The following is a 67890-nucleotide window of genomic DNA, read 5'->3' on the forward strand; positions in this document are numbered from 1 at the left end:
ATATTGAGAGCTACTTACAACCAGAGTCAAATGACTTGTAGTCACATACATGGCCAATGAATCTGATTCTGGTTCTTATTATTTGCTATGAAGTCAAAATTACATCCATCAAAACAAAAAAAACGTTTATAAAACACAGAAGCTGTGGTTTTTTAGTTTATTAAGAAAGATACACGGTAAGAATTTGACAAACCTGTCACACCCTGCTTAATGATTAAGACATAAGAACAGAAGAATTGTGTAAACAACATATCTAGCAGACAGCTAATGCTAAAAATGTGGAAATAAACGAGACCATTAAAATAACACTAAACCACAGAATGAACACTCAGTAAACGCAAATACATATGTGTATACATATATGTTTAGGATGAAAGTATCTAACCTGTGCACATCATAACTTTAATTTCTGACTGTCGATCAAAGCGATCAGTTAGATAAATTTATGAGATCTGACGGTGGAAAAAGGCAACAGAAAACAGTCAGTCAGCATGTGTGCAGCAAGTGGACGGTCCCTTGTTTCTGAGGATCCTCAGCAGAGAGAGTCCACAGCAGTACACCAGACTCTTCACTATCAGCACTGTGTACAGTAGACAGAACAGCTTCACCCTGCACTGAGACTGGAAGGACACTGATGGTGGAAGTGACGGTGGAAGTGATGGTGGAAGTGACGGTGGAGGTGATGGTGGAAGTGATGAAAGTGTTGTTGGTGCAGAAAACTCTGAAACAGAAAAGGAGTCAAAATGAAATGTCAGTCCTCTGCTCTCTGAAGTCATTCTCATTCCAGGACTCTTTAGCGTTGCTCTGTGTTGAAGTTAGCAATATAAATATGCAAAGTCCGTTAGACTAGAAAGAATAATATACTAGTGATTTTTTTTGTGAAAAATTACAACATGGTTAGGTTTAGAAAGAGATCCTGATTTGGGTTAAAATAACAATGTTATTTACGTACCTTAATATGCATAAGTAAATTAAAATCAATCAACCATCTCTTTCACCCCAACCACCTCCTTTTATGTTATTCATCACCTTGTTCTGTTTGGGCCTTCACTTCCCCCCCTTCATGCTGGACGTAGCAGAGGTACTTGTATGTGTAGAGAGCGTCCCGATCAATCACTCTGATGGCCGCGGTGCATCCAACATCCCTCTCTCCCTCAGCTAGGGGCAGATCCTCCAGAGGACCATTCTCCTCTCGTCTTTTCCAGGAGAAGCGGACCAGAGGAGGAAACATGTCTGAGGCCACACACAGCAGGGAGCTCTTCCCCTCATGGTGGGCTTTGGACGCTGCTGGGTACACGCTCACCACGGGCTTCACTACCTGCTTATCTGAAGTTTGACAGCAGCACAAGCAGCACAGACACACATTCACACAGTCAACAGCAGCTTCCAGCACTGCATTCAGTCTGATCCTGGAAACTACATGGACTCTGATCACTGAGCTCCTCATCAATACAGCACACAGTTCACTACATGGACTGGATTGTTGGTTATTGGGAATTGATTAATTTTAACGTACAGAGTGCTATATATTTTTTTGACTAAGATTTTTTAAAATTTTTTTTTTACGATTTGGACATATTTCTTTATTAAATACACATATGTAAATCATACTATCCATTTACCACCAAATTCTTTACTGTAATTACAAAAGAAAGAAATTAATAAAAAACTTTAATATTACACACAATTAAACACCACTACAGATATGTCATAAGATATAAAATATGCATCTGAAACACAATATTTACCACCATAAAGCTTCCAAAATCAAGGTATTCAAAGAAATGTATTTATCATTATAGAACATAGGTTGTACAATAAAATGTAGACATATGTAAATTAGTCTTCTTAAATGCTAAGACATATGAACAATATCATATCATAATACAAATATCATAAGGTATATTTTAACATTTAAATATATTCAGTTAAATGCCATTTAAACAAATTTACAAACATAAAAAATTATGTTTCATGTTATATATTTGTTTAAAAAAAAACAAGAGATGGCACTGAATTACTGAAATGCTGCGTATTTGGAACTTAGTCAATATCTTAGTTTTTCTATATGGATCTGTTTTTCTCTGCTGTATAAAGAATAACTTCAGGTAAGATTTAAATATCTCAGGATTTACAAACCCTTTTATGTAACAATAGCTAAATTGCTGCAAGAACTCTCTACTAATTATGAACAAACTAACATGTGAAGCCTGAAGCAGCAGAAACTCATTAAAACACATTTTAACTTGTTCAATAAAACAACTGAAGGAAAATGTTTATTCTTACCTGTTACATACAGTTTAGTTCCAGAGCCAAAGATGTATCCTCCCACAGTGAAACAGCCTTATACAAAAACCTCTCTGCTGCTGAAAGTCTCAGCTGAGGTGAACAAGTCCCAATAAGGAACCAGGATCATATTTCAGCTGCATGATGTGTTTCTCTAATGTTCATATCAACATGACTGTTTCTTCTTTTATTATCTTTTTTGATTTCGACACTGGCAGTGTTGCTCTATGGATGCTGACATCTGCTGGTCTACTACAACGGCTTCAGACCGACTGGCAGCAGAGGTGTTGAATGCAGCTTGGACAGGGCCAGCGAACTTAATCTGTTCTTTAACAGATTTGATACTATGGCTCCTGCCCATCCCCCCACTCACTCAGCTGCTGTCAACCCTCAATCACCCCAAACACCTCCAACCCCACTACTTCCCTCTCCTCCTCACTGTCCCCCACCCTCCTGTGAGCCTGAGTCTCCAAAGGGTCCCTGTGCTGTGGAAGACATGTTGTCTCGTTCCTGTGCCAAAGGCGCCACGTCCTAGTGACCCCAAGGGCTACAGACCTGTGGCGCTGACCTCCCACATTATGAAGACCCTGGAGAGACTGGTTCTGGATCAGCTGGGGCCCATGGTCAGCCCTCTTCTGGACCCCCTCTAGTTCGCCTACCAGCCCCCGATTTTTATGCGCAGTGTCCTGCATGTACCGTGTTGTGCTGCTCTCGCTAAATAAACAGTTACATTTGTTAGATTACAGCGGCCAACTGTTCGCTAAACACTTATTCTTTACAGTAATTTTGCCTAAGCACTCACAGTTCTTTCCATCTTTTCGTGACTGCTTCAATCTCATAGTTGTTCTAAAGTTTTGATAGTTGACGCTACAGTACTTTAGCTTAGCCGTTAGTGGCTTTAGCTTAGCAGCTAGCGATGGCTTCTCCTTCTCCCTCTCTCTCTCCTACTTTCTCCTGCTCGGTGTGTCAGATGTTCAGTTACTCCTCTGCCTCCTTTAGCGGTAATGGTACGTGTAATAAGTGTAGTTTATTTATAGACATGGAGGCGAGGCTCAGTGATTTAGAAGTCCGGCTCCGCACCTTGGTAGATCAGTCTTTAGCTACTGTAGCTAGCCAGTCCCCGGTAGTCGCTGCGGAACGGCCTGAGTTAGCCTCTGGTAGCCGTCCTCCGGCATCCCCTGAGCAGCCAGGAAAGGATTACAACAGATTTTCCCCACTCAGCGACACACCCGCTGAGAAACCAACTCTGATCATTGGCAGCTCCATTTTGAGAAACGTGAAGTTAGCGAAGCCAGTAGCCATAGTTAAGTGCGTCCCTGGGGCCAGAGCGGGCGACACTGAGTCTTATTTGAAACTGCTGGCTAAGGATAAACGTAATTACAGTAAGATTGTTATTCACGTCGGCGGTAATGACTCCCGGTTACCCCAATCGGAGGTCACTAAGATGAATGTTGAGTCGGTGTGTACATATGCAAAAAACAATGTCGGACACCGTAGTTTTCTCTGGACCCCTGCCAAATCTGACCAGTGATGACATGTATAGCCGCATGTCGTCATTCCGCCGCTGGTTGTCGAGGTGGTGTCCAGCAAACGATGTGGGCTTTGTAGATCATTGGCAGACTTTCTGGGGAGACCTGCTCTGATCCGGAGAGACGGCATCCATCCCACTTGGGAAGGAGCAGCTCTCATTTCTAGAAATCTGGCCAAGTTTATTAGTGGACCAAATCCATGACAACCCAGAGTTGAGACCAGGAGGCAGAGTCGCAGTTTAACACACTTCTCTGCCCTTCTTTTTCAGCAGTTACCCACCCAAAACCCTACGCAGAGTCGCAGTCTAACACACTTCTCTGCTCCTCCATTTCAGGAGTTACTTAGTGAAAATCCTATAGTGACGGTGTCTGCCCCCCGACCATCGAAATTATTTAAAAAGGTAAACAGAAGAGGAGCTGTGCATAAAAACCTCATAAAAATTAAAACCACAAGAGCAATAGTGCAAATGAATCGGAGAGTTAAATGTGGACTCTTAAACATCAGATCTCTCTCTTCTAAAGGTGTACTAGTAAATGAACTAATATCAGATTATGATATTAATTTATTTTGTCTTACTGAAACCGTGATGGAGAATATGTTAGCCTAAATGAATCCACCCCTCCCAGTCATATTAATACTCACATTCCTCGAGGCACAGGCCGAGGAGGTGGAGTTGCAGCTATCTTCCACTCTAGCCTACTAATCAGCTCTAAACCTAAACTAAACTATAACTCATTTGAAAGTCTTGTTCTTAGTCTTTCGCACCCAAGTTGGAAATCACTGCAACCAATTCTTTTTGTTATAGTGTACCGAGCACCTGGCCCGTACTCTGAATTCTTATCTGAACTTGCAGAGTTTTTGTCAACTTTAGTCCTTAAAACGGACTTATTTATTTATTAAGTTATTATTATAGGGGATTTTAATATTCATGTGGATGTTGAGAATGACAGCTTCAGTACTGCGTTTATCTCTCTGTTAGATTCCATTGGCTTCTCTCAGAGTGTTCATGAACCGACTCACTGTTTTAACCACACCCTCGACCTTGTTTTGGTGTATGGTATTGAAATTGAACATTTAGTGGTGTTCCCAGAATCCCTCTTTGTCCGACCACCGTTTGATAACTTTTGAGTTTGTATTGCTGAACTACACGCCAATGGGCAAAAATTTCTATACAAGATGTCTGTCTGATAGTGCTGTAGCTAAATTTAAGTATGCGATTCCATCAGCTCTAAATTCATTTTCAAGTCACAAAGTAACGGAGGACTCCTATGCTAGTTTCAGTCCCTCCCAAATCGATCATCTTGTTGTTAGTGCTGCAGGCTTGCTGCGAATGACACTGGACTCTGTAGCCCCTCTAAAAAAGAAAATACTAAAACAAAGACGGTTAGCTCCATGATATATTACTGAATACTATAATACTGAAACTCGCAAATTAAAGCAAATATCGCGGAAACTTGAGAGGAATTGGCGTTCCACCAAACTGGAAAATTCTCGTTTAATTTGGCAAGATAGTCTTAAAACTTATAGGAAGGCCCTCCGTAATGCCAGAGCAGCGTACTACTCGTCATTAATAGAGGAAAATAGGAACAACCCCAGGTTTCTTTTCAGCACTGTAGCCAGGCTGACAGAGAGTCACAGCTCTATTGAGCCAAGTATTCCCATAGCTCTCAGTAGTTACGACTTCTTGAGCTTCTTTAATGATAAAATTCTAGCTATTAGAGACAAAATTCACCAAGACCTGCCCTCAACTGGCACCAACTTATCTCTTAACTCAGGAACCTTAGAAACAGCTGTAGAACCAGATACATGTACATGCTTCCCTCAATCTTTACCAACTAACTTCAATAATTTCTTCATCTAAACCATCAACCTGCCTCTTAGACCCCATCCTGACAAGGTTGCTTAAAGATGTTTTACTCATAGTCAGCGCTTCTATACTAGATATCATCAATCTATCTTTCTCAACAGGCTATATACCACAGTACTTTAAAGTAGCTGTAATTAAACTTCTTCTGAAAAAGCCCAAACTTGATCCGGATGTTTTAGCCAACTATAGACCTATATCTAACCTTCCATTTCTCTCTAAGGTTCTGGAGAAAGCAGTTGCTAAACAGCTGTGTGACTTTCTACAGAGCAATAGTTTATTTGAGGATTTTCAGTCAGGATTTAGAGCTCATCATAGCACAGAGACCTCCTTATTGCATCAGACAAAGGACTTGTCTCTGTACTGGTTTTATTAGATCTTAGTGCTGCATTTGATACCATTGACCATCAGATCCTATTGCAGAGACTGGAACATAACAAATGTTAACGATGAGTCCTCCATCCATGCCAAAGTTAGTCATGGAGTTCCTTAAGGATCTGTCCTCGGACCAATCCTCTTCACTTTATATATGCTTCCTTTAGGCAATATTATCAGGAAATATTCCATAAGCTTTCATTGTTATGCAGATGATACTCAGTTATATCTATCGATCAAGCCAGATGAAACTCATCAGTTAGCTAAACTTCAAATGTGCCTTCAGGATGTTAAACCCTGGATGACCTGTAATTTTCTAATGTTAAACTCAGATAAAACTGAAGTTATTGTTCTGGGGTCTAAGCACCTCCGTGACACATTATCTAAAGATACAGTTTCCCTTGATGGCATCGCCCTGGCCTCCAGCACCACTGTGAGGAATCTTGGAGTTATCTTTGATCAGGACATATCATTTAAGTCTCACATTAAGCAAATTTCAAGGACCGCCTTTTTTCACCTACGTAATATTGCGAAAATCAGGAACATCCTGTCTAAAAATGATGCAGAAATACTAGTCCATGCATTTGTTACTTCTAGGCTGGATTACTGCAATTCCTTATTATCAGGCTGCTCGAAAAAGTCCATTAAGACTTCAGCTGATCCAGAATGCTGCAGCACGTGTTCTGACAGGAACCAGGAAAAGAGATCATATTTCTCCTGTTTTAGCTTCTTTGCATTGGCTTCCAGTAAAATCCAGAATAGAATTTAAAATCATTCTTCTTACCTACAAAGCTCTTAATGGTCAGGCACCATCTTATCTTAAAGATGCAGAGGCACTCTGCGCATGTGTTGGTGTCTGTAGCCACCTGTCGGAAGCTCTGTCTTAAACCGAACTCTTATCCAGTTTTAATCCACTCTTTTTCGTTACATTTTTTATATCCTTTTTATTTAACTTAAGTTTTTAACTTAAGTTTTACGTGGGTTAAGGATTTTAGTCATCCGACATGGATTTTAAGCTAGATGACCGTAAAAACGCGATCAACGCTACTGACCACAACAAAGCTCCGGTGACTATGCTAGCCAAGATAACTCTGCCCCATGAGGACTGCACACTCCTTAAGAAAGCGAACAAGAAGATTGCTGACCTTAGGAAAGACATCCGACGACTTTCAGAGGAACTCAAAGAGAAAGATTCCCTGCTGACTGGCTTTATGGATGTGGCTTCAGTACAAGCCAAACAGATTGTTTCTCTTAGCGCAACCGCTAACATCCAGGACACCGTGTTTTGGGACCCCTCTAGTCTTCCCAGGCTTTCATCCTGCTCGACTCCAAAGCATCAGTCAACCTGGGCTGAAGTGGTGGTCCGTGGCTGCAAGAGAGGCTCGGACGGGGCTGCCTCTCCTCCGTCCATCGGCCTCTCCAACCGCTATGCAGCCTTGTCTAACGACACTCCGGTCCATCCAGCAGATGCACCTGCGGTTTCGAGTCTCCCTGATACGGATCTCTTTCGGCGCACAGTGCCTGCCGACACTGTTGCATCTCCTCCACCGGCTACATCTCCTGCACTGGCCGTCATCCCGGTCAAAAACCTCCGCTTCCCGACGTAGGATCCTGAAGGAGGCTGTGCTCAGACGCTCCGGAGGCCGTCTCTACCCTGCACCGTCGGGTAGCCCTTCTCTCAGGTCTGTTACTGCTACTCCAACACAACACTCGGCAGCTCACACACTCCATCCTCAGTCCGCACGCAGTGTTGAAGCAGATTCTGCTCAGTCCTGCTGTGGAACCCCACAACCGGCATCTCCTCGTCCTCTTTTCTCCCCAACCACACTAATAATTGGTGACTCCATAACCAGAAACCTCCGTTTCTTTAACGCTACCACTCACTGCTTCCCCGGTGCGCTGTTCCAAAGACTTCTATTCCTGTCATCATCACGCATAGACCAGTAAACCGAAATGTGCACATCCCACACAGAAATATTAGTAATCTCTTAAGGATTAGGACAACTGCACCAACTCCAGCACCCAGAACAAACTCATTTAAAATGGCTCTCTTCAATGTGAGATCACTTTCAAGTAAGACTTTTATCTTAAATGATTTTATCTTGTGGAGCCCAAACTCCAGGCAGCCACTACAATGCTGCAATGCGCTCAGACACACTGAAATAAGAAAAATAGGTACCATATGCTGGCCCACATCATATTCACTTTGGCCAAATCAATAGCAAGAGGGGTGAGAGGATTGTAGCTTTCTAACGTCCAGCTGAAGCCACACATGCTACTGCAGTTCTGTCTCCTGTGCTTCAAGCTGGAGACGGGCCAGTCTGATGTTCATCTGGACCTCATCCCTGGAACAAGCACTGCTGCTGGGCGGGGATGAATCGTAGCATGGCGGTGTGAATCCGCTCACCTGCCTCACCAGCCACCCTTTTTAATAGAGATTTGGCTACAGCACTGGTTGGCAACAGGACTGCTGATTGCTTTGATAGCAGAAAAAATGTAATTAAATGACGTGATAGCGGCTGATGCAGAAAAAGATCTCAGTCAGGACAACAACAGTTACTCAAATAATCATTTGCTCTTAAGTGATTGTGCCTCCAAAATAAAAGCGTGAAAGCTTTTTTTGCAGTAATGCTGTCATTTATTGAGAGCTTTTACTTTGAAAGTTTCTGAAGGACATTCAAAAGAGTCTCTGGCGTGCTTGAAACACCTCTGAAAAAGCAGTCAGTAAACGTGTGATTGGATTCTTCAGGGAAATGAAAATAAGCTTCCATAGGGTATGAATGTGGATCAAACGCCAGGATGCGCACACACACTGCAGGACATGCTTCATTGTGAGCATGTGCAAAAGTGTCCTTATAATCAATTTGTTTAACAAGGGAGAAAAAAATATCCACCACATATTGGGATCCTCCCAACAGGTCAAATTCCGCATCAGCTACAAAATCCTACTCTTCACCTATAAATCTTTACATGTTTCCACATTATTAACAACTCTCCAATCCCTGCACTGGCTCCTGATATATCAGACAATTGATTTTAAAATACTGCTGCTCACCAATACATCACTAAATGGTTAAGGGCCAAAATACATCACGCTAATGTTTATTGACCCCTCAGGTCATCAGGGGCCGGTCTGTTGACTGTCCCAAAACTCAAAACAAAACTACTACTACGCAACAAATAACTGGAATAAACTCCAAGAAGTGTGGAGACTTGCTCCTACTACGACTTTTAAATCCAGCAGACTAAGAAAGTTTATGTTCTCAATTGCCTTCTGCTAGACTACATGCCTTACATATACTGGACACTGAGAGAAAGAGACATAATTGTAGCGGTGGGATGATTTTACTGCTCTCTTCCTGTCACAAACACAGTTCATGACAACGATTCATCTGCTGGTTTTTGTTCAGGCTGCAGGGATCGTTTCTCACTGTGGGCAGCATACTCCCAACAGGAGCAGTAGTAGGTGGCTACATGAGAGACTTTAACTTTCTGGATCAGCAACTGACAGCCGTTCTGTTTTCTCACAGAGAAATCATCTTCCTGAGGGTGATTGTAAATTGAAAAATATGCACAGTTACGCCTATCAGTACGCAGAATCCTTGTTAATGTTTCTGTGTCTTTCTTCTGGTACCAGAATACCCTCTCGTCATCACACTGGTCAGTTCTCTGACAGCTGAAGGAAACCGTTTCACCGACTCTCCTGGTCCATGTTAAATCCTCCTGAATCAGGTCTGCTGCCATGGCAACCAGCGCTGTAGAGACACAGACAGATAGATGAAGGTCAGTGTGTCAGTGTTTGTTCCAGGTGGAGTTTGCTGGCTCCTGATTGGCTGGAAACACTCACCTGAACACAGACAGCACAGAGCAGCAGCTGGGAGGAAAAGCATTGTGTGCAGTGGTGTTTCCTCTGGTGAACCTGGGGAGAAGTGGCGCTCTGATGCAGCTGAGGCCAAACAAGGACGAGCTGTGAGATCAGACGAGGGCCGCGTGGTTTCTAACGGGTCCTCAGACCTCCCATCAGCCCCTGCGGCGGACAGATAAGGCTGCTGCTGCTGACTGTGGTTTTCCGCCGAGGTTTTAATGGGGAGAGGAGGCGAAGTTGAGAAGTAATAGGCAGCACGCGGTTACCATAGAGATGGAGGACTGCATCCTGTTTGCTGCTGCACATCCCTGTTTGTTTGTACACAGGTGTTAACGTGATAACAGAGCTTCTTCTGCTTTATTACAGTTTGTCATCTCTATTGAACTTCACTGGTCACAAAATTAAGGGAACACTTAATCATCACAGTATAACATCAAGTCAGTTAAACTTCAGAGATATCAATCTGTCCAGTTAGGAAGCTTAAGTGATAAGTGTGAATCAATGTCAACTGATGCAAATTAAAGTGACAAATGTTGCACTGGAGAGGCGTCAGCAAGACAACACCCAAAGACAGCTCCTCTCTCCTGATGCTTCCTGACTGACTGATCTCTAGTCTTGCCACTGTCCTCGTGACTACTCGTAGTGTGAGTCGGTAGCTGCAGCCCATTCAGGTTGCACGCGTAGTCCAGCTCTTCCAGGACGGATCATCCATACATGCCATTGCAAGGTTTGTCGTGTGCTCCCCAGCATATTCTCAAGAGCACGGAGGAGATACCAGAAGACTGGTTGTTACACTAGGAGAGCTGGACAGGGTCAAAGAAGGGCATTAATCCAGTATCAGGATCCGTATCTACTCCTTTGTGCAGGGAGGATCAGTGGAAGCACTGCCAGAGCACTATAATATGACCCCCAGCTGGCTACTGGTGTGCATGCTTCTGACCATCAGAAACAGACTCATGAGGGTAGAATGAGGGCCTGATGTCCTCTAGTGAGATCTGTGCTCAGAGCCCAGCACCATGCAGCTCGATTGCCATTCGCAAGAGAACACTAGAAGTGGCAGGTCTGCCACTGGAGCTCCGAGTTGACGGTAGGTCAGTAATGGTCTGGGGAGGCGTATCCTTGGAGAACTGACCAGACCTCCGTGTCCTTGTTAGTGGTACCCTGACTGCTGTTAAGTACCGGGATTAAAAACCTCAGAACCATTGTCAGACCTTACACTGGAGTAGTGGGCCCTGGATTCCTGGATAACAAAGGCATTGATGCCACTGACTGCCCCTCATGTTCCCCAGACTTGAATCGAATTGAGAACCTCTGGGATGTTTTGTATTGGTGCATCACACACCACCAAGTAGTGCCACAGACTGTCCAGGTGTGGGAGGAGGACACCGTCCGCCATCTCATCAGGAGCACGCTCAGACGTTGTCGGGAGTATACACTACTGAGTCACATTATGAGTTGCTGTGATGAAAGTCATGCAAGTTGGATCAGCCTGTCATTTAATTGTTTTTCTTTGATATTCTGTGTGATTTTGAATGCAGCCCTCAAATCAGTTGATGATCTTGGTTTCAATTCACCTTTGTTACATCATCTTGGTCTGAACAGATTATGCAATGCACACGACAGATTTTGAACTATTATGTGTATTTCAAATCACTGCAGGTACATTAGAAGGAAGGAAAACTACAAACTCGGCTGGTTCTAACAGTGAAAATCATCAATTCAAGGCAGGAACATGTAGTTGTGTCTCTCCAGTATAAAAAGTGGAACCAGCTTCTTGTTTTCATTGTGTGGTTCGTCACACTGAGACCTTCATTCTCCAAAATCCTGTTTGTGTTCAATCTTCAAATGTCTGTTATTGAAAAAGAAGATGAAGGTTACTGTCACATCCATGTTGCTCTCAATCGTGGGTAATCTTTCTTCTTTTATAGACTTGATAGATTTTGGATTTTTACAGTTTACGCCTCTCGTCTCATTGACGTCTGGATGTTTAGACGTTTTTTTGACAAATATGTTAGTGAGCAGATTGACAATATGTCATGTGACGTCTGTCAAATATATTTTTTCACTGTAAACTGAAACTAATAAAATACTAATAATCCCACTTCTGCTTCCAGTGAGTTTTAAACCATAACTTATAAAAGTACATTAAAAATGAACAAGAACAAAACCCTAAATGTTCTTTTAACACTTATTTGTCATATAGATTTTTATTCTGACACTGTGAGTATTTAAAATTTAAAACATAACAATCCAATATGTTTTTACATTTTACATATTTTGTGCTACAAAAACAATTTTAAACCAATCTACATATTTTGTCACAGTTACAAGATTTTAGGTATCAAAATATATTAAGATTTTTTTTTTGCAGTGTGAATATTTCTGTATTTTAAATATTTTCAAAAACATTAAAACATTTTACTGCTGGACCTCTGGGTATAATTTAAAGTTCAGCTCCACATGCATTGATAGAAAGAGGAAAATAATAAAGTTTTTCTTTTTTTAATGTGTTTTCATCTTGTTCAGTTTCAGTTTTATCTTTACTGGTTGTTGTTTTCGTCAGGACTTGCTTTAAATTCAAATATTAAAAATTTTGTGTAGATTCATCAATTGTAATAAAAAGAAATTATAAAAACAATACTGCAGCTCATTTGGAAAATATATATGTATTCATAATTATTTAAGAGTTTTAACAGGTGACTCTTAAATAGCTCAAAGAAATTAAATCATACAAGAATGGAATTATTTATCATACATACATTTATATAAAAAAATCCCCCTCTCCCGCCTTGCGGGGTGGTATGTGTCATCCTCAAGCTCGGGTCCTCTACCAGAGGCCTGGGAGTTTGAGGGTTCTGCGCAGTAACTTAGCTGTTACTAGGACTGCACTCTTCTGGACAGAGACCTCTGATGTTTTACCTGGAATCTGCTGGAGCCACTCTCCCAGTTTGGGGGCCCCCAGTGCTCCGATTACCACTGGCACCACTGTTGTTTTTGCTCTCCACATCTTTTCTAGCTCCCCTTTAGCCCTTTGTATTTTTCAAGCTTCTTCTTGATGTTGCTGTCACTTGGGATCACTCCTCCTATCACTGCTCCCTTCTTCTGCTGTTTGTCGATCAACACGATGTCTGGTTGGTTAGCCATCACCAGTTTGTCAGTCTGGATCTTGAAGTCCCACAGGATCTTAGCTCGGTCATTCTAACCTATTTTAGGAGGCGTCTTCCATTTTGACCTTCCAGCCCATACTCATGGCAGATGTTCCTGAACACTATGACAGCTACCTTGTTATGGCGTTCCATGTACGCACTTCCTGCCTGCATCTTACACCCCGCTGTTATGTGCTGTGCTGTCTCAGGGGCCTCCTGTCTGCACCTGGGGTCCTGCCTGGTGTGGTAGACCCCAGCCTCTATTGATCTTGTACTGAGTGCCTGTTCTTGTGCCGCCATGATTAGTGCTTCTGTGCTGTCCTTCAGTCCAGCCTTTTCCAGCCACTGGTAGGATTTCTTGATATCAGCCACTTCTTCTATTTGTCTGTGGTACATGCTGTGCAGCGGCTTGTCTCTCCATGAAGGTTCTTCGTCTTCCCTGTCCTCACCCTCGGGTTTCTGCTGCCTGAGGTATTCACTAAGCCCTTCATCTTTGGGGGCCATCTTCCTGATGTACTCCTGGATCTTCGTTGTTTCATCCTGGACAGTGGTCTTGACACTCACTAGCCCTCGGCCTCCCTCGCTACGCTTGGTGTACAGTCTCAGGGTGCTGGATTTGGGGTGAAACCCTCCATGCATTGTGACGAGCTTTCTTGTCTTGATGTCAGTGGCCTCTATCACCTCCTTTGGTCAGTTCATTATACCAGCGGGCTATCTGATGACTGGCACTGAACACTGTATGTGTTGATGGCTCGGATCTTGTTTTTCCCATTCAGCTGACTTTTCAGGACCTGCCTCACTCTCTGTAGGTATTTGGCCGTGGCGGACTTCCTTGCTGCCTCCTCATGGTTTCCGTTAGCCTGCGGCACCCCAAGGTATTTGTAGCTGTCCTGAACATCTGCAATGTGGCCTTCTGGTAGTTCAATCCCCTCGGTTCTGATCATCTTCCCTCTTATATATAAATATATACATATATAAAAATATAAATATATATATAAGCTTAATTTTATATTATTTTTTTCAGGAGTTGATAAATAAATAAATATACCTGTACCTCTATCTGCTTGTTCAGGACTGAGTGAAAACCAAAATAAACTCTCTTCTATTCATTGTATAATATTTAATAATATTCCAGAAAATCTTACATAATATATTGTGAATTATCTTGATGTTGTTCCAAGATGTTTTTTACTCTCAGCCCTCATTTTAAACCTGTAGTTTTCGTACTACAGTTTCTGACAGTACTTCTATCTGTTTTGTGCTGCTGCTGTCAGGATTATAACTGTCACACTGCTGCCCTCTAGTGTCTGCAACAACAACACACTGCCTCTCCAACTGATACTACTTTAAAGAAATATTGTGAGCCAGGTTCAGGTGAAGCCTGATGAAGACTTAACATAGCATGGTTTAATGAGACTGAGCTGAGGAGATGCAGTGCCTGAATCTGTGTGAACACGTGGAATGCCGACACTAAACCTGAAGAATACTTCCTGTCTGTCTGTAATGAAACAAACCAGAGATAATCTGGACCTTGGGTTACCTAACAAATGGATAACAGAGCTTCATTATCAAGTCAGCTGAGTCAGTCAGTCAACAAGCAGACAGAGAAAAGACTCATGAGTCTGAGCTACATTTTGGAGAGTGGCTGGCTGTCACCTTTGGCTTACTTTAGCTCAGCAGTTGACCCTATAATGACCTGGTGAAACCTGAGTCACAGTATCCATAAATTATTCACTAACAACTACTACTGCTATTAATACTAATACTGCTCCAACTGCTGTACTGCTGTTACTGTGTACATTAAGTCCTTCACACTGCCGTCCTCTCGTGGCTGCAACACACTGACTCACACACAAGGCCTTTACTACTACTACTACTATTACTACTACTACTACTACTTCTATTACTGTTACCAGGCAGTACTACTCCTACTGTGGCTGCTGCTGCCTCTACTATTACTAATAGGACTTCTGCTTATGTGCTGCAACTAACTGACTGGACCTTCAATGTCATTTAACCGGTTTTAATTAATTGATTAATCATCCACAAAGATGAATTGATTTAAAAATGTTTTATATTGATTAACTATTCACTTAATCAAATCATTGCATGCTTCTACCAATTCAGCATCAGCTGCTGCCAGGAATAAAACACAACTCCTTCAAGCTGTGGTCCATTTGTGCATTTGTTACCTGCTCCTGTATTTTTGGTTCCTGACTGTTGGTGTGCCCTCTTGGATTTGTTTGACTGTTGATTTTTTTGTATGCTAAAAGAGTACACTATTACGATCAGTATGTAGTATAATATAATTTGTATGAAATGTGCATTTGGAAGTAATGTAGCTCACTAGTGGCTACAACAACACACGGCTTCACTCACGAGGCATTTCACTGCTGCTGCTGCTTCAGTTCCTGTTACCAAGCCCTTCCTGAAATACCTCAACAACTATTGGATGGATTGTGATGAAATGTGTTTCTGTTTCCGGCTCTGACAAAGAAGCCTTTAGTCATGTTTGTATGAGGACTTGTTGGCTCTCATCAACACCAAGTGTAAACTGTAAAGTTCACCTTTGCTAAAATCCCCATAAATAAAGTCCATGGACGTGACCTCCAGGTGGGTCGTCATTGTTGGTCTCTGGGCTCAGTTCAACTCTGTGTGGGTGGAGGGCTCAGTGGAAAAAAAGGCTTCCAGACAACAAGAGAAAAGACAAACAGCTACAGAGAGGGAGAGGAGTTGATGAGTGTGTACAGCAGCATGTGTCTGTTCTCAGTGGTTATTAGGACTCAAAAAACTGTTGACAGCCAATCAGCACTTCCTTTCTTACTGCAAACAGGCTGTGCTGGTTTCTGCTCTGCAGCCTCCTCACTGCTACTTGCACTTTTTCCACAATGACAGTTACAAACATTGACTCTGGTTAAAGAATCATTCCAGGAAGTTTAGGTTGATATCAGCGCTCAGTACTGACTGTCTCAGCTTTGATCTGTCTTATTAATCTTTTTTGACTCTGTCTTTAAATGTGTAAAATGAAGATAAATCTTAGTTTACGTATAATAAGTAACTATACAAATCCATTTGACCCTGATAAAGCTGTAAGAGTTAAGGTGTATTTTATTGGTTTATAAGAAATAAACACAGCCATCATGTTGCCAACATTCAGACTTCAGCCCGACTAATGGATTCGCTGTGGGATCATTTTATAGCAGCTGTAGCTTCACAGAAGATAACAACAGGTGTCATCAGCGTAGAGTTTTACATCCACACTGACACAAATAAAAAAGGGAGTCAGCACTGAACCTGGTGGCACACCCACACCTGCTGACTTGTACATAACAGCTACATGTTTGTTTGCTCATCATTGTTTAGCTTTGTTGACCTTGCTTAGCTGTATGCTTAAATTCATATTTCCCTCTACATTTGTTCTCGGTGCTGTGTGAAAGTATATTGAGAGCTACTTACAACTAGAGTGAAATTACTTATACAGGGCCAATGAGGTTGATTCTGGTTCTGATTATTTGCTTTGAAGTCAAACTGAAATGAAAAAAACTGTTTATTGAGAAAGTTACACTGAAAGAATTTGACAAACCTGCCATACTCTGCACAATGTATTAAAAAGAGAGACAAGAACAGAAAAATACTCTAAACAATAACATCTAGCAGACAGCTAATGATTCAGCTTCATTTTCTATTATTGTACAAGTCACAATTACAACTGTAAATAAACAAGAGCATCAGAATACAGTATAGTATAGATGTGTTTATATTTTCAGGATGACTCTATCTAACCTGTGCACATTGTATCTTACATTTCCGACTGCTGATAAAAGTGACCAATGAGATAAATTTATGAGATTTGATGGTGAGAAAAGGCGAGCAGAAAACAGTCAGTCAGCATGTGTGCAGCCGGTGGACGGTCCCTTGTTTCTGAGGATTCACAGCAGAGGGAGTCCACAGCAGTACACCAGACTCTTCACTATCAGCACTGTGTACAGCAGCCAGAGCAGCTTCACCCTGCACTGAGACTGGAAGGACACTGACAGACAGACAGACAGACAGACAGATGGATTCAGGTCATTCTTCTCTCCACAGTGTCTCAGTCTGTTCAACTGTGTAGATTTCATCACAATATTTTAAGATTTTCATCAGGACAACTTTTCCAGATAGGACAACCAGCTTTACGTGAAGATAGGTCAGCCACAGTTTGGATAAAAGCTCAAAGGCCCTAAATATATATAATATGAGTCGGGGCCCAATTAAGCTTCATAGGGGCCCTAAGCTGAATTAGATTTCCGCTTACAGTTTAAGAGCTGCAATTAACTTTGTAATTCAGGACTAACTACAATTTATGACAATTAAAGTCCCTCAAGGATCACATGGAAAGTCCATATTCAAAAAGTCACAGGTTTTTATGACTAGTTTATTTTTACATGCAGCCCAAAATGCAACAAAATATTGGAGCGGTCTATGCAGAGAGGCAGCAGGTGATCTTACAGTCAGCTTGCTGCAGAGCTGCCAGGTCTGCTGGCTCTCTCTCTGAAACAGAAAAGGAGTCAGAAAGAAATGTCAGTCCTCTGCTCCTCTGCTCTCTTTGACAGCGTCTCCACATGAAGCTGAATCTCTGCTGAACACAGTCACCAAGCCTTCATTACCTTGTTCTGTTTGGGCCTTCACTTCCCCCCCCTCGTGCTGGACGTAGCAGCGGTATTTATATGTGGAGAGAGCGTCCCGATCAATCACTCTGATGGCGGCGGTGCGTCCCGACTCTCTGAGCTCCAGCTGCTCCTCCTCAGCAGGTGCCTGCTCCTCCAGAGACTCGTTCACCTTTCGTCTTTTCCAGGAGAAGCGGACCACAGGAGGAAACATGCCTGAGGCCACACACAGCAGGGAGCTCTTCCCCTCATGGTGGGCTCTGGATGCTGCTGGGTACACGCTCACCACGGGCTTCACTACCGGGTTAACTGAAGTTTGACAGCAGCAACAAGCAGCACAGACACACATTCACACAGTCAACAGCAGCTTCCAGCACTGCATTCAGTCTGATCCTGGAAACTACATGGACTCTGATCACTGAGCTCCTCATCAATACAGCACACAGTTCACTACATGGACTGGATTCACCTTCATATCACACACACGCATCATTTCTTGTATAATTATTATAATAATATGTTATATGAGGAAAGAAAAGAGAGTTATTTATTTAGCACTTCGCTTCCTATATTGGATTTATATAATATAATTATGAAATGCGTCCTTTCAAATTAAAATACTTTTTTTTTTACAAACGTTAAATATTACAATAAATAAATTTTACTTTCACATTAAATCAATTGTAATTGCATTGATTACAATATTTATAACTTATTGTATATTAAATATCGTATACTTACTCTACCCACTAAAACAACAAATCGGTGCATCAGTAACTTCATTTTAAAGACAATTTTTATGTAAAACACAATTAACATATGTTCAGATATTAGCTAAAGACTCAAATAAAAAACAATACTGAGTACATTACAATACAATATCATATAATCGGTATATGTAGTGTAAAAAAATACTATAAATACTATAAAATGTTACAGTTAAAATACCTATTATACCAAATTACATATTTACCATCACATAAAATGCAATTGTCATGTCAATGACTAGATTATCTATAACAAAGTATAACTCTACCTACTCAAAAATTTATCGGTACATGAATAATTTATGTGATTAATATGTTAAATGTGAAAAAAGACACTTTATGATATTAAATAATGGGAAATTCACTGTTGACAGGCTACTATTTAATATAATGTAATAACGTCTTGTTAAAATGTTATGTATCGGATACATAATTTTTACCACCATATATTTCCCAAATATGTTTTCTGTTTTTTAATTGTTAAGCATCTTAAAATTATATAAATATATATTATTATTTTATATATGTTAAAAGTATATTAAGATGCAAATGTTTGAGTGTGCCATTACATACCATGCTATTTCATGTATATAAATTAGTATGCATAGATTATATTTATTGTAATATCATTTTCAATATCTGTTTGAATGTTATGAGGTTAATTTCACCATTTCAAATGATTAAGTCATTATCCTATACAACATATGTTATATATATATATATATAAAACTCTGTCTATATGAATCTGTTTATCCGGTGCAGAAATAAAGAATAACTTCAGTTGTGCAGTGAGAATTAAACATCTTTTCAGGAATTATGAACCGTTTTATGTAACAATAGCTGCACGGCTGCAAGAACTCTCCACTAATTATGAACAAACTGACATTTGAAGCCTGAAGCAGCAGAAACTCATTAAAAACACATTTTACCTTGTTCAATAAAATAACTGAAGGAAAATGTTGATTCTTACCTGTTACATACAGTTTAGTTCCAGAGCCAAAGATGAATTCTCCCACAGTGAAACAGAGTAATACAAAAACCTGTCAGCTGCTGAATGTGTCAGCTGAGGTGAACGAGTCCAGATGATGAACCAGGATCATATTTCAGCTGCATGATGTGTTTCTCCAATGTAATGTATGCTGATCTCTGCTGGTCCTCTACTTTAGTCCAGATGGACTGGAACTGGACCAAATGATGCATTGACATGTTTTTCAGACATTCTTGGTCCTCAGAGGATTCATTAATTCACTTTGTTGTTTCTGAGTTTTCATCTAGCGCCATCAGCAGGCCAAACTGTTGTCCAGTACTCTGGTTCATGACCAAATACCTGCAGAATTAATGACATTCTGACTTTTTGTCTGTTTGTTGGCACCTGAAGCTGCTCGACGTCCTCCCTGATTCATATTCTTCATTATGTTTACAATCTATGATATAGTCATCCTAATTTTACATATTGTTATTTTACTATTTCGGTCGATTCTGTACACAACATTTATTGCATGTCTTGTCCTGGAAGAGGGATCCTCCTCTGTTACTCTATCTTAGATTTCTTCTTAAATTTTCCTCATTAAAGGGTTTTTTGGGGGGGCTTTCCTTTTCCAATCTCAGAACCCATCAGTTACTGTCTGATAAGAAATTAATCTTCTGGGGGCAACGGTCAATGTTTTATGGCTTCTGGTATAGCCAGCTGATATCTGGAGAAAGGATAAAGGATATCCAGGCCATGACTTCCTCACAGACAGTTTGATTAGCAATCTCAGAATCCATCGGCTATCATCTGACGAATATTTAGCTTTTAAGCAGGTTTTTATCAGACAATAGCCGATAAGTTCCGCTTCTTTTGCTCTCCACACGGACTGTTTACCTGCATTCAACCAAAACCACCTCAAAGTAGATTGGATTTGGACTACAAACAGAAACCAGAAAGATATCTTTACTTGTCATTCCCATCAGCCTCTGCTGTACTTTGTGCTAATTAGCAATTGGCAGTAAGGTAGTGGCCTGAATGAACCACTAAGTGAGGCTATTTCAAGTTCTAAAACTATTCATCATGCAGCACCATCAGGGAGGCATCTGATTGGACCCACATTTATTCTGCAGCATGACACCGACCCCAAACAAACAGAGAGAGTTATTAAGAACTATTTTCAGCCTAAAGAAGAACCAGGAGTCCTAGAAATGATGGTGTGGCCCCCACAGAGCCCTGATCTCAACATCATCCAGTCTGTGTGGGATCACATGAAGAGAGAGAAGAAACTGAGGCTGCCTGAATCCACAGAAGGTGGGCCCCGTTTCAGAAAGCAGGATCAGTGAAAACTCTGAGTATGTTCAGCCTGAGATGAGCAAAACATCTTTCTATTTCAGAGACCGAGATCAGACAAACCATAGATCTGTAACTCTGGCAACTAATGCTGTGAAGGTGGAGGGAGGAGGAGGTTTACTTCAGCAAACTCTTAAGGTTCTCTCTGACTCTGGATTCACCCTCAGCTCACAATAAAATTGAGAGGCTGCACTGTCCTTTATAACAGTGTGACTCTGTGGACATTAAGGCAGCTGTCAGGCTGACAACAGCTGCACTGAAACATTCAGAGTGGGCTACATTACTGCAGTAATCACTGTTTAAATCAAACGGATCTATATGAAGCTGTAACTGATTAATGAACAATCTGTCAAGTTGTGAATAGTCGCACTGATTGGAACATTTCTATCCTTGTTATCATGTTGGAGATGATGTGAACATTTCTGAGTGAGGATGATTGTGGTGCAGCAGAAACAAATAAATGGAGTTTTAAAGGAGTTTGTGAATATTAACTGCTTATAAAATGACTGTGTTTTTACAGTATTTCATTAAGTAACCTACAAAATGAGCAAGATTTTTTTTATGAAACCTAAAATAGACGTCTAAAACTTTACAGTCAGTTTGAGGCTGGACACATCTTCCACTGCAAAGTCATTTAGGCTGTAGCCTATTGAGTGAGACTGTGTCTTTACAATCACAGGTCCATGAGTAAACTGTCTTATCTGTTTGATCCATATTTTCATCTTCAGTTATGCCACCTGCTCTTTGTCCCGTCAGGTTACAGCTGAATAAACATCTTAAAAAATTTAATGTAATATAGGACAGTACCAGCACTTTATCATTCATTAAGGAAATTCAAGTCTGGTAAATGATGAATGAGCTATGCTGAATAAAGAGTGTTACCTTCCTTCCTCCCCTAAATGTCATGGTCCACTGCATTGGCCAACCTGATCTCACAGAAATTCGTGTTCATCTCACGTATTTCTGTGAGATCAGGTTGGTATTGGCGCTCATTCATATTTCTAGCACCACTGGATTAAAATGGAGGCACTGCTCTTTACCCGTTGCCGTGGTGAATCGTAGTATCGGAGCTCTATTGATAATGGCTTTTTTCATACCCTCGCAGGTGCTTCCATCAGGTTCAACATACTCAGAGTTTGACAGAATGAATTCTGATCAGCTGTTCTGTTCACATAAAAGAGGCTGTGTTGGTGTAACCGGACGCGAGCTGTAGGTTTCTGCTCGGCCCTCACTTGAACCAACAACCTCGGGAGGTGAACGTCAGCCAGTGCGTCTCTTAAGGCTCAGAGAGTAAGGTTTACTCACTGCACAGCTATCTGGCTACCGTTACATTTGCGGCAGGTGTGTTTGTTGTCATTAACAGGGACTTCAGTTTGCAAATCTGAACACTTCACTAATAAACAACATAGGTGTAGAGTAACAATAGGCAGCAAGAGCCCACAGCCGGCGCCTGTAAAGACAACTGAGAGCAGGCATCGGCTGTGGCCTGGCCAAAGTGCCTGCTATATCCCTGGACCGATTAGTAAACGTCTCCTTTCTAATGTTAACTGCCCATTTTGCCCTGACCATCAGTTGGAGTGAAAGCTCACTAGGGCTGAAACTAACAACTATTTTGATAGTCGATTAATCTCTCGATTATTGAAACAAATAATCAACTACTTGGATTATGAATCGCAAAAATTCCACGATGCGTTTTCTTTAGCTATCAGCTTTTAAATTAAACTTGAGGTTGTTTTAGGCATGTGCTAATTAACAGTCACGACAATAAAATAAAATCTGCTTTCAAAAATCTTTTAATGAAAGTTTCTGCTGCAGCAAAATAAATCATAGCGATTTTGTTGTATACAGCGTTTCACAACGTTGATTGATTTTCCCCTGACTCAACAACTCAAACTCCATGATTTTTAATTGGAGTTTGGGGAGGATTAGCCGCCGCCTCACACATAGACCGGAGAACTGTTGTCCGCTGTAGTCTAATCTTGCGCACTTAGCAGCAACACGTTCTCCAGCTGGGAACCTCGCCATGAGCAATGCAGTCAGGGTACATCCGGAATGTGAAAGCCGCCGTCCATCCATCCATCCATCCATCCATCCATCATCAACCGCTTATCCTGCGTACAGGGTCGCGGGGGTGCTGGAGCCAATCCCAGCTGGCATCGGGCGAAAGGCGGGGTACACCCTGGACAGGTCGCCAGTCCATCACAGGGCCTGAACGCCACCGTTTTTATCATAATTATGTGCTACTCTCAGTGCCATTATCAATCAATAAAACTGACCAAGGGAAACGTCTCGGGTTACGTATGTAACCCTGGTTCCCCGAGAAGGGGAACGAGACACTGTGTCGGTTACGACACTATGGGAACGCCTCTAGGCGTAGCAGGTCTGAACGTGAATGAAATCACTCCAATCCTATTGGCTTGTTGCTAGAACGGTAAGGTGTGACGGAATAACCGGAGGAGTATAAAGCACACCTGTACACACTCATCATTAGCTTAAACTATGAAGCAGGCGCTTCAGGCGGGGAGAGAGGTGCGGCGGGCCGACGCAGTGTCTCGTTCCCCTTCTCGGGGAACCAGGGTTACATACGTAACCCGAGACGTTCCCCTTCGAGGGAACTCGAACTGCGGCGGTTACGACACTATGGGAACAAGATACCCACTAAACCGTGCCGAAAACCCCGCCTGCCCCTGTGTGCATTAAAGTGACACGACTAAGAGGAGAGCGCACGAGTGCCAGGTGCCGAAGGAAGGTCAAGACTGTAAAACCGAATGAATGTGTGCGGAGTGGCCCAGCCAGCCGCTAAACAAACATCCTGCAAAGAGGCCCCGGAAAGGCCATGCCTCTGGTAGAAAGAGCCCTCACAGCCACAGGTGAAGGCAAACCGCGCACCTGATAGGCCAGGGAAATAGTTTGAACAATCCAGTTGCTAATAGTATGTTTGGATGCAGGGAGCCCGGCCCTGGGAGACCCAAAACACACTAGCAGCTGGTCAGCCTTCCTCCAACGGGAGGACCTCAGAGTGTAAATACTCAGTGCTCTGACAGGGCAGAGCAGATGAAGTCTCCCGTCCTCCGCCGTCACATGAGGTGGAGGATGAAATGCCTGCAGCACTGTGGACCCTGCCGCACAAGAAGGCACTTTAGGGATGTATCCTGAACGAGGGTGCAGGATAGCCCTAATATTCCCCGGGGCAAACTCCAGGCTTTGCGGGGAAACCGAAAGCGCTTGGAGATCCCCCACCCTCCTCAGAGAGGTGATAGCAAGGAGAAAGGCCATCTTGAGGGTCAAGTGCTCAGCCTCAGCTGACTCCAGGGGTTCGAAGGGGCCTCAGCCAACGCCCCAAGAACCACTGCCAGATCCCAAGTGGGAACCTTGGACCGAGTCGCAGGTCTCATCCTCCGGGCACCACGGAGGAAACGTACAACCAAGGGAAGTTTCCCCAAGGACCCCTCCCTCAGAGGGGTGTGGAAAGACAAAATAGCTGCCACGTACACCTTGAGGGTGGAAGGGGAAAGACCAGCAGAGAACCGGTCCTGGAGGAACTCAAGTACCTGAACCACCGGGCAGGTAACAGGGTCCACCGACCGCTCCCTACACCAAGTGGAGAAAACACTCCACTTCAGGCCGTACATCCTCCGTGTGGACGGGGCCCTGGAGCTCAGGAGGGTCTCGACTGCTCCGGCTGTTAGACCCGCCTCTAGGTGCTGTGCCCCCTCAGGGGCCAGACCCACAGTCGCCATATGGCGGGGCAAGGGTGAAGAACCCGGCCCTGCGCCTGGGACAGCAGGTCTCTCCTCAGAGGGACCCGCCATGGCGGGCCATCCAGGAGCAACATGATGTCCGAGAACCACACCTGGGTTGGCCAGAAGGGGGCTACGAGCAGTAGGCCAACATTGTCCTGGCGGACCCGCTCCAGAACCCCCGGGAGCAGAGCGACTGGGGGAAAAGCGTACAGACGTAGCCTCGGCCATGAATGTACCATGGCGTCCAGACCCAACGGGGCTGGAGGAATGAGAGAAAACCATAGCGGGCAGTGCGTAGTCTCTTGAGACGCAAACAGATCCACGTCTAACTCTTTGCACAAGAGCTCCACCACTTCGGGGTGAAGTCTCCGTTCCCCGGGCCTCAGCCCCTGCCTCGACAGCAGGTCTGCTCCCTGATTCTGCGTCCCCGGGAGATACATCGCCCTGAGCGATAGTAACCTCTGCTGGGACCACAGGAGGATCTGACCAGTCTGTCCAGAGGGCGCGAGCGCAGACCGCCCTGGTGATTCAGATAGGCCACCACCGCTGTGTTGTTGTCTTCGGAACGAACCAGGACGTGGTGGCCTTGGAGATCGGGCAGGAAACTCCTTATAGCCAACATCTCGAGACAGTTGATATGCCACTCGGATTGACGCACCTGCCAGGATCCCCATGCAAAGCGGCCGTCCATGACCGCGCCCCAGCCCGTGAGGGAGGCGTCTGTCGAAATAACCAGCCGGCGACAAGACCCTCCCAGCACGAACTTCCTGTCCCAACACCGGACCTTGCTCCGGGCGGACCACAGTCCAAACCACCCGCTCTCTTCTGTTGAATTTGGAGGGCGGGTTTTGAACTGTAGTCGATACCCATCTATGGCAGTGCGCAGGACCCATGGAGAAATGTTCGTCAGGCTCCGCCAAGCCTCTGCAAAGTCTGCCAACGGAACCAGCCCCTCGGGGTGTCTCGTGTGATCTTCTGGTGGACCCCTGAAACCCCAGAACGGCAGGGGAGAGCCGCCGAAGATCCACGGTGAGTGAGTCGGGACACCGCCCGACTGCAGACCCTCGGGGCAGGCTGTCTGGCGTGGACTCGATGGTGGCAGGTGCGTCCTGAACGTGTAAACGGCGGGATAACATCACCTGTTGCCACGGCGGAGGGGACCTCGGTCGGCCTCCGGGGGGGGTGCGGGAGGGGAGAAAGACCCTACCCCGGTCTTCCCTGAGCTCCGTCGGGACTGGATGACGGTCCTCAGATCGCGTCTCTCAGACGGCTGAGGGTGAGAGCGCCGTCTCGCTGCCCCAGCTCCTCGGGGGGGCCCCCGAGAAGCGACACTCTGCTTCCTCTCCTCTCCGTAGGAGCTCGTAGAGGGAAGGGACCTACGCCTGGCAGCCTCAGCTGCCTTGGGTCCAGACCGGCGAGGGAGGTACTGGCGGAACGCTTTGCCCTGCATCTAACGCTCCGTGGTTCTGCGACGCTCCGCCAGATCTTCCCCAGAGGGACCCCCCCTCTGAACCATCTCCTGTAGCAGGTCGGCTTGGTAGGCTTGAAGCACCGCCATGGTGTGCAAGCTCGCACCTGCCTGGCCTGCTGCCATGTACGCCTTCCCCACGAGCATGGATGTGGTGCGACATGGTTTGGATGGTAACGCCGGCTTCTCCAGGGAGGACGCAAGTCGAGGGGAGAGATAGCTCGCAAGCGCATCCTCCACCCGAGGCATCCTCCCATAACCACGGTCCCTAACCCCCATCACATTACTGTAGTTCAGTGATCGGGGTGTGGAAAGCCATGTAGAGAAGGGTCTGCCCCATGATCACTCAGTTCATCATGTAAATCAGGAAAGAATGGCAGAGACCGGCGTGGAGGTGGCGCGTGGTGCTTAAGAAACTTTTCATCAAACTTACCACTAGCCTGTGGTGTCTGCTCCTCCTGTGGCCAGTTGATGTTGAGCTTAGCCACGGCTCTAGTCACCACCTCCAGCAGCACGTCATAGTCGAGCGCCGCCAGATGACGCCGCCCCGACACCCGGAAGTCATCGTCCACTGTGCTGAGCATGTCCGCCTCCTCGGAGGCGGATTGCTGCAGCGTCTCCGGATCCAAACCGCGAGCGGGAGAAGCCGAGAACGGGCTCCCAAACGAGGAAAGGAAGCGTCGGAGCCAGCGGATGAAGGTCGGGAAAAAGCCTCAGCCGTCCCAAAATCCTCCAACAGATCACGCTGTGAACCCCATGAGTGAAACCGCCGGGCCGCCTCAGCAGCCGCAGGGCCCGCGCCACGTGGAAAACACATCCGGCCATCCTCGGAAAAGAGAGCCATGCTGTACCTCAGTACCCGCACGGAAAGGGCTTCGCAACGGGCACAGGCAGCCCCCTCGAGAGCTGCCCGTGCGTGCTCCATCCCCAAACATGAGACACACATCTCATGAGAATCTCCATCCGTGATGTACCGAGGGAAAGAAAAAAAACACACCTTCTGTACATCTGGTTGCCGGACATGCTGGTAGACTTCCTGCAGCCCTGCAGCGCTGATGCTATGTTTTTTTAGTAACTTTTCTGTTCACATCACTTTACTCCGTCATCACGCGCACAAGCTAGCGGGGTACGGAATCATCCCCACGTTAGCTGTAACGTTAAACCCTGTCCTTTGCTAAAACAGCTCATACACTTCTATATACTCTTGTAACCTACCCAATAACTTTAGCCTGGCCCAACCAAAACAACTATTTATTAGCAAACACTGCAACAATGAAAAAATTAGGTTGAATCTTAATTTAATCCTTATGTCTTCCTCAGGTGAGGGAATGAAGCCTAGAGCCTGAATGCTTTCAACTGAAGGACACATGATCATGGGACCACATGCCAACTTTGTGAGGGGATTGCCGCTGTCTTCGCAAGTCACTACAACTTCAGCTTGCAATATCCCGAGGAGGCCTCATGCACCCTGGAGTCCATCCAAAGGTAACTAAGTGCTTCTTACTTGTAGGCTTTGACCGGATCAGTTATAGGTTATTGATGGTATATGCTAAATAATGCTTTGGAGGGTGTGCATGAGGGCTTGTCCAGCATCCTCTTGTGCATTCAGTGTGCATGTCCAAGGAGGGGTCAAGGTGTTAAAGGTTGTAGTACAGTCCCATCTTGATTGCAGTAATAGACTAGTGTGCCACCATTTACCAGAGACATCACTAGAAATGTAAAAACACCATCACACATGCAACATACAAAATAGCTGGGGGCCTAAACTGCTTTGTGGACATTAATCCAATGGCCAGTTTCTATCATACAAGATAGCTGCTAACCTAAAATAAACACATTCACATTAAACTGAATTCCAACAGGTCTACCAAACTATATGCTCATAATGTTCAGCCTCACATAAGAGAAATGAAACCCATTTATTTTAACTGCTGCGACAGGCTGTGTGAAACTGACTAGGACAAATAAAAAATATAAAACACATTTCAAAGTGGTGAGTAGGCTAACTGTCACCTCTTAAAAGCCTCCAACTAGTAGTAGCCTTTAGTGCTTCAGTCCTGAAAGCTGTTTTCTCTTTACCTTGTTTTCTCATTGTGCTTCTGTGCTGCTAGTTTGTCCTCACTGTGTGGAACAACAAGAAACCTGCTGGAATATCTGATCAAATAGAAATCAATAGAATAATAAAGAAATCCCTCAGCTCAGTATGTTTGTGACTCTGGCTGAGATGGAGGTGAAATATGTGAACCTGGGCTGTGGTTTACTGCTCTCTTCCTGTCACAAACACTGTTTGACATCTGCAGGTTTTTGTTCAGGCTGCACGGATCATTTCTCACTGTGGAGACCAACAGGCGCAGTAGTAGGTGGCTGAATGAGAGGGTTTAACTTTCTGGATCTGCAACTCACAGCCTTTCTGTTTATTCACAGCTGAGAAATCATCTTTCTGAGGATGATTGTAACCTGAATGCACGGCACAATTTTTCTTATTAATTTCCAGGATCTTTGTGAATGTTTCTGTATCTTTCTTCTGGAACCAGTGTACAAAATCTGTGTAACACTGGTCAGTTTCACAGCTGAAGGAAACAGTTTCATCGACTCTTCTGGTCCATGTTAAATCGTCCTGAATCAGCTCTGCTGCCATGGCAACCAGCACTGTAGAGACACAGACAGATAGATGAAGGTCAGTGTGACAGTGTTTGTTCCAGGTGGAGTTTGCTGGCTCCTGATTGGCTGGAAACACTCACCTGAACACAGACAGCACAGAGCAGCAGCTGGGAGGAAAAGCATTGTGTGCAGTGGTGTTTCCTCTGGTGAACCTGGGGAGAAGTGGCGCTCTGATGCAGCTGAGGCCAAACAAGGACGAGCTGTGAGATCAGACGAGGGCCGCGTGGTTTCTAACGGGTCCTCAGACCTCCCATCAGCCCCTGCGGCGGACAGATAAGGCTGCTGCTACTGATTGACAGCTCAGCTGAAGCTGCTGTGTGGTTTTCTACACTATAATCACTACAGCAGAACAGAACCCTTTATCCAACAGAACATGTAGGATAAACTGTATAAACAGCTTCTTGTTTTCATTGTGTTTCATGGGTTTGAGTTTCTTTAACCAAAATTTGTTCAATTTTATATTTGGACTGTAGAATGTAGTTCTGATATTATTATTATTATTACCATTATTATTATTATTATTATTATTGTTATTATTTAGTCACACCATGTTGCTCTGAATCATGGGTAATCTTTATTGATTTATTTTGGATTTTGACCGTTTGATTTTAATCTTTTCTTGTTATCTTGCTTCTGGAGTTGCTATTACAATTTTATTTGTATAATTAGAATTGTAATATTATACAATAAAAACAATTATATATATTTATTTATCTATCTGTACATTTTTCAGGAGTTTATATAGAGGATAACCTGTACCTGTATCTACATGTTCAACTGTTAATCACACAGACACATGTCCTGACTGAGTCAATAAGTGTTTAATATTTTATATAATTACAGAACATTTCTATATGTTGTGAATCATCTTGATGTTGTTCCAAGATGTTTTTTACACTCAGCCCTCATTTTAAACCTGTAGTTTTCGTGCTACAGTTTCTGACAGTACTTCTATCTGTTCTGTCCTGCTGCTGTCAGGGTTATAACTGTCACACTGCTTCCCTCTAGTGTCTGCAACAACAACACTTGTTGTTGTTGCAGACACTTGTCTTGTTAGAGAGTTCTTCTCTGAAGTCCAAATGTACTGATTTTCTCTGTGAGAGCTCAGAAAGTTCAGGCAGCTCTGCTGCTTTAGATCAGGTTTGGTAAAAGAGAAGTTGTGGATTCAAATCTTTTCTTCACACTGCGTAAAAGAACAGAAACAAAGAGCAGTTACACCACCTTTTCCCAAAGTTGGAATAGAACCCAGGTCACCTGGGTCAAATCCAGGTCTCTAGACCTCTTCACTACTTGGGAGAAGAGCTCCGCAGCAGCTTGTTTCACCTGAACATCATGAAACCAACAGCTCAGACAGCTCAACAACAGGATGATAAAAAACTAAATGCCAGAAAGTCCATCCATCCAACGTTTCCTCCCCAGACTGATGAAGGTGAAGTTTCTGCAGGTTCCTCCCCCAGTCTGATCTTCTTCCTCTCTCTGGATGTTCATCTTCACCAGCGCTGAAGATGGTCCAGTGGGGAAGGACGCCGACTGGAGATCTGGAGACGTGGGATCAAGCCTCAGCTCAGCTTGAGGTACGTGACCAACCTTCAAACTAAACTCAACAAACAAACCAATAAAACTAAACCGTCTACGCTTGCGTTGCGTTCATTTCTCGTCGTGAATTTCCGCCATTGTTCATCTGCAACAGAGCTGACCTTCAAGGGACCAAAGAGCAAGGTAAGTCCATGTGGGGTCGAGCTAGCTGGCTTGATAAAAGCCAGCTAGTGAGACGTGTTTTTGTGTCTCGTTACAGGATTAAATATCTTTACCCAACAAAGTATGTAACAAAAAAACATGTGGTTTGAGATTAATTGAGATAAAATAAAATAACAGGTCAAAAGCTACACTCTTATAGCAAATACTCTTTTACATCAATAACTGAATTTGTGGTCTGGAGCTGTGGCTCAGTTGGTAGCACGGCACACTTTGAGTTGCCCTTTTAATGTGCAACAGGTTGTGAGTTCAATCCCCATCTTGGGCCGGTGGAAACTTGTCACAGCTTCAAACTCGCACACACCTGTGTGGCGTTTCAACATAATGACTTCCAACATGTTGACTTTACATTTAATCATTTAGAAAATGCTTTTATCTTAAGCCACTTACAAGCATCAGTAAAGTAAGTTTAGGGCCACATGTGAAAAGTTCTGATTTAATTCTCCATTTTCACTGTGTTTATAGTCAGAATACTGTATATTGTCTAAATTTAATAGTTGTTTACAGCTCTGTGCTTTTAGCTGGATCTACTTCAACCAAACCTCTGATCCAGGACAGCCATTGGACTTTTTGTAAAGTTCCCACAGGTTAATCTAGGAGACATTATAGATACTACACAATAAGTCAGTTATGAATATGCGATACATGATATTTGATAGCAAAGGTCCTCATCCAGGATGAGTACAAATACAAAATATTTGACACACATAAGTTTGATCCCCTGCTTATTAATAACAATGTCTATGTTCTGGCACAATTAGCTAAGGCTAATTTTCTATTTTCTGTATTTGGATGTCCATACAGTGGGTACGGAAAGTATTCAGACCCCTTTAAATTTTTCACTCTTTGTTTCATTGCAGCCATGTTCCAAAAATCAAAAAAGTTCATTTTATTTCTCATTAATGTACACTCAGCACCCCATCTTGACAGAAAAAACAGAAATGTAGACATTTTTGCAAATTTATTAAAAAAGAAAAACTGAAATATCACATGGTCATAAGTATTCAGACCCTTTACTCAGTATTGAGTAGAAGCACCCTTTTGAGTTAGTACAGCCATGAGTCTTCACACCTGGATTTGGGTATCCTCTGCCATTCTTCCTTGCAGATCCTCTCCAGTTCCGTCAGGTTGGATGGTGAACGATGCTGGACAGCCATTTTCAGGTCTCTCCAGAGATGCTCAATTGGGTTTAAGTCAGGGCTCTGGCTGGGCCATTCAAGAACGGCCACGGAGTTGTTGTGAAGCCACTCCTTCGTTATTTTAGCGGTGTGCTTAGGGTCATTGTCTTGTTGGAAGGTAAACCTTCGGCCCAGTCTGAGGTCCTGAGCACTCTGGATGAGGTTTTCTTCCAGGATATCCCTGTACTTGGCCGCATTCATCTTTCCTTCAATTGCAACCAGTCGTCCTGTCCCTGCAGCTGAAAAACACCCCATAGCGTGATGCTGCCACCACCATGCTTCACTGTTGGGATTGTATTGTGCAGGTGATGAGCAGTGCCTGGTTTTCTCCACACATACCGCTTAGAATTAACGCCAAAAATTTCAATCTTGGTCTCATCAGACCAAAGAATCTTATTTCTCATAGTCTGGGAGTCCTTCATGTGTTTTTTGGCAAACTCCATGCGGGCTTTCATGTGTCTTGCACTGAGGAGAGGCTTCTGTCGGGCCACTCTGCCATAAAGCCCCGACTGGTGGATTGCTGCAGTGATAGTTGACTTTGTGGAACTTTCTCCCATCTCCCTGCTGCATCTCTGGAGCTCAGCCACAGTGACCTTTGGGTTCTTCTTTACCTCTCTCACCAAGGCTCTTCTCCCCCGATTGCTCAGTTCGGCTGGATGGCCAGCTCTAGGAAGGGTTCTGGTCGTCCCAAACTTCTTCCATTTAAGGATTATGGAGGCCACTGTGCTGTTAGATAAACTTGAGTGCTGCAGAAATTGTTTTTTATCCTTGGCCAGATCTGTGCCTTGCTAAAATTCTGTCTCTGAGCTCTTCAGGCAGTTCCTTCGACCTCATGATTCTCATTTGCTCTGACATGCACTGTGAGCTGTAAGGTCTTATATAGACAGGTGTGTGCCTTTCCTAACCAAGTCAAATCAGTTTAATTACATACAGCAGGACTCCAATGAAAGAGCTGAACCATCTCAAGGGGGATCAGAAGAAATGTACAGCATGTGAGTTAAATGAGTGTCACAGCAAAGGGTCTGAATGCTTATGACCATGTGAAATTTCAGTTTTTCTTTTTTAATAAATGTGCTAAAATTTGCAAACATTTCTACATTTCTGTTTTTTCTGTCAAGAAGGGTGCTGAGTGTACATTAATGAGAAATAACTAATAATAATAAATAAATGAACTTTTTTGATTTTTGGAAAATGGCTGCAATGAAACAAAGAGTGAAAAATTTAAAGGGGTCTGACTACTTTCCGTACCCACTGTAAATGGTCAGAGGGAGGATTGTTATGGCAGAACATTGTGTCCTCTTAAATTTAACCTTTTATGTATGATCTTTTAATATTATTATTATTATTATTAATATTGTTAATTCTTATAGATATATGTATTGTGTTTTTATCCTTAACCTTTCCTCTCCTATACTCCTTATGTTAGTCCGTCCACATTTACTAGGGTTTAGGTCAGAGCTGTGAGATTGTTTGTCCCCCTCTTGTTGTTCCTCTCCTCTCCTTGAATGTTCATTCAAGGCTGAGAGAGGATCTCTGTTCCCCAAAACATAGAAACCTAGACTGTGTAAATGACGCCCGAAGCTGCCCGAGGCCACAGGTCTCTGGACCAGCTGTATATGTGTTTAAGTACTTCTCTGTTTATTCTCTTTTATTACTAAATTCTTCAAAGACAACGGCTGGTTGTAACTCAATTATTTTCTTAATCCCTCACCAGCAAGATACAATTTCCACGCCAAGCATCAGAATAGAAGAACACACAACTCCTTCAAGCTGCAGTCCATTTCTACTCTTATTGTTAATATTTCTACTGGTACTGTTACTACTTTTGACTTTTGGTAGCATTAGTACTGTTACCACTCCTTGTACTACTACTAACGCCTAATGTTTTTATATTTTATATTTGTATGTATGTGTAAAGTACTGTGCAGACATTTTAGGCCGGTGTGGAAAAATGCACACCGGTAGTCACGGATAAGGATGCTTTTAATAATAGACCTGTTAATCATATTTTTCAATTAACAAAATACAAAGTGAGTGAACAGAATAAAAAACTAAATCAAACCAATATCAATCAATATTGGTGTAACCACCCTTTGCCTTCAAAACAGCCCATTTCCTCTCATGATTGTCTGTGTGGCTCTGTAACTTTGCATCCAGCCATCTCTGCCTGTTCCTGCTTTCTTGTTACCTGCTCCTGTATTTTTGGTTCCTGACTGTTACCCAGGTGTGCCCTCTTGGATTTGTTTAACTGTTGATTTTTTTGTACACTATTATGATCAGCATGTAGTATAATAGGAGTTATATGTAGTGTGTATTTCGGAGTACTGCTGCTCTCTAGTGGCTACAACAACACACTGCTTTACTTATGAGGCCTTTCACTGCTGCTGCTGAAATACCTCAACAACTATTGGATGGATTGTGATGAAATGTGTTTCTGTTTCCGGCTCTGACAAAGAAGCCTTTAGTCATGTTTGTATGAGGACTTGTCGGCTCTCATCAACACCAAGTGTAAACTGTAAAGTTCACCTTTGATGGCTAAAATCCCCATAAATAAAGTCCATGGACGTGACCTCCAGGTGGGTCGTCATTGTTGGTCTCTGGGCTCAGTTCAACTCTGTGTGGGTGGAGGGCTCAGTGGAAAAAAGGCTTCCAGACAACAAGAGAAAAGACAAACAGCTACAGAGAGGGAGAGGAGTTGATGAGTGTGTACAGCAGCAGATATGAATCTGTTCTCAGTGGTTATTAGGACTCAAAAAAACTGTTGACAGCCAATCAGCACTTCCTTTCCTGCAGCAGATGGGCTGTATGGGTTTCTGCTCTGCAGCCTCCTCACCGCTAGCTGCACTTTTTCACATCAATACCACAATGACAGTTACAAGCGTCAACTCAACTAAATAATCATTCCAGAAAGTTCAGTTTGATTTTGAGAGCAAAGAATACATTTGTAACTTTGTCAATATCTTCCTTTTTCTTTCTGAATCAGTTTTATCTGGTGCAGCGATAAAGAATAACTTCAGTTGTGAAGTGAGATTTAAACATCTTTTTAGGAATTATGAACCTTTTTATGTAACAATAGCAGCACGGCTGCAAGATCTCTCTATTAATTATGAACTAACATGAACTCAGTACTCACTGTCTCAGCTTTGATCTGTGTCAATCTTTTTGTGACTCTGTCTTTTAATGTGTTCCATAAATACAAATCATAGTTTAGATGTAATCAGTATCTATACCAATCCATTCCATCTCCATAAAGCTGTAGAAGTTAAGCTGCATTTTATTAGTTTAGACGAAATAAACGGTGTCATGTTGCCAACATTCAGACTTCAGCCCAACCGATGGAGCTGCTGTGGGATCATTTTATAGCAGTTGTAGTTTCACAACAGCTCTGCTGTTGTTCATGTGTTTAAACAACAGTGTCATCAGCGTAGAGTTTGCGGTGTTTAAAAGTATATTGACAGCTACTTACAACTATAGTCAAATGACTTGTAGCTGTGAACACACATGGCTAATTACTTTGATTCTGGTTCTGATTATTTGCTATGAAGCCAAATGGAAATTAATTAAAACAAGTATGTTTATAAAACAGATGGTGTGAATTTTCAGTTTATTGAGAAAGTTACACTGAAAGTATTTGACAAACCTGCCACACTTTACATAATGTATTAAAAAGAGACACATGAGCAGAAAAATACTGTAAACAAAATATATAGCAGACAGCTAATGATTTAGCTTTATTTTCTATTATAAAGGTCACAATGACAACCGGAAATAAACAAAAGAATCAAAATAACACAAATCCACAGAATTTACACTCAGTAACTGCATGTATTTATGTGTGATTATATTTTTAGGATGACTCTCTGACCTGTGCACATCATAACTTGCTGCACCAAAAGTCATCAGTGAGATAAATTGATAAGATTTGATGGTGAGAAAAGGCGATCAGAAAACAGTCAGTCAGCATGTGTGCAGCAGGTAGACGGTCCCTTGTTTGAGGATTCACAGCAGAGGGAGTCCACAGCAGTACACCAGACTCTTCACTATCAGCACTGTGTACAGCAACCAGAGCAGCTTCACCCTGCACTGAGACTGGAAGGACACTGATGGTGGAGGTGATGATGAAAGAGCTGGAACCTCTGAAACAGAAAAGGAGTCAGAAAGAAATGTCAGTCCTCTGCTCCTCTGCTCTCTTTGACAGCGTCTCCACATGAAGCTGAATCTCTGCTGAACACAGTCACCAAGCCTTCATTACCTTGTTCTGTTTGGGCCTTCACTACCCCCCCCTCGTGCTGGACGTAGCAGCGGTATTTATATGTGTAGAGAGCGTCCCGATCAATCACTCTGATGGCGGCGGTGCGTCCCGACTCTCTGAGCTCCAGCTGCACCTCCTCAGCAGGTGCCTGCTCCTCCGTCAGACTGTTCTCTTTTCGTCTTTTCCAGGAGAAGCGGACCAGAGGAGGAAACATGCCTGAGGCCACACACAGCAGGGAGCTCTTCCCCTCATGGTGGGCTCTGGATGCTGCTGGGTACACGCTCACCACAGGCTTCACTACCGGCTTCACTACCGGCTTATCTGAAGTTTGACAGCAGCAACAAGCAGCACAGACACACATTCACACAGTCAACAGCAGCTTCCAGCACTGCATTCAGTCTGATCCTGGAAACTACATGGACTCTGATCACTGAGCTCCTCATCAATACAGCACACAGTTCACTACATGGACTGGATTCACCCTCATATCACACACATATCATGTAATGTTTAATAATATGTTATGAGGAAAAAATAGAAATTTACTTTCTTAGCAATTCTTTTTTAGAACTTAAAGTTACTATAGTTTCACATCAATTATCTGATCATTTTACACACTTTGTAAGGATTTCTCAAAGTGTATTTGATGCCCAGAGATGAGAACATGTTGGAAAGGAGGACATTCTCAATGTTATGGTTAATATACAAAATGTAATATAATAAACATACTGTGACATATAATACAATTGTCATTTCAATTACTACAATATGTGCAGCATATTGTATTTTACCAAAAAATCTTTACTATAATTACTAAAGAAACAATTCAATAGATCAATTTAAACTTTCACACAATTAAACACAACTACAATGATTTTCTTCTAATATGTTGAGTTATGTCAAATGTAAATTAAGATTAGATTATTTAGAGGGACTATTAATTTCTTCATGTAACATCTGCAGTATCTGATGTAACACAAGGTTGTGGAATGAAATGAAACCGTTAAATATTTTAAATCATGTTAAACTTTAAACACTAGTTTGTTCCTGAATTCGGTTCATTGTAATATCATGTTCATTGAATATGAATGTGAATATTTGCCCCCATGTATAAATCTTCCACTAAAAGACTATCATGTACAATCAAATAAAATACAAATATCATGCAGTACATTTTAACGTTCAAACATAAACTTGTTTAAAGTTATATGCTATATAAAATACAAGAAACAGAGCTGAATCCCTGAGAGCACTGAATATATTTGTAACTTTGTCAATATCTTCCTTTTTCTTTCTGAATCAGTTTTATCTGGTGCAGCGATAAAGAATAACTTCAGTTGTGAAGTGAGATTTAAAAATCTTTTCAGGAATTATGAACCTTTTTATGTAACAATAGCTGCACGGCTGCAAGAACTCTCTATTAATTATGAAAACTAACATGAAACCTGAAGCAGCAGAAATTCAAAACATATTTCCAACTTATTCAATAAAACAGAAGGAACATTTATGATTATTCTTACCTGTTACATACAGTTTAGTTCCAGAGCCAAAGATGTAGTAGTAGTTTCCTCCCACAGTGAAACAGAGTAATACAAAAACCTGTCTGCTGCTGAATGTGTCAGCTGAGGTGAACGAGTCCAAATGATGAACCAGGATCAAAATCCAGCTGCATGATGAGTTTCTTTAATGTTCATATCAACATGACTGTCTCTTCTTTTATTGTCTTTTTTAGAAAAACTAGCAGTTTTGCTCTGTGGATGCTGATCTCTGCTGGTCCAGATGGACTGGACCTGGACCAAAAGATGGATTGACATGTTGTTCAGACATTCCTGGTCCCCAGAGGATTCACTTCATTAATTGACTTTGTTGATTCTGACTTTTCATCTAGAGCCACCAGCAGGATGATGTTTTTGGTCTCTATATCTCATAACCTATTAGATGGATTACTATTTAATGTAGTTCAGACGTTCCCCTCAGGAGGAACTTTGGTGATCATCTGACTATTCATATGGCACCACCATCAAGTCAAACTTTTAATTTGTCTTACTTTGGTTCATGACCAAATACCTTCAGAAACAATGACATTCTGACTGTTTGGTGGCACCTGAAGTAGCTCGATGTCCTCCCTGATTTATATTCTTTTTTATTTACAGTCTCTCTATAATGTTGTCATCCTAATTTTACTTACATCTTACATCTTTGCTATTTTGGTTGATTGGGTGCATGACATTTATAGCATGTGTCGTCCTGGAAGAGCGATCCTCTGTTGCTTTTCCTGAGGTTACTTGACATTCCCATCAGCTTCAGCTTTACTTTGTGTTCAGTGCTTATTAGGAAATGTAAGGCAGTAGCCTGAATAAACCACGAAGGGGTCTCTTCCCCAGAAAATTCAGCAATTCTTTCCATTTGTCCCTTGCAAGACACCATTGTTCTGAAATTCAGTCTTCACCTGAGGCCCAAAGTGAATGCTTGTTACGTTTCCTGGGAAGTGATGAAAGGACGGCATTGTAAGTGGGGGATAAGTGGTGGCGCAGACCACCTCCTCTGTTAAGTGAGGGCTTCTCAACTCGGGTGTAAATGGATTCTTTGACACCTTTCAAACCATCCATCCTCTCTGTCTAAAATGTGCACCTGGTGGTCCTCAAACCTGAGGAGCTGGCCCTATGTTGAGCCATGCGTTTGTTTAGTGGTTGTAAAGTATCCCAGATTCCCAGGTTTCTACAGACAGAAGCATGGCTGTGCCATGGGCTCACCAGTATCCCCCATTGTGGGCAACATCTACATGAAGGAAGTGGAGAGCAAAGCCCTGAACTTCTTCAGAGGAACAGCACCACGTCATTGGTATATGGATGACACATGGATCAAAATTAAAACCAGGAAGTTCAAGCCCTCACAGAACACATCAACTCCGTGAACAGTAACATCAAGTTTACACGAGATGATGTTCACAACAACATTTTGGACTGCCTATACTGTGCAGTACACATTGAAGAGGACAGGAGCCTGCAAATTGGTGTTTACAGGAAAACCCCCACACACAGACCAATACCTACTTTTGGATTCTCTCCACCCACTAGAGCTAAAGTTAGGGGTCATCAGGCCCCGGCACCACGGAGCTGAGAACATACCAAGAAGTGCTCAAGCCAGAGAGAAGGAACAGAACCACCTGAAGGGGGCACTTACAGCCTGTGGATACCCCAAATGGACCTTTGGGAAAACAGTCACAAGATCCAGGAAGAACACCAATACTACAGGGTAGGGCTTTCCAGCGCAGCCTTTAGTTGGTTTAGGTCATAGAAGAGATGAATTACTTTGTTTACATTGGCAAATATGTATCTGAGCTAATTAACATGACGTGTGGAGTCCCACAAGGTTCAATCCTAGGGCCACCTCTATTTAACTTCACAACAAAAAAATGTTCATCCCTTAAGTACTAGTAGGTTAGACTTGTAATGGTCTCTTTTCAGGTCTCTCTAAAAAGGTCTTAGGCAGCCACAGCATGTTCTGAATGCTGCTGCTAGAGTTCTAATAAAGGCCTGAACATTTTAACACATTGCACCAATTCTCATATCCCTGGACTTGCTCCCAGTAGGTCAGAGAATTAATATCTAAATACTGCTGCTCACCTATAAATGACTAAAAGCTTTAGGGTCAAAATACATCACTGAAATGTTTATAGAATATGAATCCTCTAGTCCCCTCAGGTCATCAGGGACCGGTCTGTTGACTGTCTTCAGAGTCAAAACAAAACATGGTGAAGCAGTTTTTAGCTACTATGCACCAAATAGCTAGAATAAACATCCAGAAGTTTTGTGACTTGCTCCAAATCTGACTACTTTTAAATCCAGACCAAGAACATTTATGTTCCCCATTGCCTTCTTCTAGACTAAAAAACCTTGCGTAAACCGAACCTGTTCTCACTCCCAAGTCGTCACATATGGACGCATGGTCAAGAGCCATAGTCGTTAGTTTGTGACGCACTGGGAATCCCTTTTCTGTCATAGTGCGACGTATTGGGGGAAGCCCTGCAGCGTCAGTTTTTAACGGTAAAGGCAGGTACTGTATATGATATTTAACAGAAAAGACAAAGTAAGGTTGGATTTTCATTTAGCTGACGGTTTCATCCAAAGCACATTACAATTGCTATATATGTCAGAGGTCGCAAGCCTCTGGAGCAACTAGGGGTTAAGTGTCTTGCTCAGGGACACAATGGTGGATGGGTCACAGTGGGGGATTGAATGCGAGTCTCTCACACCAAAGGCATAATCTTATCCATTGCGCTATTGCCACCCCCGGTTGGATGGAGAGTCAGAACCACAACTTTGAGCCAGGAGACTGGGGTTTGTGTCTCATGTGAAACAAAAAGTCAACATTAAATATTTTATTTTGGCAGGTTACGACGCAAGTGACGTTAGTTAACTTACATGTTAACTGACATACAAAGTTATTTAAACCCAAACCATGTGTTGTGGTGGCAGCCCGGCTGACAATGAGTGTCCTGTTTATTTTTCCTTTTTTCTTGTGATTCTGTTTCCCCTCGTGTTTTGGCCTGTCTGTGTCTCCTCTGCTCCCCTTGCTTGTGTTCTCCCTCTCTCTCTCTGCTCCTGAGCCCAGCTGACAATCAACACCTGCACCTCGTCAGCCACCTCCTCTGCCTGCCATCCCTGCCAGTATTTCAAAATTGAGCTTATCCAGTATATTCAGTACCACAAAGGTGGTTCACTTCTTACCGGGATAGATCTCCATGGTAACTTATGCTGAACGGTTAACCTGCTCCGGAGCAGGTTATGTTCCAGATAAGAGATCAACTCTGTGAAAAGGCCGCCTACTGACCAATCAGCTCTCTTGGAAAATGACAACACCATCTGTAGGAGACCCCACAGACTGTTTTAGCCAATAAGCTGCTTTATGTTTGCAGCGGTGATGTGGAGAAACTCTTGACTATAACGATATAATCATACAGAGACTGATTAAAAGCCTCAGGCTATTGTTGCCTACAGGTTTTTACAGTACAGCAGGATCAGCATACTTACTGCTTTGAAATGTGTTTAATATTTTGCATTTGCTCCCAGTTCGTTTCACGCACCCTGACGCAGCCGTTTAAATAAATAGGTTTTATTTTTCTTACGTGAGGCTGAATATTATGAGCAGTTTGGTAGGGATATTGAAATACTAAATGTTATATTGTATGAACGTGTGCTATCTATTCAGGTTAGTGTAGCTTTCTTAGGCCTATATACAGAGACTGTAGTCCTGTTCCACCCCACCTTGTGGGCGCAAAAGGTGGGACGGTGACTTTTCAGTAGCCTAAATGTTGAGATTCAGTCTTTCAGCCACTCTTTGAGAACATTTTATGGCATCAATGGATTTTTCATTTCATTGCTTTATGAAGTTAATTTAGAACAATGTTTGGAACACTTTGAGTATGTTAAACAAATTAATCAAAATTTTTGAAGTGACGACAAGTTTTTTAAAGTGAGAGGGAACGGCCCGAGTCTTTTATGAAATGTATGAATTGTGCTAAATAAATTTGCTTTGCCTTCATCTGTATTACATTTTGATTTACTTTGTACTTTTTAATGTTTTCTCTTTATCTTGTTTGCTCATTGTGCTTCTGTGCTGCTAGTTTGTCCTCACTGTGTGGAACAACAAGAAACCTGCTGGAATATCTGATCAAATAGAAATCAATAGAATGTTTGGTAGGATGTCTAATATCCTTGTCTATATTTGGAAAACAGACTGTAGCCATGTAATGAACATGACTTACTGCTGAGTTATATATAAAATAAAGACATGATCTCTTTTGCAATTATCCTTATGACTCTACATTATTTAACTTGCTGTCCACCAACCAATCCAGTCTATTTTACCTGTTAAAATACATGTAAATGGTCAATACAACCCATAACATGCAGTATTTCACTTGGCAGAAAGTGATTGCAGCCTCTACTTATTGACTGAAAGCTAGTTTCTGCCCTGAAGAGTGTTGATTTCATTAATGAGCGACTGGTTTGAGGGTCAGCGCGTTGTTGACTGACAGTAGTTAATCAGCTGTCATTAATTGCATTGTATATTACATGGTTGTGCTCTGTAAGTGAGAAACAGGTTACAGTTACAGAATATCTTATAGCTATGCAGTTTTATAAGCTGCCTGAATTGAACTCAGCAGGTGATAGAACATTCATTATAACGATGAGTGACTTGAGACTTGATTTGGACTCTAACTCAAACACTTGTGAGCTTTTCTGCTTCACAACTCAGGAATTGGAACTATCCAAGGAGCACATGAATGCATCATGAGCCGCTAGTTGCAATCCTCACTACTAGATGCCACTAAAACGTACAAACTGAACCTTTAGGAAACGTTAACATACATAACTTACCTAAAACAATGAATGTTGACTTTTTGTTTCATAGGTCTCCTGGGTGAAAGTCCGGTTTCTGGCCCACCTGTCCAACCAAACCACCTCCTTACTTGGATGTTTCTGTTCATAGCTTACACTTGCTTTCAGTGCCTTAAAAACTGACACCCAGGGGTCTTGATCAAGCATCCATGTGTGACGACTTTGGTGTGACAATGGGTCGGGATTTGTCCAAAATCACTTACTCCACATTTAAATGTTACAAAGTGTTAAATTCTCTGAGGAGCGTTAAAGCTTCAGTATGTTTATCGAAAACCAAGATGCTTAGGTGCTGGTCTAGAACTGGGGTTTTCAAAGTGTGAGGCGGGCCTCCATAAGGGGGCTCCTAACAGAGAGTCTCAGTGAATGGGAGTGAAACAATTACATTACTTACTGCATTAGTTATAAAAAGGAGATCACATAGAATAGTCTACATGTGTGAGAGTTCAGACAAACAGCTGTTTTCCCCCCATCTGAGTCAGAAACTAATAAATACCTGAGGACAAAGCTTTGTCTGAGGGGATGCTGTTACGCCCCAGCCTTTGGTGGCTACATGATGGGCGAACAACACTCCAACACTGACCCAAACTTGACACATATAAACACCTTTAAAACAACCAAATCAATGGAATTTATTAACATAACTAGACGATAAATTAAGAACACTAAAAACACAAGAACATAACACAAAATGCCAAGAGGCAACAAGACCAGCAGATCAAAAGGCCTCTTTCCTGACACATGCACAAGAGCCAAGATTTAGCTTTTAAAATGTAATAAATGATCTGCTGAAATCTACTGAAAGCTGTTTCCTCTTTATCTTGTTTGCTCATTGTGCTTCTGTGCTGCTAGTTTGTCCTCACTGTGGAGATCAACCTTCACACAGGAGCAGTAGTAGGTGGCTGAATGAGAGGGTTTAACGTTCTTGAGCTGCAACTCACAGCCGTTCTGTTTTCTCACAGCAGAGAAATCATTTTTCTGAGGATGATCGTAACCTGAATCTATGCTACCAGTATTTCTGTTTATATCTAGAATCACTCTGAATGTTTCTGTGTCTTTCTTCTGGTACCAGAATACATAATCATAGCCACACTGGTCAGTTCCTCGACAGCTGAAGGAAACAGTTTGACCAGCTTCCCTGGTCAATGTTAAATCCTCCTGAATCAGGTCTGCTGCCATGGCAACCAGCGCTGTAGAGACACAGACAGATAGATGAAGGTCAGTGTGACAGTGTTTGTTCCAGGTGGAGTTTGCTGGCTCCTGATTGGCTGGAAACACTCACCTGAACACAGACAGCACAGAGCAGCAGCTGGGAGGAAAAGCATTGTGTGCAGTGGTGTTTCCTCTGGTGAACCTGGGGAGAAGTGGCGCTCTGATGCAGCTGAGGCCAAACAAGGACGAGCTGTGAGATCAGACGAGGGCCGCGTGGTTTCTAACGGGTCCTCAGTCCTCCCATCAGCCCCTGCGGCGGACAGATAAGGCTGCTGCTGCTGCTGATTGACAGCTCAGCTGAAGCTGCTGTGTGGGTTTCTGCTGAGTCAGAGGTTTTAAAGTGGAGGTGGAGACCAGGAGCAACAGGCAGCACATAGTTACCATAGAGATGCACATCTGTGACACATCACTGTTTGTACACAGGTGTTAATGTGAAAACAAAGATCATTCTGCTTTCATTATAGTTCATCTCCTCTTTTGAACTATTTCTTGTTTCCCAGACTTCTCTGTTTCTCTGAACTGATTCACTGAGAAGTTTCTTCGTCTTGATTTGAATCTGACAGCAGATAAAAAATCTGGCTCACGATGATGCAGAAATACAAACAAACATTCCTGTTACCACAAACACATTCAGGTTGGTGCTGAATTTAGTAACACAGACTGTTATCTGTTGTTTAACAGCTGGGATGAAAATACAAAACTACTGTGACTTTAACCCTTAAATGTCCTGTCACATTTCGGTCATTACATTTCTTCATTTCATAACACATGAAACCTCTTCCAAAGACATATTTAACCCAGAACAGAACCCGTTTTGTGTTCTGTTGTTCAGTCTCTTCATTAAAGCTACATGATGTTTCATTGAGTGAAATATTCAAACCCAAAACTCCATCAGATGGAACATTTCTACATGTCTTCTGCATCATTTTAGACACATTTACCCAAAAGCCTGAAAGATCTGGTAGTTTTGTAAACTTTGGGATCTCCACTACATAGTCTCATATCTGAAGCAGTGGTTATGTGTTGTTCTCTGGACGAGCTCTGCTCTCTACTTCATCCATGTAGAGCTAAGCGACAATGGGAGAGACTTGTAAAGCCCCACAACTGTGCTTCTGCCTGTAAAAACCCTCTTTGTATTTGGGGAGTAGAAAGGTTTATAGTTGATAAAAAATATTTGCCTTAGAGTTCTGTGTCATGATCTACTCTACAAATCTGGAAGGCTGCCAGTTGCAGCAAAACGTCCAGTATCAATCTGCACGGCTACGTTTCTGTGAAGCACAAAATGGAAGATGAAGAAGTGTTAATTTCTCCCACCAGAGGGCTCAGGATTCTATCAGAGCTAGAGGAAGTAGTGGCAGGCCTAATCTGCTGTAGTTGTATTGTATTAGCTACAGTAGAAATAGTACATGTGAGATAAGATAAGATGAGATATAACTTTATTAATTCCCCACAGGGGAAATTTCAGTCGACATAGCAGCACAAAGGAATATAAAAGAACAGATGCAGTTTATTTTTTTATAGAAGCATTAACACACTATTTACTCCATACTACTAGTACAATACAAATAGTACCAATAATGCCAGTAATACTGTTACTGTTGTGTTTTTATACATAGATCTCACTGTATTTTTTTGCCAGTAAAATAAGAGGTGAGAGCGTCATCATCATGATTTGTAATGAAATATCTACATACAGAGGCCCATTATCAGCAACCATCAGACCTGTGCTCCAATGGCACGTTGCGTTTGCTAATCCAAGTGTATAATTTTTAAAGGCTAATTGATGATTAGAAAACCCTTTTACAATCATGGTAAAGCAGGTGAAAACTGTTGTGATGATTAAAGAAGCAATAAAACTGGCTTTCTTTATTCTAGTTGAGTATGTGGAGCATCAGAAGTTGTGGGTTCCATTACAGCAAGAAACAAAGAACTTCAAACAAAGAAAAATCATTAGTCAGTCTTGTTCTGACAAATGACTCGATTCCTTCTGAGAAAGATCTCATACAATGCTGTGTACTATTGGGATCTCTGACATGTATAGCAATTGTAGGTCGCTTTAGATAAAAGCGTCAGCTAAATGAATAAATGTAATGTAATGTAAACTGTGAAGCTCTGGTGAACTCTATGCCCATGAGGGTAAAGGCAGTGCTGGAAAACAATGGTGGCCACACAAAACATGGATTCTTTGGGGCCCAGTTTGGACATTTTCACTCAGGGGTGTAATTGTTTCCAGCGGTTTAGACTTTAATGGCTGTGTGATGTGTTATTTTGAGGGGACAGCAAATTTACACTGTTATACAAGCTGTACACTCACTACTTTACATTGGAGCAAAGTGTCATTTCTTCAGTGTTGTCACATGAAAAGATATAATCAAATATTTACAAAAATGTGAGGGGTGTATTCATATATGTCAGTTATAATTGACCTGCAATTAATTTCCATTTATCTATTTCCAGTATAATTATATTAATTATAACACAACAGAAATCATGTCACAATCCTGTCCAGAGGTTTTCTGTGTTCTGTATCTTGATTCTTGTTTCTCTGTTTCTGGGTTTTGGTTCTTGATTCTAAGGTTGATTTTGTGTCGGCATTTTAGTCCTGTCATCTGTTCTGTTGAGTTTAGTTCTCTGTGAGTTTACTTATTGATCAGTTCGTTATCTGTTATTTATTCTGGGTTATTATTTATCTGGTTATTATCTGTCAGTTAGTGATTAGTGGTGTTTTGGTATTTTCCTCATTTCTGTTCTGTTCCATGTTTAGTGTTGTCCAGTTTCCTGGTTGGTCCTGTCTCTGTTCCCTACCCCGTTCTGTGTTACAGTTGGTTTGGGCTTTTCTTCCTTGTCCTGTGTTCTCTGTTTAGCCTTCTTTATTTCATTGTTCACTTGCAGGTTCTGTTTAGCTCACTTTGTACTTTGTCTGTCTTGTATCTTAAATTTAGCCCTGCATTTTAGTTCTGTGTCTTAGTTCCTAGTTCTGTGTTTTCTTGTTTCAGTCTGTTTTCCCTGTTATGTTGCAGTCCATCTGTATTAGTTTGTGGTCTACGCTGTGCCTTTAGAGCTGTTTGGTCTGTTTCCTGTCTAGTTTGGTTTTGATCTATGCCTGCCTTAGTTCCTGTCTTAATCTGTTATTATCCAGTGTTTGTTTCATGCTTGGTTTCTTTCTGCCAAGTGTTTTATTGTGATATCTGCCTGATTAGTCGTAAATTTGTTTATGATTATTCTGTCTTATATTGTTCTGTTCTGTTCAGTTATCTTAGTCTGTTCTGTCTTGTGGAGTTGCCTGTGTTTCTCAATTACTTGGTCTGTCTTCTCTGTTCTGTGTTTTGTGCTGCAGTTAGATTCTTGCCTAGTGTTTTGCAACCTGTTAGCGTCTGTCTGTTTTCCCCTGCTGTCTCTCTGCCTGCCTGTGTCAGTCTGCTACTATTATTATTTGTGCTCCCGCCCTCCTCGTTAGCCAGTGTTTAAATGTGTGTATTCTTGCCGTGTGTCTGCCTGTTAACTGTCTGTTCCTGATCCCTGTTGCTTGTTGGAGTATTACCTGCTGGATTGTTTTGGACTTTGCTTTCTGTTCCATGGACTTAGTATTTTTCTTGCTCGTTTTGTATTACTCTTGTTTGCGGACTACCTTTGTTGAATTTTGGACGCTGCCATAAGTTTTGTTGCCTTTAATAAGTACTCAGAAACTGTACCTGTTCTGCCTCTGTGTCCTGCGTTTGGGTCCAAAAACCTGTTCCTGCCTGAAGACACAGCAAAGCGTGACAAATCATGATAATACAATACACTTATTTTTTCGATTTAATTGCATTACATTACATTACATTAACTCATTTGGCAGACGCTTTTATCCAAAGCGACTTACATGTCAGAGGTGGATGTGATATACAGGTACACATACATACATACCTGTACACATGTACACAGTGTGATGCAGCATAGTGCAAAGGATGCTGGAATGAATGAGTATTATGTGCAGGTGTTATGTACTTGAGGTAGGTGGGTTTGGTAAACAGTATATACAATATGACAATATAACAGTTTGATCAGTGTGCAATAGAGAATGATGAATAAATAATCCAGTAACCAGTATACAGGTGGCTTAGAGACAGAGTTACTGGGTTATTGCACAGGAATTGTTCCTGACACTGTGAGTCAGAAATCAGCTGTTCATCAGAGAGATGGCTTGTGGGAAGAAACTGCTTCTGTGTCTGTTGGTTTTGGTGTACAGTGCTCTGTAGCGCCTACCAGAGGGGAGAAGCTGGAACAGGTTGTGAGGGGGTGAGATGGATCTGCAGTGATGTTTCCTGCCTGTTTCCTGACTCTGGAAATGTATAACTCCTGAATGGAAGGCAGGTTGGCAGTGATGATCTTTTCTGCAGTCCTGACTGTCCGTTGAAGGATGATGTGATCATCCTTTACTGTTTTAGTTCCTTATTTAATGAAATGTATGAAATTAATTGTCCTTATCTAATTTATATATAGCTTTGGCAATACTGTTGATACATTCATGCCCATAAAGCTGATTTGAATCATCTCTATAATATCTTTAAATAGTGTAGACTGCATGTGAACATTAAAGAAACACATCATCGAGCTTCCTGGTTCATAATTTGGTCTCAACTGACTCATTCAGCAGCAGACAGGTTTTTCTCCGTGTGTTTCTTTGTGGTAGGATCCAACAGACACCTCATCTTTGGCTCTGGAACTGAACTCTATGTAAGATTAAACATAAATTTTCCTTCTATTGTTTTATTGTAGAGGTCATTAAGTTTTGTTGTCGATCATTTTCTTGGTCATCCTAAAACCTTAAAGTAATGAGAGAAACTCAGGGTCGATGTTGTAACTCTGCCCTGTGTTCTCATCAGCTGCTGTTTAATCAAACTTTACATTGAGGAAATTCTGGATGAATGATTGTAGAGGATTTTTCTGTTAATCAGTTGACTTTTTAAATCTCCAGTAAATCAAAGTGAATTTAAGAGATGAGCGCGATTCTCCAGAGATGATCTAAATTTTCAAATTCAAACGCAGAATTAATGTTACAAATTTCAAGTATTTCGTAATATCAGTGAATCTGTGTTATTTGTTTCTTACTGGTTGTTTATTTGTGTGGTATATGATTTTAACATGTTTGATTTATAGTAAATATATTGTAAATATTATATGGTGATAAATAGATAATATTGTTGTGTTGATAAATATTGTTAGTTTGTATGATTCAAACTGTATTTAGTGTTCTAAATATATTTTATATTGTGAAAAACATTGTATTCTAAGAGATATAATTTACATGAGGGTTACATCAGGGTTTCTACTTATTTCATTATATTACAAAATATTTTTACAATCATGGAATCATATACAAATCATTTTTACCACTAATTATGATATATCAGATATATATATCAGGAAACATTACATAACTTTTTTAAATTTCCAGATATACATTTTAGATTATCTGTATATGATATATGGTGGAAAATATAAAGGCAACAGGAAAATATTTCAATTACAAAGTGAATTGTTTGTGATCAAAAACATGGGAAAGTCATATATATATATTCTGTTTTATTAATATTGTATCTACATTTATTGAAATACATGGGGTAGACAAAATAGTAGAAACATTCTGTATATTTAATGTCTATATTAAAATATATTCTGGTAAACATACTGTTATTTTACAAGACTAATGTTTTTAGTGTTTCTGCTGATGACTGTGTGAATGTGTGTCTGTGCTGCTTGTTGCTGTTGTCAACCTTTAGATGGGCAGGTAGTGAAGCCCGTGGCGAGCGTGTACCCAGCAGCATCCAGGGACCACCTGGAGGGGAAGAGCTCCCCGCTGTGTGTGGTCTCACCTCCACCAGCTGCACCCGTCCAGTCCTGGCACAGAGAGTGGCTGCTCTGTCTGCTGTAGTGCTGATAGTGAAGAGTCTGGTGCACTGCTGTGAACTCTCTCTCAGATCCTCAGAAACGGGGCAGTCCACCGTCATCACACAAAAGACTGACTGACTATATCCCAACAGATTTAACTTCTCATGGCTGCTAAAGCCTGAAGATAAAGTCCAGAGCCGGTCTCTGAAGTAAAGAATCTTATCTACCTCTTCAAAAACAAACAATGAATCAATCTGACTAACAAGTCCTGTCTGCATGGCCAAAGCCTGAACTTCACATAATGTCTATTGTTGACCAATAACATTTAAAAAAGATGTTTTGCATTTAGGTGACACGTTCCTTCGTTATGAAGAACCTGGTTCAGTGTAGTTTTGTTTTGACTGGTGTAAACAATACTTGTTACACACACTGGACTTGTTAGCGGAAACAATCAGTCATTTTGTTGAAACAAAATCAAAAAAAAACCATAACGCTAACATCATCATCATCCTTCAATCTTCAATCCTTTCAATCCATTTCTTGTTGATAACATCTCCCATAACAACGTTCAGTTGTTTTCTAATGTAATGCTTATTTTGTACATGATACTAAAAATTTTACTCTAATATTTTGCTGAATATTTGATTTTCTTCATGTCTTCAGCTTAAGTTACAGATTTTTTTATCCAAATGTTGCAGTTTGGTTTTTGCTCTTATTTTATTGACAGTTTTTTGCTCATTTTTTATACATAAAGTTCAGTTTTTTTAAATAACAACAGGTCTTTTATTTTTTACAGTCGTTTTTATTTTTTACAGTCATTTATTTTTTGACTCTGTTAATCTTTGAACTAATGCCCAGTTTTAATAAACTAAAATATTTAACTTTAACTTTAACTTTTCTTTTCAAAGACAAACTTTATATCACTTGATTAAAAATGACTCACATTTTTATTTTTATTAAATATATTTTTTATTAATTATATTGTTGTTTTCTTAAGACATTTTAAAATGTCATTAACATCACAAAATATTTAAGGACCTGTCATTTCTAAAATTGCATTCTTCTTCATTTATACTGAACATTTTCTGCAAAATGTCAGTTTGTTCCTTTAAATATAAAAACATATAAACTACAGGTAAAAATCAGTTAATAAAAACAGTCAATACAAGTTTAACATCAGAGTATATTTTAGTCTTTAGTCGCATTTCTTTTAGTTTACCGTCTGTGCTTGTTTTGCAATAATATATTGTGCAATGTAACAAACAGGAATTCTGAATCTGTATTGAGTATGGTCGTCATTGTTGGTCTGTGGGCTCAGTTCAACTCTGTGTGGGTGGAGGGCTCAGTTTAAAAAAGACTTCCAGACAACAAGAGAAAAAACAACCAGCTACAGAGAGGGTGAGGAGTTGATGAGTGTGTACAGCCGCAGATATGAACCTGTTCTCAGTGGTTATTAGGACTCATAAAAAAACTGTTGACAGCCAATCAACACTTCCTTTCCTGCAGCAGACGGGCTGTGTGGTTTTCTGCTCTGCAGCCTCCTCACCGCTAGCTGCACTTTTTCACATCAGTAACACAATGACAGTTACAACGGTCGACTTTGGTTAAAGAATCATTGCAGGAAGTTCAGTTTGATCTGTGTTATTAATCTGTGAGAAAAATTACTTGAAATCCTGAACTCAGAAGCTGAAATAGAAGGAGATATGTTGAACCTGCTGCAGTCTTCTCTGATCCTACTTTATTACCCCGCACAGATTGTAACAGTCAGTCAGTCAGCAGAGTGTTCAAATTGGAATAATAACCAAACAACGCTTCAACACAACAGCAGGCTAAATAAAAAGTTAAGCTGCGTTATATTGGTTTGAAAGAAATAAACACACAGCCATCGTGTTGCCTACATTCAGACTTAAACCCGACTGATTGTTCATGTGTGTAAATCAGTGTCATCAGCGTAGAGTTTTATATCCACACTGACACAATTATAAAAGGGGGACAGCAGTGAACCTGATGGCACACCTGCTGACTTTAATATAACAGTTATTTGTTTACTCATCTTTGTTTAGCTTTGTTATCCTTGTTCTAATTATTTGCTGTGAAGCCAAACTGAAATCCATAAAAAATAAGAATGTTTAAAAAACACAGACGCTGTGATTTTTCAGTTTATTGAGAAAGTTAGACTGACACACTCTGCAAAATGTATTAAAAAGAGACAGAAAAATATCGTATACAATAGCATATTTAGCAGACGGCTAATGATTCAGCTTCATTTTGTAGCATTATAAAAGTCACGATTAAATAATGGAAATAAGAGCATCAAAATAACTGTATACTACAAAAATAACAGTCAGTAATTGCATATATATATATATGACGTTTATAGTTAATAAATTATTAAAATATAACTTAAAGCTATTCTCCTTGGGGCACCACTCCTAAACAAGAGATACATACAATTACTTATTTCAGTCTCATGAAATACACTAACCATTAATAGATAGTGGGTTGAAGGATCTGGATTCCTATGTGGAGGAGGTTGGCAATATATTCACTCTATATTAAAAGAAACTGCTATATATATATACCCAAGCATTTATTTAACAAGATAAACAAATCAAAACACTCAAGACCAAAATAAACTAATTGTTCAGTTTCAATCTTTTGTTGTGCCATAACACAGGTGAGGGGGTCTGGACGGTGACACTTCTCAGAGTTGGCCGATAGCTAATTGAGTTCAATGGCTCACATGATAATGGTTCACTTATTATCACCAATTAACAAACTTATCTGTGAGGTCCCTGTGATCCCAACAATGTATATGTGTTTATATTTTTAGGATGACTGTTTCTAACCTGTGCATAAAAGATATCTTTTACAACTAACCACAATATGTCTGAACCTTTCTGACTGCAAATCAAAGAGATATATTAGATGAATTGATGAGATTTGATGGTAGCAAAAACCAACAGAAAACGTCAGTCAGCATGTGTGCAGCAGGTAGACGGCCCCTTATTTCTGCGGATCCTCAGCAGAGAGAGTCCACAGCAGTACACCAGACTCTTCACTATCAGCACTGTGTACATCAAAGAGAGCAGCTTCACCCTGCACTGAGACTGGAAGGACACTGATGGTGGAAGTGATGGTTGAATTGATGGTGGAAGTGACGGTGTAGTTGATGGTGGAAGTGATGGCGGAGGTGATGTTTTTGCTGGAACCTCTGAAACAGAAAAGGAGTCAGAAAGAAATGTCAGTCCTCTGAAGCTAAATCTCTGCTGAACACAGTCACCAAGCCTTCATTACCTTGTTGTAGTTGGGCCTCTTCTCTGCCCGTCTCATGCTGGACGTAACAGACGTGTTCATACGTGTAGAGAGCGTTCTGATCGGTCACTCTAATGGCGGCAATGCATTCCGACTCTTTGAGCTCCTGCTGCTCCTCCTTAGCAGGGGGTAGCTCCTCCAGAGGACCATTCTCCTTTCGTCTTTTCCAGGAAAATTGAACCTGAGGAGGAAACATGTCCGCAGCCACACACAGCAGGAATCTCTTCTCCTCCTGTCCTTTTCTGGATGCTGCTGGGTAAACACTCACCACGGGCTTCACTACCGGGTCATCTGAAGTTTGACAGCAGCAACAAGCAGCACAGACACACATTCACACAGTCAACAGCAGCTTCCAGCACTGCATTCACTCTGATCCTGGAAACTACATGGACTCTGATCACTGAGCTCCTCATCAATACAGCACACGTCATGTATATTAATATTATGTTATATTGGGAAAAAATACAAAGTTACTTACTTAGCAATTCTTTTTTAGAACTTAAAAGTTACATCAATTATCTGATCATTTTAAAACCCAATTAACATGTAATGTTCAGATATGAGAAATGAAAGGAAAGCCTGGTCTCATCCCAGGGTGTCAAATACTGATGCTTTGAGAAAGAATGAAAAGGCATCGGCGTTTGACACACAACATACACTTCGGCGTCCGCATGATAAGCCCTGGACTTTCTTGTAACTCACCCATCTGCCTTCACATTATTACACAAACCATGATTTTTTCCTTGACCTAACCTTAAACATGATCTTTTACTAAACCTAACCAAACCGTGATCTTTTGGTTTTTATGATGGCAGCTAACCAAATTACATCTATACCACACATTAAAAAGCGTCTCCTGTGGATGCTGAAGGTAGCTTGTCTGTCAAGTACCAATTTGATGAGAACGTGTTGGAAATGATGACTATATATATATATATATATATATATATATATATATATATATATATATATAAATAATGTACCATGATATAAAATACAAATATCATGCAGTACATTTTAAAATTATATGCTATATAATACATTAATAAAAATACATTTGCTGACATATTTAATTATGTTTCATATCACAGTTTAAAAAAACAAGGGACAGAGCTGAATCACTGAGAGGACTAAATATATTTCTAATTTTGCCAATACCTTTTTCTATCTGAATCAGTCTTATCTGGTGCAGAAATAAAGAATAACTTAATTTGTGCAGTGAGATTTAAACATCTTTTCAGGAATTATAATTTTTTATTAACTAACATGTGGAGCCTGAAGCAGCAGAAATTAAAAACCCATTTTTGACTTATTCAATAAAACAACAGAAGGAACATTAATGATTATTCTTACCTGTTACATACAGTTTAATTCCAGAGCCAAAGATCAAGTAGGAGTATGTGTATCCTCCCACAGTGAAACAGAGTAATACAAAAACCTGTTTGCTGCTGAATGTGTCAGCTGAGGTGAAAGAGTCTAAATGATGAACCAGCATCATAATCCAGCTGCACGATGTGTTTCTTTAATGATCATATCAACATGAGTGTTTTTTTATTTTCAAGCATTGTTGCTCTGTGGATTATGCTGTCTGCTGGTCCACTAATTTAGTCAAGATGGATTGGACCTGAAATTCTTGGTCCCCAGAGGATTCACTTCATTAATTCACTTTGTTGATTCTGACTCTAGAACCAAAAGCAGGTCTTATATGGATTACCATTAAATGCAGTTCAGACGTTCATGTTCCCCTCAGGATGAATGGTAATAACTTTGGTGATCCTCTGACTTTTCATCAGCGCCATCAGGTCAAACTTATAATTTGTTCAGTACTTTGGTTTATGACCAAATACCTGCAGAAATAATGACATTGTGACTGTGTATTTGGTAGCACCTGAATTTTGTCGATGTCCTCCCTGATATTCTTTATACAGTGATGTGAAAAAGTGTTTGCCCACTTTCTGATTTCTTACTTTTTTGCATGTTTTTCACTCTGAAGTGTTTCAGATTATCAAACAAATTGAAATATCAGACAAAGATAACAAAAGTAAACACAAAATGCAGTTTTAAAAACAAACGTTTTTATTATTACGGGGAAAAATCCATACCTACATGGCTATGTTAAAACATAAATCAACTGTGGTTTATCACATCTTTGGAAAGCTGAGATCAATTTCCTTAGCTGCACCCAAGCCTGATTACTGCCACACCTGTTCTCAATCAAGAAATCACTTAAAGACGGCCTGCCTGACAAAGTGAAGTAGACCAAAAGATCCTCAAAAGCTAGACTTCATGCTGCAATCTAAAGAAATTCAGGAACAAATGAGAAACAGAGCAACTGAGATTTATCAGTCTGGAAAAGGTTATAAAGCCATTTCTAAAGTTTTGGGACTCCAGCGAACCACAGTGAGAGCCATTATCCACAAATGGTGAAAACATGGAACAGTGGTGAACCTTACAAGGAGTGACCGGCCTACCAAAATTGCCCCAGGAGCACAGCAACCACTCATCCAATGTCAGAAAAAACACACAACAACATCCAAAGAACTGTTTCACTTGCCTCAGTTAAGGTCAGTGTTCATGATATAAAAAATGGAGTTCCAAGACAAAAACCACTGCTGAGCAAAAACGTACTTGGGTTCTGCAGCAGGAAAATGAGCCAAAACATACCAGCAAGTCCACCTCTGAATGGCTTGAGAAAAACAAAATGAAGACTTTGGAGTGGCCTAGTCAAAGTCCTGACATGAATCTAATCGAGATGTTGTGGCATGACCTTAAAAAAGCAGTTAAGGCTAAAACTCTCCAATGTGGCTGAACTACAACAATTCTGCAAAGATGAGTGGGCCAAAATTCCTCCACAGTGACGTAAAAGCCAGTTATCATAAAAACTTGATTGCAGTTGTTGCTGCTAAGGGTAGCCCAACCAGTTATTACGTTTAGGGGGCTCTCACTTTTCCCCCCACTTTTAATTGTGACACCACAGCATATGTTTAGAGTCTATCTGTATAGTCATCCTTATTTTACATGTTGTTTTGCTATTTTGGCCGATACCGTACAAGACATTTATTGCATGTTCTGGAAGAGAGATCCTACTCTTTTCTTGAGGTTAATTACTGCAGTACCACTTATCATGCTGTCCTTTCATCACTTCCCAGGAAATTTAACAAACGATCACTTGGAGTCTCAGTTGACAACGCCAACGATGGTTGTTCAAACTTTGGCTTTGACAACCATAATGAGCTATGAGCACTAATGAACCATCGGTATCGATCATCTATGTTTCACTACTGATGTTCTAATGATGATGATGATGTTGATGATGATGTTCTGTTCTAAAGAGAAAAGACTTCAAAACTCTTCAGGAAATGGTGAGACAACTTAAGCCATCTACCTGCTGCCTCGATAGACATACTGCAAATAGTAAACTGTTCTCTCTAAATTATATTTGTCTTAGTCACTGACTCATGCAAATTTTCAGTTTGGTGTTATTCAATCTTAGTGCAGCATTTAACATTGTTGACCACTCAATACGTCTATGTATCTGAACTAACTAACATGACATGTGGAGTCCCACAAGGTTCATTTCTAGGGCTGCCTCTGTTTAACCTCTTCATGCTCCCGCTAGGCCAAACCATGCAAAATAACAATTCTACCTACCATAGTCATGCAGGCAACACTCACATCCATTTAGCTCTATCATCAAATGACTATCAACTTAACTGAGATAATTGTCTTTGGTGCCAAAGAAGGAAGGGTGAAATTTATCTCACATCTGGACTCCTTGTCTTTGAAACCCAAGCTAGAAATCTTGGTGTTATTATGGACTCTTATGGACCTAAATTTCAACACCCACATTAAGTCAGTAATAAAGCCAGCCTACTATCACCTTATGAACATAACGAGACTTAAAGGGACTCATGTCCAAAAAACACCACAAAAAATTGTTCATCCCTTTAGTACTAGGAGGTCAGACTTGTAATGGCTTGTACTGAATGCTGCTGCTAGAGTTCTAACAAAGAAATGAAAATTTGACCACACCTATAAATCACTAAATGGTTTAGGACCAAAATACATCAATATCAATATAAATTTTATTTATATAGCACACTTAAAACAACCAAGCTTGACTTGCTTCACAAGTTAAAATACTACAAGACACTACTTACACAGTAAAAATACAGCAATAAAACATTATAATATACAGTATACGATATACAACATCACTGAAATGTTTTTAGAATATGAACGTTCTAGTCCTCTCAGGTCATCAGGGACCAATCTGTTAACTGTCCCCATAGTCAAAATAAAAAACATGGAGAAGCAGCATTTAGCTACTATGCATTAAATAGCTAGAATAAACTTCCAGAAGATTAGAGACTTTCTATGAAGGTCATCTCTATAATGACTTATGCATGTTTACAACATGATATAATGCTTCTGTAAGACATTATAACAATTGTTATAATCACTTACAAACATGCATTAGGCGTTATAAAAAAGTTCATAAGTCAATATGACCTTTTGGTTTAATGTATAACTAATAGTAATACCACGTTATAGCACTGTGCGCCAAGAATCTCCGACCATGTTCCACACTATAATCATCCACTCTGCCTCGTTATAGTCACAATTCAGAAATAATGATATAAAATGGAATAATAGCTTATAGTAATGTTTAATGTTATATTGTCTGTCTTTGTTTTAAGTAAACTAGTAGTAGTATACATCCCTGTATAATATATTATAGGTGGACATAATACCACATGAACAAATTATAAGAACTTATAACACGTATTTGTTTGCTTTAAGTAAAGTGACAGATTTTGCGCAGGAAAAAAACTTACTTCACTTTATGAACAATCTGTATGAATTTTGAACACAGCTAGGCTAAATCAAAGAGTCTCATTCTCAGCGTGGTGAGAGATGGCTCAAGACCTGTTGCTGACCATTATAACATCATGTAAGAAGAGGCCCAGATGTTGTCACAGATGAATGGCGAGCCTATGGACAGGCCCTAACAGATGCAGTGGACAACTGGAGACAGTGTAGCGACCGCTCCACAAAACATTTTAAATAAAATTTTAAAGTAATTGAATGAGAATACTGGTTAGGCAATAGGGATCAGAATCTTTTGGCACCTCACGATTCGATTACACTGAGATCTACTATTTTTATTCAGCTGCTATCAATTTATTCATTTTTTATTTTTCTGCTATCAAAGCCGACCACTGATGTACAGTATGTGTACAGGACAGATGTTCAGATGAGACCAGACTTTCCTTTCATATCAAGTTCATATTGAACCAGACGTTGTCATTCCTCGACATGCCACTAATTAATATTACTCAGTACATTACATTTATTCATTTAGCTGACACTTTTATCCAAAGCGATGACAGATATCCAACAAAGGCTAAAGTCAAGTGAAACTGGACTTGGTTGAAGATACTGGAAGACATTTCGTCCCTCATCCAAAGGACTTCTTCAGTTCTGAGTGACTGGCAGGGAAACTCAGCTATTTAACCTCAGTGGGGTCGTTATCCCGGGTCATCGATACCGCTGGTTCGTTAGTGTTCCTTGGTGTTGTGACGACAGTCGTTACAGTCGTTGAGACTACCTGTGGCCAAGACTGAACGACCATCGTTGGTATCTTCACCTGAGGCCAATAGGTTACGTTTGTTGAGTTTCCTGGGAAGAGATGAAAGGACTGCATTGTAAGTGGGGGATAAGTGGTGGCGTAGACCCCCTCCTCTGTTCAATGACGGCTTCTCGACCCTGGTGTAGATGCTTCCTTGACACCTCTTTCAAACCATCCATCTTCTCTGTCTAAAATGTGCACCTGGTGGTCCTCAAACGAGTGTCCTCTGTCCTTCAGATGTAAGTAGACTGCAGAGTCTTGACCTGAGGAGTTGGCCCTTCTGTGTTGAGCCATGCATTTGTGTAGTGGTTGTTTAGTCTCCCCAATATACAGGTCTGTGCATTCCTCACTGCATTGGACCGCATACACTAGATTGCTTTTCTTGTGTTTGGGTGGGCGGTCTGTGTTTTTTAAACCCAAGAACACACTAAGAAAGATGCTGGTACACCCCAAAGACCACACTGGGATTGGCGTATAGATAAGATGCTTGCCTTTGGTGTTGAGACATCCACCATTGTGTCCCCTGAGCAAGGCACTTCACCCCTAGTTGCTCCAGAGGCGTGCGACCTTTGACATGTATGGCAATTGTTAGTCGATTTGGATAAAAGTAAATGTAAATTATATTGTGTTATAAGCATCATAATAAGCGTCATAATGACCTTCATAGAAAGTGTTCTCGAGATTTGCTCCGAATCAGACAACTTATAAGTCCACACCAAGAATGTTTATGTTCCCCATTGCTTTCTTCTAGACTACAAACCTTGCATATACTCTACAAGAGAGACAGGTCAAATTGTAGTGGCACGATGACTGACCAGAGGGGTCAGAAAATGTGAGTGTAACTTTTGTTAGATGTAAACCTTACACTGATTTGATTGGATTCTTTTATTGTTTAATGTAAATATAATTTGATGCATTATTTTATATTTTATTTATTTTGTAAAATTATATTATGTGAAACGCACAGAGTCTGCGTCATGTATGAATAATAAATAAAGGTGCCTTGCTTTCATCTTTAGTTTGTACTTTTATTGTTTTCTCTTTATCTTGTTTGCTCATTGTGCTTCTGTGCTGCTAGTTTGTCCTCACTGTGTGGAACAACAAGAAACCTGCTGGAATATCTGATCAAATAGAAATCAATAGAATATTAAAGAAATCCCTCAGCTCAGTATGTTTGTGACTCTGGCTGAGATGGAGGTGAAATATGTGAACCTGGGCTGTGGTTTACTGCTCTCTTCCTGTCACAAACACTGTTTGACATCTGCTGGTTTTTGTTCAGGCTGCAGGGATCATTTCTCACTGTGGGCAACACTCTTCCAACAGGCGCAGTAGTAGGTGGCTGAATGAGAGGGTTTAACGTTCTTGAGCTGCAACTCACAGCCGTTCTGTTTTCTCACAGCTGAGAAATCATCTTTCTGAGGATGATTGAAACCTGAGTATACATAACCATCACTCCTCTGAATATAAAGAATCCTTGTGAATGTGTCTGTGTCTTTCTTCTGGTACCAGTATACATAATCAGTGTCACACTGGTCAGTTCCTCGACAGCTGAAGGAGACAGTTTGACCAGCTTCCCTGGTCAATGTTAAATCCTCCTGAATCAGCTCTGCTGCCATGGCAACCAGCGCTGTAGAGACACAGACAGATAGATGAAGGTCAGTGTGACAGTGTTTGTTCCAGGTGGAGTTTGCTGGCTCCTGATTGGCTGGAAACACTCACCTGAACACAGACAGCACAGAGCAGCAGCTGGGAGGAAAAGCATTGTGTGCAGTGGTGTTTCCTCTGGTGAACCTGGGGAGAAGTGGCGCTCTGATGCAGCTGAGGCCAAACAAGGACGAGCTGTGAGATCAGACGAGGGCCGCGTGGTTTCTAACGGGTCCTCAGACCTCCCATCAGCCCCTGCGGCGGACAGATAAGGCTGCTGCTGCTGATTGACAGCTCAGCTGAAGCTGCTGTGTGGGTTTCTGCTGAGTCGGAGCTCATTCTGCTTTATTACAGTTCATCTCCTCTATTGAACTATTTCAAATCACTACAGCTACATTAGAAAGAAGGAAAACTACAAACTCGGCTGATTCTAACAGTGAAAATCATCAGTTCAAGGCAGGAACATGTAGTTGTGTCTCTCTAGTATAAAAAGTTAACCAGCTTCTTGTTTTCATTGTGTGGTTCGTCACACTGAGACCTTCATTCTCCAAAATCCTGTTTGTGTTCAATCTTCAAATGTCTGTTGTTGAAAAAGAAGATGAAGGTTACTGTCAGCCAGCAGATTCATTTCTTACTGGCACTATTTATCTTTCTGCATCACATCTTTATTTTGTGTTCTGTTGTTCAGTCTCTTCATTAAAGCTACATGATGTTTCACTGAGTGAAATATTCAAAGCCAAGCCTCGGCTCTCTACTTCCTCCATGTAGAGCTCAGCCACAACAGGAGACACTGGTGAAGCCAGTACTGCTTCTGCCTGTAAAAACCCTCCTTGTATCTGAAATAGGTATTCAGGCAGAAACTGGGGCCAAAAAGTCCTTTAGATTAAATGAGAAAACATGTTGTTTGTAACGGACCTTTAAAGCTGAACTTGTTGGTAATACATTTGTATTGTGCGTTTATTTTTTCTCTTCTTATCACTTTTTATTTGTTTCTCATGCCCACCGTAGTGGAGTGTAGTGGTGTTTTAGTGCAGTACTTGCATTACATAATGTTATGGTTACTTTCCACCACTCTCTGTATGTGTGCAATTTCAAATGTCATTAGATCACCAAACGTCTACATAAAAAATGAAGTAGAATGCAGCTGTTTGGATATTTTTGATCATTATTATTATTACGTCTTCACATCCATGTTGCTCTCAATCGTGGGTAATCTTTCTTCTTTTATAGACTTGATAGATTTTGGATTTTTACAGTTTACGCCTCTCGTCTCATTGACGTCTGGAAGTTTAGACGTTTTTTTGACACTTATGATAGTGAGCAGATTGACAATATGTCATGTGACGTCTGTCAAATATATTTTTTCCACTCTAAACTGAAACTACTAATAAATACTAATAATCCCACTTCTGCTTCCAGTGAGTTTTAAACCATAACTTATAAAAGTACATTAAAAATCAACAAGACCAAAACCCTAAATGTTCTTTTAACACTTATTTGTCATATTGATTTTATTTTGACACTGTATTTAAAATTTAAAACATAAAAATCCAATATGTTTTTACATTTTACATATTTTGTGCTACAAAAACAATTTTAAACCAATCTACATATTTTGTCACAGTTACAAGATTTTAGGTATCAAAATATATTAAGATTTTTTTTTTTGCAGTTTGAATATTTCTGTATTTTAAATATTTTCAAAAACATTAAAACATTTTACTGCTGGACCTCTGGAAATAATTTAAAGTTCAGCTCCACATGCATTGATAGAAAGAGGAAAATAATAAAGTTTTTCTTTTTTTAATGTGTTTTCATCTTGTTCAGTTTCATCTTTACTGGTTGTTGTTGTCTTTCGTCAGGAGTTGCTTTAAATTCAAATATTAAAAATTTTGTATAGATTCATCAATTGTAATAAAAAGAAATTATAAAAACAATACTGCAGCTCATTTGGAAAATATATATGTATTCATAATTATTTAAGAGTTTTAACAGATGACTCTTAAATAGCTCAAAGAAATTAAATCATACAAGAATGGAATTATTTATCATACATTTATATAAAAAAATCCCCCTCTCCCGCCTTGCGGGGTGGTATGTGTCATCCTCAAGCTCGGGTCCTCTACCAGAGGCCTGGGAGTTTGAGGGTTCTGCGCAGTAACTTAGCTGTTACTAGGACTGCACTCTTCTGGACAGAGACCTCTGATGTTTTACCTGGAATCTGCTGGAGCCACTCTCCCAGTTTGGGGGCCCCCAGTGCTCCGATTACCACTGGCACCACTGTTGTTTTTGCTCTCCACATCTTTTCTAGCTCCCCTTTAGCCCTTTGTATTTTTCAAGCTTCTTCTTGATGTTGCTGTCACTTGGGATCACTCCTCCTATCACTGCTCCCTTCTTCTGCTGTTTGTCGATCAACACGATGTCTGGTTGGTTAGCCATCACCAGTTTGTCAGTCTGGATCTTGAAGTCCCACAGGATCTTAGCTCGGTCATTCTAACCTATTTTAGGAGGCGTCTTCCATTTTGACCTTCCAGCCCATACTCATGGCAGATGTTCCTGAACACTATGACAGCTACCTTGTTATGGCGTTCCATGTACGCACTTCCTGCCTGCATCTTGCACCCTGCTGTTATGTGCTGTACTGTCTCAGGGGCCTCCTGTCTGCACCTGGGGTCCTGCCTGGTGTGGTAGACCCCAGCCTCTATTGATCTTGTACTGAGTGCCTGTTCTTGTGCCGCCATGATTAGTGCTTCTGTGCTGTCCTTCAGTCCAGCCTTTTCCAGCCACTGGTAGGATTTCTTGATATCAGCCACTTCTTCTATTTGTCTGTGGTACATGCTGTGCAGCGGCTTGTCTCTCCATGAAGGTTCTTCGTCTTCCTTGTCCTCACCCTCGGGTTTCTGCTGCCTGAGGTATTCACTAAGCCCTTCATCTTTGGGGGCCATCTTCCTGATGTACTCCTGTATCTTCGTCGTTTCATCCTGGACAGTGGTCTTGACACTCACTAGCCCTCGGCCTCCCTCGCTACGCTTGGTGTACAGTCTCAGGGTGCTGGATTTGGGGTGAAACCCTCCATGCATTTTGAGGAGCTTTCTTGTCTTCATGTCAGTGGCCTCTATCACCTCCTTTGGTCAGTTCATTATACTAGCGGGCTATCTGATGACTGGCACTGAACACTGTCTGTGTTGATGGCTCGGATCTTGTTTTTCCCATTCAGCTGACTTTTCAGGACCTGCCTCACTCCCTGTAGGTATTTGGGCGTGGCGGACTTCCTTGCTGCCATCCTCATCTTCCCTCTTATATATAAATATATACATATATATAAAAATATAAATATATATATAAGCTTAATTTTATATTATTTATTTTCAGGAGTTGATAAATAAATAAATATACCTGTACCTCTATCTGCTTGTTCAGGACTGAGTGAAAACCAAAATAAACTCTCTTCTATTCATTGTATAATATTTAATAATATTCCAGAAAATCTTACATAATATATTGTGAATTATCTTGATGTTGTTCCAAGATGTTTTTTACTCTCAGCCCTCATTTTAAACCTGTAGTTTTCGTACTACAGTTTCTGACAGTACTTCTATCTGTTTTGTGCTGCTGCTGTCAGGATTATAACTGTCACACTGCTGCCCTCTAGTGTCTGCAACAACAACACACTGCCTCTCCAACTGATACTACCTTACAGAAATATTGTGAGCCAGGTTCAGGTGTTATGAAGAAGTTTCGAAGCCTGATGAAGACTTAAAATAGCATGGTTTAATGAGACTCAGCTGAGGAGATGCAGTGCCTGAATCTGTGTGAACACGTGGAATGCCGACACTAAACCTGAAGAATACTTCCTGTCTGTCTGTAATGAAACAAACCAGAGATAATCTGGACCTTGGGTTACCTAACAAATGGATAACAGAGCTTCATTATCAAGTCAGCTGAGTCAGTCAGTCAACAAGCAGACAGAGAAAAGACTCATGAGTCTGAGCTACATTTTGGAGAGTGGCTGGCTGTCACCTTTGGCTTACTTTAGCTCAGCAGTTGACCCTATAATGACCTGGTGAAACCTGAGTCACAGTATCCATAAATTATTCACTAACAACTACTACTGCTATTAATACTAATACTGCTCCAACTGCTGTACTGCTGTTACTGTGTACATCAAGTCCTTCACACTGCCGCCCTCTAGTGGCTGCAACACACTGACTCACACACAAGGCCTTTACTACTACTACTACTATTACTACTACTACTATTACTACTACTACTACTACTTCTATTACTATTACCAGGCAGTACTACTCCTACTGTGGCTGCTGCTGCCTCTACTATTACTAATAGGACTTCTGCTTATGTGCTGCAACTAACTGACTGGACCTTCAATGTCATTTAACCGGTTTTAATTAATTGATTAATCATCCACAAAGATGAATTGATTTAAAAATGTTTTATATTGATTAACTATTCACTTAATCAAATCATTGCATGCTTCTACCAATTCAGCATCAGCTGCTGCCAGGAATAAAACACAACTCCTTCAAGCTGTGGTCCATTTGTGCATTTGTTACCTGCTCCTGTATTTTTGGTTCCTGACTGTTGGTGTGCCCTCTTGGATTTGTTTGACTGTTGATTTTTTTGTATGCTAAAAGAGTACACTATTACGATCAGTATGTAGTATAATATAATTTGTATGAAGTGTGCATTTGGAAGTAATGTAGCTCACTAGTGGCTACAACAACACACGGCTTCACTCACGAGGCATTTCACTGCTGCTGCTGCTTCAGCTCCTGTTACCAAGCCCTTCCTGAAGTACCTCAACAACTATTGGATGGATTGTGATGAAATGTGTTTCTGTTTCCGGCTCTGACAAAGTAGCCTCTAGTCATGTTTGTATGAGGACTTGTTGGCTCTCATCAACACCAAGTGTAAACTGTAAAGTTCACCTTTGATGGCTAAAATCCCCATAAATAAAGTCCACGGACGGGCCGTGAGTTGATGAGTGTGTACAGCAGCAGATATGAATCTGTTCTCAGTGGTTATTGGGACTCATAAAAAACTGTTCAACAGCCAATCAGCACTTCCTTTCCTACAGCAGACAGGCTGTGTGGGTTTCTGCTCTGCAGCCTCCCCACCGCTAGCTGCACTTTTTCACATTAATAACACAATGACAGTTACAACCATCGACTCTGGTTAAATAATCATTCCAGGAAGTTCAGTTTGATTTCAGCGCTCAGTACTCACTGTCTCAGCTTTGATCTGTGTTATTAATCTGTGAGAGAAACAGCTCAAATCCTGAACTCAGAGCTGAGAAGCTGAAATAAAATGAGATATATTCAACCTCCTGCAGTCTGCTCTGATCCCACTTTATTACCTCACACTGAAACAGCAGCAGGCAAAATCCCATTGTTGGTTATTTTAGTGAAGAAAAAAAAAGTGAGTCAAAGTGTTTAACTGACTTAAGAGGATTTTGATTTTGCTGTCTCCTCAGGTGCAATATTAATAACAATATGTCGTCGATCTGTTATCATTCATCAGACCAACAGAACACAAACCAGTCAGACAGAAGCACAAACCACAGAGACAAACAAGTCATCTTGTTGTTTCCCCTCAAAAAAGTCTTTTTTAAGTAGATCTAGAGCAACCATGTTGGTTCTCCTCAGGACTTACACACATATCTACACTGATGTAGTGTGAAATTCTGGTATAGACACTGATAAAAACCTGAACATGTCGCTGTGGCTGTAGACAAGACACAAAACTGCTTAAATTTAAAATAATACATCTCAGGAGGTTAAGCTTTTGGTCAGGGTTTAAATTGATGGAAAACAACGTCCTGGTTATTTAATTATTGATTATAGAGATTACACAATAATGTTGTATCCAGGCTTTTCATTGATTCTTTAAGGGTGACAGTTTACTGACAGTTTCTTCAACATAACCATAACTTTTAACATATTACAACATGATAGCATATGTGAGAATGGATCATAGCATGCATATATTTTATACAACATCAATTCAAAGACAAGTTAGAATTTGAGTGTAAATTATGTCATTCATGACTTCTGTATTCTGTTCTTCTGTATTTTATTTGTGAAGCTTTCTGTGATTCTGTCTTTTAATGTGTTGCATAAATATAAATCTTGAACTGAACCTGGTGACACACCCACACCTGCTGACTTGTATATAACAGCTATATGTTTATGTTTGCTCATCCTTGTTTAGTTTTGCTGTCCTTGTTTAGCTGTGTGCTTATGTTCTTATGTCTTGTACGTTTGTTATTTTGTGAAAGTATGTTAAAAGCTACTTATAACCAGTGTCAAATGATTTGTAGCTGTCAACATACATGGCCAATGAAGCTGATCCTGGTTCTAATTATTTAATATGAAGCCAAAATGAAATTCATAAAAAACAAGGATGTTTATAAAATTCAGACACTGTGATTTTTCAGTTTATTAAGAAAGTCACATTGAAAGATTTTAACAAACCTGCCACACTCTGCATCATGTATTAAAAAGAGACACATGAGAAGAAAAATACTGTAAACTATAAAATATCTAGTAGGCAGCTAATGCTTCATGGAAATAAACGAGAGCATCAAAATAACAATATATCACAGAATTTACACTCAGTAACTGCAAATATATGCGTGTGTATATTTTTAGGATGACTGTATCTAACTTGTTCACATCATAACTTACATTTCTGACGGCTGATCGAAGTGATCAATGAGTTGAATTGATGAGATCTGATGGAAAGAAAAGGCGAGCAGAAAACAGTCAGTCATCATGTGTGCAGCCGGTGGACGGTCCCTTGTTTCTGAGGATTCACAGCAGAGGGAGTCCACAGCAGTACACCAGACTCTTCACTATCAGCACTGTGTACAGCAGCCAGAGCAGCTTCACCCTGCACTGAGACTGGAAGGACATTGATGGTGAAAGTGATGGTGGACGTGATGGTGGAAGAGCTGGAACCTCTGAAACAGAAAAGGAGTCAGAAAGAAATGTCAGTCCTCTGCTCCTCTGCTCTCTTTGACAGCGTCTCCACATGAAGCTGAATCTCTGCTGAACACAGTCACCAAGCCTTCATTACCTTGTTCTGTTTGGGCCTTCACTACCCCCCCCTCGTGCTGGACGTAGCAGCGGTATTTATACGTGTAGAGAGCGTCCCGATCAATCACTCTGATGGCGGCGGTGCGTCCCGACTCTCTGAGCTCCAGCTGCTCCTCCTCAGCAGGTGCCTGCTCCTCCGTCAGACTGTTCTCCTTTCGTCTTTTCCAGGAGAAGCGGACCAGAGGAGGAAACATGTTTGAGGCCACACACAGCAGGGAGCTCTTCCCCTCATGGTGGGCTCTGGATGCTGCTGGGTACACGCTCACCACGGGCTTCACTACCTGCTCATCTGAAGCTTGACAGCAGCAACAAGCAGCACAGACACACATTCACACAGTCAACAGCAGCTTCCAGCACTGCATTCAGTCTGATCCTGGAAACTACATGGACTCTGATCACTGAGCTCCTCATCAATACAGCACACAGTTCACTACATGGACTGGATTCACCTTCATATCACACACACGCATCATGTATAATAATAATAATATGTTATATGAGTTAAGAAAGTAAAGTTACTTACATAGCAGTTCATAAAATATACTGTATTCATATAATATAATATAATTATGAAACGTGTGTGTATGAAATTAAATGTTAATTTTAAAATTACATGTTTTATATTAGGGAAAATATCCATATTATATAAAGGTAAGTTTTACTTTCGCATTAAAGAAATTGTAATTTTAATGATAATGTTTATAACATATTGTAAATTTAATATTGTACACTCTAACCACTAAAAAAGCTTTTTATTCATATATATTTTATTAATATATATTTCATAATTTTTAAAACCAATTAACATGATATATTCAGATTTATGAGTAAAAAGACTTATTAA

At 41.1% G+C, this 67890-nt stretch overlaps 1 protein-coding gene, 1 pseudogene and 1 gene segment (V, D, J or C); all 3 read right to left on the reverse strand.

Annotated features, from left to right (window-relative positions):
• Positions 1 to 16566: 16566 nt before the first annotated feature.
• Positions 16567 to 28663, reverse strand: LOC119892962 (annotated as a pseudogene).
• A 14385-nt stretch (positions 28664 to 43048) lies between these two features.
• LOC119892963 lies at positions 43049 to 43698 on the reverse strand. The segment is given in 2 exon segments: positions 43049 to 43447; positions 43540 to 43698. Coding segments are annotated over 2 exon segments (417 nt in total).
• Positions 43699 to 51458: 7760 nt separating this feature from the next.
• On the reverse strand, positions 51459 to 60585 carry LOC119892964. Its single transcript, XM_038704895.1, has 5 exons — positions 60007 to 60585; positions 59597 to 59914; positions 54009 to 54050; positions 52638 to 52946; positions 51459 to 52554 (listed from the first exon to the last, which is right to left on the reverse strand). Exons 1-5 carry the CDS (start codon positions 60047 to 60049, stop codon positions 52313 to 52315), a joined length of 954 nt encoding a protein of 317 aa, XP_038560823.1. The 5' UTR covers positions 60050 to 60585; the 3' UTR covers positions 51459 to 52312.
• Between the last annotated feature and the right edge of the window lie 7305 nt (positions 60586 to 67890).

Source organism: Micropterus salmoides, unplaced genomic scaffold (assembly GCF_014851395.1).
Source record: "Micropterus salmoides isolate LMB-PRFRI ecotype aquatic unplaced genomic scaffold, ASM1485139v1 Ms_hic_scaffold_753, whole genome shotgun sequence".
Classification (NCBI taxonomy): domain Eukaryota; kingdom Metazoa; phylum Chordata; class Actinopteri; order Centrarchiformes; family Centrarchidae; genus Micropterus; species Micropterus salmoides.

Excerpts from the sequence above, each read along its gene's own strand:
- LOC119892964 (XM_038704895.1), bottom strand. The coding sequence starts at position 60,049 with ATGCTTTTCCTCCCAGCTGCTGCTCTGTGCTGTCTGTGTTCAG. Across the intron at positions 54,051-59,596 it reads CTGCGCCTGTTGGAAGAGTG|CCTACTTGATCTTTGGCTCT; the intron begins TTGCCCACAGTG and ends GATACACATACT. Across the intron at positions 52,555-52,637 it reads AGAGGCCCAACTACAACAAG|AGGTTCCAGCAAAAACATCA; the intron begins GTAATGAAGGCT and ends TTTCTGTTTCAG.